This window comes from Salmo salar, chromosome ssa02, assembly GCF_905237065.1.
Source record: "Salmo salar chromosome ssa02, Ssal_v3.1, whole genome shotgun sequence".
NCBI lineage: Eukaryota > Metazoa > Chordata > Actinopteri > Salmoniformes > Salmonidae > Salmo > Salmo salar.
In genome coordinates this window covers 14,694,951-14,766,494 of record NC_059443.1, presented here as the reverse complement: position 1 = coordinate 14,766,494, position 71,544 = coordinate 14,694,951, and the positions used below count along the sequence as shown (strand labels likewise).

At 42.9% G+C, this 71,544-nt stretch overlaps 4 protein-coding genes and 1 non-coding gene across 6 annotated transcripts in view; 3 read left to right on the top strand and 2 right to left on the bottom strand.

Annotated features, from left to right (window-relative positions):
- The window catches only part of LOC106593364 (polypeptide N-acetylgalactosaminyltransferase 1), a 171,651-nt gene extending 171,554 nt beyond the window's left edge, over nt 1-97 (bottom strand). For both annotated transcript variants that reach the window (XM_045712912.1, XM_045712911.1), the window contains exon 1: nt 1-97. This exon is cut by the window's left edge and continues 549 nt beyond it. The gene's annotated coding sequence lies outside the window, so the exon portion shown is untranslated.
- A 35,917-nt stretch (nt 98-36,014) lies between these two features.
- LOC106574865 (INO80 complex subunit C) lies at nt 36,015-40,560 on the top strand. The gene is made up of 5 exons (XM_014150986.2): nt 36,015-36,337; nt 37,335-37,451; nt 37,565-37,676; nt 37,890-37,957; nt 38,183-40,560. The coding sequence occupies exons 1-5, from the start codon at nt 36,119-36,121 to the stop codon at nt 38,312-38,314; spliced, it is 648 nt and encodes a 215-aa protein (XP_014006461.1). The 5' UTR covers nt 36,015-36,118; the 3' UTR covers nt 38,315-40,560.
- On the bottom strand, nt 39,387-39,459 carry trnat-ugu (transfer RNA threonine (anticodon UGU)). The gene has a single exon. It is a non-coding gene; the product is annotated as a tRNA-Thr (tRNA).
- Nucleotides 40,561-43,755: 3,195 nt separating the features above from the next.
- Nucleotides 43,756-48,092, top strand: LOC106586334 (H-2 class II histocompatibility antigen, E-S beta chain). The gene is made up of 5 exons (XM_045712922.1): nt 43,756-44,103; nt 46,515-46,787; nt 46,914-47,195; nt 47,309-47,422; nt 47,516-48,092. The coding sequence occupies exons 1-5, from the start codon at nt 44,040-44,042 to the stop codon at nt 47,569-47,571; spliced, it is 789 nt and encodes a 262-aa protein (XP_045568878.1). The 5' UTR covers nt 43,756-44,039; the 3' UTR covers nt 47,572-48,092.
- Nucleotides 48,093-50,941: 2,849 nt separating this feature from the next.
- LOC106586326 (cytoplasmic dynein 1 light intermediate chain 1) lies at nt 50,942-70,561 on the top strand. Its single transcript, XM_014173504.2, has 13 exons — nt 50,942-51,083; nt 51,251-51,324; nt 58,470-58,586; nt 62,998-63,228; nt 63,437-63,606; nt 63,862-63,955; nt 64,192-64,327; nt 64,470-64,581; nt 65,039-65,098; nt 65,300-65,344; nt 65,545-65,635; nt 67,427-67,537; nt 69,676-70,561. The coding sequence occupies exons 1-13, from the start codon at nt 50,995-50,997 to the stop codon at nt 69,753-69,755; spliced, it is 1,410 nt and encodes a 469-aa protein (XP_014028979.1). The 5' UTR covers nt 50,942-50,994; the 3' UTR covers nt 69,756-70,561.
- The last annotated feature ends 983 nt before the right edge of the window (nt 70,562-71,544 follow it).

The window sequence follows — 71,544 nt, the reverse complement described above, 5'->3', positions numbered from 1 at the left end:
GTTCAGAAAGCCCCTGCTGCAGTCGGTTGGGCGGCTGTCGGTTGCAGAGCACCCAGAGGCAGCATCGTACCCAATGACTGTGATCCCGATATGAAAGCATCCTCCCTCTCCAGCCCAACCCGGAAGAAAATTACAACACTGCAGTAACGTCATTCGTAATATACTGGTGGCTTTTAAATGGTTTACACATTTAATAAGGATGACTTATTAAGAAAATCATATGCGACTTTTTAGCTGTAATAGGCTACTTGGGTCAGATGAACAAATTGGCCTATTTTGTTGCTATTCATCAAACTCAATGTAATAATGCCCTGCCCCTCTCAAGAATAGGCTAATTCAAATCCTGCAGCGCCATCTACACGACCCATTTATGGAGATTGTTCAATCTCCTATTTCCACTACAGTCCTGCATGGCAGGGGCCTAGTTGGAGTTGGTTCATTTACTGGCTATAGTCCCATTCTATCCAGTCTAAGAAAATTGCAAAATTCTCAATGTTGTGCTCTGTTTCATAGGTTTTCCTTGAAGGCATTGGGTGTAAATAAGAATAGCATGTGAATTACATTTTAATAACACCTGGTTGACATACAATGTACAGTGCATTCGGAAAGTATTCAGACCCGTTGACTTTTCCCACATTTTCTTACATTAATCCTTATTCTAAAATTGATTAACTCACTTTTTTCATCATCAATCTTCACACAATACCCCATAATGACAAAGCAAAAACATGTTTTTAGAAATTTTTGCAAATTTGGTTAATTAAAATTAAAAAACTTAAATATCACATTTACATATGTATTCAGACACTTCACTCAGTTCTTTGTTGAAGCACATTTGGCAGCAATTACAGCCTCGAATCTTCTTGGGTATGACACCAAAAGCTTGGCACACCTGTATTTGGGAAGTTTATCCCATTCTTCTCTGCAGATCCTTTAAACTCTGTCAGGTTGGACGGGGAGCGTCGCTTCACAGCTATTTTCAGGTCTCTCCAGAGATGTTCGGTCCGGTTCAACTCTGGGCTCTGACAGGGCCACTCAAGGACATTCAGAGACTTGTTCCGAAGCCACTCCTGCGTTGTCTTGTCTATGTGCTTAGGGTTGTTGTCCTGTTGGAAGGTGAACCTTCGCCCCAGTCTGAGGTCCTGAGCGCTCTCAAGGATCTCTTTGTACTTTGCTTCGTTTATCTTTTCCTCGATCCTGACTAGTCTCCCAGTCCCTGCCGTTGAAAAACATCCCCACATGATGATACTGCCACCACCATGATCAACCGTAGGGATGGTGCCAGGTTTCCTCCAGACGTGACGCTTGGCATTCAGGCCAAAGAGTTCAATGTTGCTTTCATCACATCAGATAATCTTGTTTCTCATGGTCTGAGAGTCCTTTAGGTGCCTTTTGGTAAACTCCAAACTCACTGTCATGTGCCTTTTACTGAGGAGTGGCTTCCGTCTGGCCACTCTACCATAAAGGCCTGATTGGTGGAGTGCTGTAGAGATGGTTGTCATTCTGAAAAGTTCTCCCATCTCCACAGAGGAACTCTGGAGCTCTGTCAGAGTGACCATCGGGTTCTTGGTCCCCTCCCTGACCAAGGCCCGGGCAGCCAACTCTAGGAAGTGTCTTGGTGGTTCCAAACGTCTTCCTTTTAAGAATGATGGAGACCACTGTGTTCTAGGGGAACTGTGTTCTATGGGAACTGTGTTCTAGGGGAACTTCAATGCTGCAGAAATGTTTTGGTACCCTTCTCCAAATCTGTGCCTCGACACAATCCTCTGAGCTCTACGGACAATTCCTTCGACCTCATAGCTTTGTTTTTGCTGTGACATGCACTGTCAACTGTGGGACCTTATAGAGACGGGTGTGTGCCTTAAAAAATCATGTTCAATCAATTGAATTTACCACAGGTGGACTCCAATCAAGTTGTAGAAACATCTGAAGGATGATCAATGGAAAGAGGATGTACCTGAGCTCCATTTCGAGTCTCATAACAAAGGGTCTGAATACTTATGTAAATAAGGTATTTCTGTTTAAAATAATTATACATTTTCAAAAAAATCAGAACCTGTTTTCACTTTATCATTGTGGGGTATTGTGTGTAGATTGATGGGGAAAAATATGAATTTAATCCATTTTAGAATAAGGCTGTAAAGTAACAAAATGTGGAAAAAAATCAAGGGGTTTGAATACTTTCCGATTGCACTGTAAATAATGTGATATTTTTCTATACAGCACGGAATACCTACCAATCGCTATACCCTATACTGCCTATTTAAATGGATGAGATTAATTGCCATAGAATATGAGTTTGGGGAGGGGAAAATAGGTAGGTGTATAGCTTGCATGGAATAAGAAACGAGTGGTCGGGAATTGGCTTGGCTTTTACAGCACAGAAATGTCACTGTTATGGACTTTGCATTTCCTCTATACAATATTCTATCAATAAGATGTCAGTGTGGATCGTTTACTACCTGCTTCATCAGTTCATCTGGGATGGTTTAAGTGTGTTCCCAGACGGCACTGTATCTTTCCTCATAATTTACTATGCCAATAAGAGAGGAGGCGCCAGGGAACGCTCAAGCATTACCTCCACCAGACAGTGAGATTGCGAGAGAGTCAGAGAGAGAGTCAGAGAGAGAGAATCAGAGAGAGAGTCAGAGAGAGAGTCAGAGAGAGAGAGAGAGAGTCAGAGAGAACGAGAGGGAGAGAGAGTCAGAGAGAGAGAGTCAGAGAGAAAGAGAGGGAAAGAGACAGAGAGAGAGAAAGAGAGACAGAGAGAGGGCGAAAGACAGACAGACAGACACACAGACACACAGAGAGCGAGAGACAGAGAGAGAGAGAGACAGAGAGAGCGAGAGAGGGAGAGAGAGAAAAAGCAATCAGAATCAATGACTTCATTTTCTCCAGTTAATAAGTCGTGGTGAATGGAACTTGCTGATAGTCAGGCCCAGAGTGTAATTTAATGAGGGAAACATGTATAATATCTGACACAACACTCACTGTTGGCCTGCCGTGTCTTCGAAAAGTATTCAGACCCCTTGACCTTTTCCGCATTTTGTTACGTTACAGCCTTATTCTAAAATGGATAAAATAAATACAAATCTTCAGATATCTACACACAATACCCCATAATGACAAAGCAAAAAAAACACTTCCTTAAATACCTTATTTACAAACTGTAAGTATTCAGATCCTTTGCTGTGAGACTCAAAATTGAGCTCAGGTGCATGCTGTTTCCATTGATCATGTTTGAGATGTTTCTACAACTTGATTGGAGTCCACCTGTGGTAAATTCAATTGATTGGACATGATTTTTTAAGGCACACACCTGTCTATATAAGGTCCCACAGTTGACAGTGCATGTCACAGCAAAAACAAAGCTATGAAGTCGAAGGAATTGTCCGTAGAGCTCAGAGGATTGTGTCAAGGCACAGATCTGGGGAAGAGTACCAAAACATTTTTGCAACATTGAAGTTCCCCTAGAACACAGTTCCCCTAGAACCCTAGAACACAGTGTTCTCCATCTCTTTTCTCTGTATACATCAATGATGTCGCTTTTGCTGCTGGTGGTTCTCTGATCCACTTCTACGGCAATGACACCATTCTGTATACCTCTAGCCCTTCTTTGGACACTATGTTAACAAACCTCCAAACGAGCTTCAATGCCATACACTCCTTCCGTGGCCTCCAACTGCTCTTAAATGCAAGTAAAACTAAATGCATGATCTTCAACTGATCACTGCCCGCACCCGCCCGCCCGTCCAGCATCACTACTCTGGACGGTTCTGACTTAGAATATGTGGACAACTACAAATACCTAGCTGTCTGGTTAGACTGTAAACTCTCCTTCCAGACTCATATTGCTTATTGGTCTCATAGTGCTTATTGGTCTCATAGTGTTATTGGTCTCATATTGCTTATTGGTCTCATAGTGCTTATTGGTCTCATAGTGATTATTGGTCTCATAGTGCTTATTGGTCTCATAGTGCTTATTGGTCTCATATTGTTTATTGGTCTCATAGTGTTATTGGTCTCATAGTGTTATTGGTCTCATAGTGTTATTGGTCTCATATTGCTTATTGGTCTCATAGTGTTATTGGTCTCATATTGCTTATTGGTCTCATATTGCTTATTGGTCTCATAGTGCTTATTGGTCTCATATTGCTTATTGGTCTCATAGTGCTTATTGGTCTCATAGTGATTATTGGTCTCATATTGCTTATTGGTCTCATATTGCTTATTGGTCTCATAGTGCTTATTGGTCTCATAGTGCTCATTGGTCTCATATTGCTTATTGGCCTCATAGTGCTTATTGGTCTCATATTGCTTATTGGTCTCATAGTGCTCATTGGTCTCATAGTGTTATTGGTCTCATAGTGCTTATTGGTCTCATAGTGCTCATTGGTCTCGTAGTGTTTATTGGTCTCATAGTGTTATTGGTCTCATAGTGCTTATTGGTCTCATAGTGCTTATTGGTCTCATATTGCTTATTGGTCTCATAGTGCTTATTGGTCTCATAGTGCTTATTGGTCTCATAGTGCTTATTGGTCTCATAGTGCTTATTGGTCTCATATTGTTTATTGGTCTCATAGTGTTATTGGTCTCATAGTGCTTATTGGTCTCATAGTGCTTATTGGTCTCATAGTGCTTATTGGTCTCATAGTGCTTATTGGTCTCATATTGCTTATTGGTCTCATAGTGCTCATTGGTCTCATAGTGCTTATTGGTCTCATAGTGTTATTGGTCTCATAGTGCTTATTGGTCTCATATTGCTTATTGGTCTCATAGTGCTTATTGGTCTCATAGTGCTTATTGGTCTCATAGTGCTTATTGGTCTCATAGTGCTTATTGGTCTCATAGTGCTTATTGGTCTCATATTGCTTATTGGTCTCATATTGCTTATTGGTCTCATAGTGCTTATTGGTCTCATAGTGCTTATTGGCCTCATAGTGCTTATTGGTCTCATATTGCTTATTGGTCTCATATTGCTTATTGGTCTCATAGTGCTTATTGGTCTCATATTGCTTATTGGTCTCATAGTGCTTATTGGTCTCATAGTGCTTATTGGTCTCATAGTGCTTATTGGTCTCATAGTGCTTATTGGTCTCATATTGCTTATTGGTCTCATAGTGCTTATTGGTCTCATAGTGCTTATTGGTCTCATAGTGCTTATTGGTCTCATAGTGCTTATTGGTCTCATAGTGCTTATTGGTCTCATATTGTTTATTGGTCTCATAGTGTTATTGGTCTCACAGTGATTATTGGTCTCATAGTGCTTATTGGTCTCATAGTGCTTATTGGTCTCATATTGTTTATTGGTCTCATATTGCTTATTGGTCTCATAGTGTTATTGGTCTCATAGTGATTATTGGTCTCATAGTGTTATTGGTCTCATATTGCTTATTGGTCTCATAGTGCTTATTGGTCTCATAGTGCTTATTGGCCTCATAGTGCTTATTGGTCTCATAGTGCTTATTGGTCTCATAGTGTTATTGGTCTCATAGTGTTATTGGTCTCATATTGCTTATTGGTCTCATATTGTTTATTGGTCTCATATTGCTTATTGGTCTCATAGTGTTATTGGTCTCATAGTGCTTATTGGTCTCATATTGCTTATTGGCCTCATAGTGCTTATTGGCCTCATAGTGCTTATTGGTCTCATATTGCTTATTGGTCTCATAGTGTTATTGGTCTCATAGTGTTATTGGTCTCATAGTGATTATTGGTCTCATATTGCTTATTGGTCTCGTAGTGATTATTGGTCCCATAGTGCTTATTGGTCTCATAGTGCTTATTGGTCTCATATTGCTTATTGGCCTCATAGTGATTATTGGTCTCATAGTGCTTATTGGTCTCATATTGCTTATTGGTCTCATATTGCTTATTGGTCTCATAGTGCTTATTGGTCTCATATTGCTTATTGGTCTCATATTGCTTATTGGTCTCATAGTGATTATTGGTCTCATAGTGCTTATTGGTCTCATATTGCTTATTGGTCTCATATTGCTTATTGGTCTCATAGTGCTTATTGGTCTCATATTGCTCATTGGTCTCATAGTGCTTATTGGTCTCATATTGCTTATTGATCTCATATTGTTTATTGGTCTCATATTGCTTATTGGTCTCATAGTGCTTATTGGTCTCATATTGCTTATTGGTCTCATATTGCTTATTGGTCTCATAGTGATTATTGGTCTCATATTGCTTATTGGCCTCATAGTGATTATTGGTCTCATATTGCTTATTGGTCTCATATTGCTTATTGGTCTCATATTGCTTATTGGTCTCATAGTGATTATTGGTCTCATATTGCTTATTGGCCTCATAGTGATTATTGGTCTCATATTGCTTATTGGCCTCATATTGCTTATTGGCCACACACTTATAATCCAGTCATTTAGCACTCGCATTACTCTGATCCAGAGCAACTTATAGGTGCATAAATGTTCAATAGAGTAGACCTCATATTCGGTTAGCCATTCTTCTCCTAGGCCAGCTGTCTCTCCCCCTCAGTGTCCACTGATAAGGAATGGCACCAGAGCTGAGTGTGAAATATGAGCTGATGGTCTTTGAGTCTGGTCTCTCTTCCCTGTGGGCAAACACACACACAAGCACACACATCAGATGTGATCAATCTTTATATCTCTCTCACACATACACCTTGTGAGACACTTCCGTTAAACACACGCAGACAGCACAGCAGGTTCGGTGTCAATTCCAGTCAATTCAGGAAGTACCCTGAAATTCCAATGATCTTCAATGCCTTTTAATGAGCATAATGTGGAATTGGAACTTGGTTTACATTCTGAATTGACTGGAATTGAAATGGATTTGTCCCCAACTCATTAGCTCAGACAAACACACTTTTGAGCCAGCCATATCACCGTACACATCATTCACTCATATCCGGCGCCAGTCGAAGAACTCCTGACACAGATCGATGGGGTGGTGCTGCAGGCTCTGGGTCTGATCTTTGGCTCATATCTAGAGAGTCAGTGGAGCAGAAGACTGTATCAACTCTGTGACATTAATCCGCTTTTAAATCACAACCTTCAAGAACAAAATCTATTTTTTTTATGAATTTATTTTATTTCACCTTTATTTAACCTGGTAGGAACAAGTTCAGTTGAGAACAAGTTCTCATTTACAACTGCGACCTGGTCAAGATAAACAAAGCAGTGTGACAAAAACAACAACACAGAGTTACACATAAACAAACGTACAGTCAATAACACAAATGAAAAGAAAAATAGAAAAATCTATGTACAGTGTGTGCAAATGTAGAAGAATAAGGAAATAATTACAATTTAGCATTAATACTGGAGTGATGTGCAGATGATGATGTGCAAGTAGAGATACTGGGGTGCAAAATAGGAAAAGGATAAGTAACAATATGGGAATGAGGTAGTCAGGTGTGCTATTTACAGATTGCCTGTGTACAGGTACAATGATCGGTAAGCTTCTCAGACAGCTGATGCTTAAAATTAGAGAGGGAGATATAAGACTCCAGCTTCAGAGATTTTTGCAATTCGTTCCAGTCATTGGCAGCAGAGAACTGGAAGGAAAGGCAGCCAAAGTAAGTGTTGGCTTTGGGGATGACCAGTGCAATATACCTGCTGGAGTGCGTGCTACGGGTGGGTGTTACTATGGTGACCAGTGAGCTGAGATATGGCGGGGCTTTACCTAGCAAAGACTTATAGATGACCTGGAGCCAGTGGGTTTGGCGACAGATATGTAGTGAGGGCCAGCCAACGAGAGCATAGAGGTTACAGTGGTGGGTAGTATATGGGGCTGTCGTGTCTTTAGGGTACCATTAAACTGAAGACATGTTTATCAATTAACTCCCTGTAATTATTATCACGCGATTAAACTGATTAATCGTTTAATTGTAATTAACTAGGAGATCGGGGCACCAAGGAAAAAATTCAGATTACAAAGTTATAATTTTCCTAATATAACTTTCCTATATTATAGCATTATATATAAAATTCTATTATAGTATAGGCCGATTATCTTCTGGTTTAAATGGTGTATTTTACCTCGCGTCCAGTCTCATTCCAAACGTCGTAAATTGTTGTATCTGCACGAACCCAGTCTTTACTAAGAGTCATCCATACATCAATTGTCTTAAAATCATTTATTTACTAAACTAAGTAATTCACAGAAAGTATACAAACAGTAATTATCGTCACAAAGAATTGGTAGAGTAATGTGCCCTAGTGGGCTGACAGGCCTGGCGGCCTGTTGAACAATGGGTCATAAACGGTCAGCTGAGGAGACACACAGAGTTCATTAATATTAACAATTGATATGCTAATTCTTTGTACATGAACGCTCACTCATTCGGGAACAACTGCAATCAATATATATTTACGCTCAGTGTGTCGTCGGGATCCTTGTTGAAGAGTCGTTCTGTTGGAGAGTTTTTTTTTTTCTCTCTCTCTCTCTCTCTCTCTCTCTCTCTCTCTCTCTCTCTCTCTCTCTCTCTCGGTTAGAATGGATCTTTCAAAGCGACATTCATTAATGTCGTTATAGAATGGGTGTTTCGTTGGTCTTCGCGTTCAATGATATAATTTCTAGCTGCAGACTATTAATTAATATCAAAGACTTGTTCTTATTCTGTCGGTATCAATAGTCTAAAAGTTAACCACGTGGTATGGTTCACATTCAGTAGATGGATTGGATGGTCAAACCTATTGGCCAACTCGCAATGGAGTGGAGGCCTGGTCTGAAAAAATGTAAATCAGGGTGGGGTGTTATAGTGAACATAGAACAGGCTTGTCACATGACGCCTGGTCCTGTCTGTGTCCCTGGGGGCGTGCCGATGACTGAGTTAAGCTTAGTACAGAAATACAATTCTATCACATTAACATCAGTACATAGCATCTCAATGTATTACAAATAGCTTTATCCTTATTAATACATTCTATACAACCATTTGGATGCAAGTCCCATCGCTGAGGCTATTATATAAACAGTTTTATGGTAATATGGCTATATTGTCTCTTCTGAGTATCACAAAATTGTACCAAGCGGACCAGTTCATAGCTGGATTCTTCACCAGTCTTCCATACCTTCTCCAGAACACAAATGTCGCTTGGCTCCCCAATTCTGTGAGTTGGAAGAATTTCCTGTGTCTCTCTATGGGCCATGTGGCAAGAGATTCTCCTGGAATTTTACCACTCCTTCACACAGGGACTGGGTGGCGGAAGGTAGGTTGGGGGATGGTGCAAGGGGGGAGGGGGTCAACTGTCCTCCCTGTACTCAAAGAGGCCAACATCATGACATACCCCCCCTGGTGGTTTGGATCTTGTTTATCCTGCAAGTTACAAATCAACATAAAATCATGACCACGTGATGTCCCGTTGGTAGATCATCGTTGCAGTCCCCTCTGGTGGTTGAACTGTTATAGGCTCTCTGGAAGTGGAGCAGTCCACCACAAGGATGGGCAGTTGATGTCCGGTTGGTGGTCGCCGTTGCGGTCTCCTCTAGTGGTGTACCTTGGTAGGTTCCCTGGAAGCTGCAAAGTACCCCAGGAAGGGCCAGGGGATGTCCTGGTTGGTGATCGCCGTTGCGGTCCCCCCCTCTGGTGGTTTACCTTGGTAGGCTCTCTGACAGCGGGCATGTCGCCACAAGGATAGGCCGTGGGTGTCCGGATTTGGGGTCGCCATTCCGGACCCGTCGTCCAGACTGGAAGATCTGGGCAGTAACTTAGGCAGATGTTAACAACGCACACACACTCATGAAATATATATAATTACATTCATTCCCCAATGAGCGGCGTTGGGGCACTAAGTGATGGTTGTATGGGGACTTTGTTTATGGCTCTATCACATCCTAAGTGTCAAAGGAACTGAACCGAAAAGGAATGAAAGCATAAACAAACAAAAAAGTATACAAAATATAGTTCTCACACCAAAAAAATAATCTAATTGGACTGTATTCTATATACGTCCAATGTTCTGGCAAAATGATTATCATGGCATTGTCTCTAATGCCATATCTAGGGTTTTCCTACTTGGTGTGTTGCTTAGGCGCTATCCTAAGTTGATAACTATATGATAAGTCTACAGCTGTAATGCACTAGTTTTGGGCAGTCTACAGGGATGACCTATGGACTTCTGGGAAGAAAACTGGTGAGTGCTGTAGAGTCAAAGGCCTAGAAGTAAATGTTCAACTTTACTAAGGCTGGTATATTGCTTGGGCCCTTAAGTGGTCCTAGCATAAATCCTAATTGGATGTTCCGTTGTGCATGTGCGCTTATGCTTACACAACGCGCATGTCAAGGGAAGAAAACCAAGTATCCGGGCAGATTACAACTTGTTCAGAATGAGTCTGACGTAGTCAGGTAATTTTCAGGTCAATGCCTGGAGGTCAGTCAGAATTGGTGTCAAGGGAGTCTGTAGTGGTTTTACTACCAGTCACTGTCTTCCACTATTGTAGTGGCGATAGGTATGAAGTCTATTTCATAGCTATGTTATCCACGGAGGAGCTAACCTCACGACGGAAGTACTCTTTAAGTATTGGACCAGTCATACGTGGTGTGATCATGGTTCATGACTTCTAATAATTTTCCTCCTGAATGGAGGGTCCTATTTATTAGTGACGTGTGTGTTAACCATTGGAAGAGTGCACTGGAGATTCCCCTCCACGTGTTGCACTTTGAGTGACTCCTATGTCGCTGTTGTCAATGGTAATTTGATTGGTTAAATCTCTAACCTTCTTACTGATTGTAGCTGGACTGACTGTTGCTAGTATTGGTACTGGTACTCAAGGGGACCAGTTATCCTACCGATTTATTCTGAAATATTATCTACCGGAACACATGATTGGAGCATTTTACTAGTTGTATTGTAGTTGAACCTACACATGGCAAAGAATGGTTTACTGATGCCATTTGTTTGAGGTGGACAAGTCCACTGGACTTCCTTTACGACCAGTGTGGTACACCTCAGTATTATCTTAGATGTCTTCTATGATAATCCCCGTCTAGGGGGCTGTCTGCTCCTCACTGTTCTCATAGGGGAGTTTACAACTAGATTTGATTTATGCTCTGGCGGCCTCGTACGGTGTTGTCCGTAGTCTTGACCCCCCCACCGGCCTCGATGAGGCTCATCATGGGTCTGGGCTACTATTCCCCCCCTTTGTGCCTCGGGACCCTCCCACCAGCGGGTGGTGTTGGTGTCCGATGCGCAAATGAAAAGGTCGGACCCTATGTACGAGTTGTCAGCGGCCGCGTTGTTATGAGAATGGCTGTAACCTTTCAACCAAATCTCCTGGTGTTTGTGCTTCAAAACGCTCAGTGGCTGTCGAGGCATGTCAGTCACCACCGCGTCCGCGTGTGGCAACCTCTTCATTACCTGCGAACAGAGACGAGGATATCGGTCTGTGATATCGCAAAGTGTTTCACCAGTGGGAGTCATCGGGTCAGTTGCTGGACTGATGCCATTAGTGTCATTGTAAGGGGTGACAGTCCCCAACAAAGCGGAAGGTGTATCATCGGAAGCAGAGTATACTCTGTGCATCAATGTTTTACTTGCTGAGACGGCCGCAGTGCCTGCGGAAGTGTCCGAAGGGCAAGAGAAGTTCATCTCAACTATCGTATTGCACGACTGCAAGGAGGAGGGAAGTTGCTTATTCATAGAGACAGCTGGCTCGAAATCATGAAAAGAATGGTCAATGAGGTTGATTGATGGAATGTGTCGAGATATCGTACTATCTCCGTGGATCGGATTCTGTACCAAGAGGTTTCTAAACATCTTTTTCCCAAGGGGTGCTTTCGACAGATACCCCTCATGAAGGTCTGCGTTGCAGCTAGCATTAGGGGGAGACAGTGTGGTCAGTGGAGAAGGCACTGTGGCCTGTGACCATACCTGGTTGGTTTTCCAATCCATCAATGGGAGTAACCGATCCATCAAGTCTGCTCCAAGTAGCAGGGGTACAGTTTCGAGGTTGGTAACATACACAGGGTGAACGAGCGATACGTCCTGGAAGTGTAGTTTCAGCATGACTCTCAATGTGAGAGGCGAGGTAGTCTGAGTGACCCCTCGAAGTTTAGTGTCGCATCGTTCCACTTTTAACCAACGTTTAGTTGGCTTCAAAGCCCTTTTGAGATCATCAAACAATGTTTGAGAGATGAGTGATATTGTCGCACCCGAATCAATTAGCGCATGACAAGTTAAGCAGTCCTCCAGGACTGTTTCCAGGTATGGCCGTTTAGATTCGTGGTTAGTGGACATGTTCCCCACAAAGTGGAGTGGTCGTTCGCAACGACGTGATGTGCCATTTCTGTTCAAGGTGGAAGCAAATGTACTTTTCCGATTTTGAGTGGGCTTGGCATTAACGAAGCGTTTTACCTTTTTCTTCGCAACTTTTGTATCAGAGTCTATAGACAAAGCCCGGGGCTTGTTTCTTGATCAAGCGGGCCCTGGATAGGGTCTTGAATGAGAGCGGGAGAAATTTGAACTTTAACGTCCTTGCTATGGGTGTTAATTCCTGCGGACCTGGTGTCCGGTAATTCCCCGTCTAGTCCTTGTGACTTATCTTTTACCCTTTTCTCAAATTGTTCTCGCTTAAGTTCTTCCCGTAGTGGGACTTCTGGAGAACATTGGTCTACGTTTTGATCGTCCTTCAACCCTTTGTTACCCTTGTGCTCTGACACTTTTTGTGGGTTGGGTGCAGGAACGTAGCGAACGGGTCGATTGTAGCGGTAGTCATGTTGATGGCTACGTACTTTACAGTTATTTCGACCGCGGAGGTTATTGGAACCATGGTTTCGTGGTAGAAACTGTTGTTGTGCGTCATCTCTCGACGCTCCAATACCTGATAATGCACCCTCTAACTGGAGTAAGTGCTCCTGGTCGAACTTCAAAACCAAGTGGTCAGGGATCTTAGCATTGTGAACTTTTGATGCCTCAAAAGCTGTGCTTGCAAGCTCTCTGAGTTGTAAGATAGGCAAGCCAACGTGGGCGGCAGGGCCCAAGTAGGTAATGAAGGTGGTATACATGTTCGACAGAAACATTTGTTTGAATGGTAACAGCTCTTCCATTCCTGTTTCTGTGAGTAGGCCAAAGTAAGCTGAACGAAGCCTATGATAGAAAGCTTGTGGGTGTTCATTCCGAGCTTGTTTGACGGTGTTAGCCAGTGAGCTATCGTGTTTGAGAGTCGCAGAACCACTGAATTCTAATTTCAAAGCTGTGGCAAGTTTAGCGTAGTCATTTAGCACGTGTTGCTGTTGTAGACGAATGAACCTCGTCACATGTCTATTCGACGTTCGCTTCAACAGGTAAACCCTGTCAGAACCCGTAGCGTTCGGGTAGCCATCCAACGCGTCCTCTATGTCAGCTAGGAACGTCTCAGTATCGTTTGGCTGACCTGGAACGGGGTCAAAGGTGGGGAAAGTCTTGACGAGTTTGTCAAGGTATTCCACGCCAAGCGGGCGGAGAGGGTTGGCTTCATCCTGTGGAGAAATTGGGGCCGAAAGGCCAAGAGAAGAAGCCAAGCCTTGTTGTTGTTGACCAAGAGGCGCCATATTACTCAGTGCCGAAGGGCCAAGAGGAGAAGACTGAGGGACACATGAGGGAGGCAAGGTCTGAAACCTATTGTCTTCACTCCTGTGAGTACAGGGCTCCGGTTGCTTGGATGGGTAGTCGCGCTGTAGAGCGTGACCATTCTGGATTTCCTCCAGATGGTACCTAAGGGTGGAATTCTGCTGCATTGCAGAGTCCACTTGAGCGCTTAGAGTACTGATTTTGGACACGTGAGGGTCACACCTGCTCCTTTCGGTCTCAAACCTATCTGTCATGGTTTGCAGATAGAGGTCTTGAGTACAGAGCGAGAGATTCAGTGATGAGATTTCCTCTGCTTGCTTAGAAATCAATATTTCCATCCTCATCACCTGAATTCTCTCATCATTCATTTGGTCAGCGACTTCAATAAGTTCTGCTGATTTATCATCCAACTTTGTCACTGTGTTCATTAACTGATCATCTTTGGTCTGCAGCGCTTTGAGGAGAACCGTGTTATTTTGAGTAACATTCAACAAAACAGCATGCCTGTTGTCAAGTTGAGCGCTCCTGTTTGTAGATAACTCTTCAGATTTATCTAGTTTGACGTGGACATCATCGTATTTAGTTTTGGCTAAATCGAGTTGTTCCTGTAGCATATGATTTTGTTCCTGTAGAAAACGATTTTGTTGAAGAGCTTGTGCTTGTTCATCGTCATACGTTTTTGCATTTACATTTAATTGTTCAGTTTTCGAACGCAGTTCCATAGCTAGCAGAATTTTTCCCTTTTCTGCATTTGTCATTGGTTTCCCGGTTCTCTCCACCTGTCCCTTTATGTCTACCGTTACCTGCTCGTGCTTCAGCTGTGCACTGCGGTATTGGACAGATGGCAATCTCGGATGGCAAGACATCAGAGCTAGACTGGAGAGAACCTTCACGAGGCCTGCGCCCGATGGTTGATTTTGGAAAACATTGTTGTCTGCTTTTCCACTAATGGCATAATTAGGGTTGTTATCGCTGCAGAGGTCAGAGATCAATCCATTTACGGGTGGAGGTTCACTAATTAGCGGGCGAGTGGGGACCACCCCCTCTGATAGCTTGCACATTATTAGAACATTTGAAAGGAAAAAATGTTTTTCCTAATTTTCCAAAATTTGGTTTTGGAATGTGGGGAGCTGCAAAGACGATTTTAATCTATTTATAGACGTTAATGAACCATCAGTACTGTACAGTACTGTGGAAGTTGGACGTGAATGAATTTGCAAAAGAAATTGAATTAATCAATGCCAATGATTAGTCCTACCTGGGTAGGCTATCTGGGTATTAAACTTGAATTACCTGAGAGGTTGCTTCATCCAGGTTAATATGCAAAGTTTAAGTTGTCTCATTTAATTGGAAGAACCTAGAAAGGTATGTTCGACAATTTAACTTATTAAATTGAATGAGACGATAATCCATACAATCTCCATTGATTGGATATCATAAGTGTAAACCGTAGGTCAAATGTTGGGACCCTTCACCACTAGGGTACGCTCATCCCTGGGGCTGAAGCCACATGGGATTCACTCCCGTCAGTAATGGGTTTTACTGAATGTGCTTTGCTAAAGCAGATTTGACTGATTAATCTATTTATGATATATCAAACCTGTATAGGCTATCTGGGAATTAACTTTGAATTACCTGAGAGGTTGCTTCATCAAGGTTAATATGCAAAGTTTAAGTTGTCTCATTTAGTTGGAAGAACCTAGAAAGGTATGTTCGACAATTTAACTTATTAAATTGAATGAGAATGATACCCAAGCAATTCAGATTGCGGGGTTATCATAACAGTAATGTAGTTTAAATGTTTAGGGTACATTCACCACTATACTTTCCCTTAAGGCCGAAGCCACATGGGATTCACTCCCGTCAGTAATGGGTTTTACTGAATGTGCTTTGCTAAAGCAGATTTTACTGATTAATCTATTTATGATAAATCAAACCCGTATAGGCTATCTGGGAATTAACTTTCAATTAACCTGAGAGCATTGCTTCATCTAAGTTAAGTTTGGAAAAAGTTAATCATGTCTCATTGTAGACGCCCAATCAATTTTGGATATTATTTAAAAGATCCACTTGAAAAGGTAAATCTGGCAATTTCACTTGTTAGTTAAATTGAATGAGACGTCATATCCAGTCAATTGTGATTGTCTGGATATGTTACCGTGCTCCACGTTTGAATTTCCCCTAGAGATGTACTGGCAATTCTTCACCACCAGGGTATAGAATGCTGGAATTAAACGGAAGTACAAAGGTCGGACTTCCGTCGCGCTAGCGGAGGAATTTTAAACGTGGTACGGGGAGGGTAAAATGTTCCCTCTCTGTTAGCTTGCAGTAATGCTAAGCTCTTCCTAACTTTGTTCAGGAGTATCACTTCCAAGCACCAAAATAGGGTCCTCTCACAACGGAAAGGGTGGGTTTTCTAGTGACGTCTCACCTTAACCCCATTCAGCATATTCTGCTAGCGTTTATGTTGACCGGAGCGACACGGTACTTACATACAGATACGTATACGGTCTGCCCACACTGTCTTAGTGCGATAGGCGAATTACTCGGCTCGGTCCCCGGACAGTTATCTTCTAATTTCTAACCTTACTCTAGAAGTTAATATTGACCGACAGAAATAGTATCGTTTGGCCTAACGGACTAAATCTGGAATTTATCCCTCACTGCTATCGACATAAGACCGGAGCCACTCTAAATAGCTTCTCCCAATGGAAAATACACAATCACTTTGTTTAGATAGCAGGCTGTTTGTACAATTCTGTTCGCACAATTGATATATGGAATTTCACAGCAAAGTCCAATTCTATCTTAGATTCCTCGCACGGGGGCTCCATAAATGTCGTGTCTTCAGGGTACCATTAAACTGAAGACATGTTTATCAATTAACTCCCTGTAATTATTATCACGCGATCAAACTGATTAATCGTTTAATTGTAATTAACTAGGAGATCGGGGCACCAAGGAAAATATTCAGATTACAAAGTTATAATTTTCCTAATATAACTTTCCTATATTATAACATTATATATTATATTCTATTATAGTATAGTAAAGGCCGATTATCTTCTGGTTTAAATGGTGTATTTTACCTCTCATTCCAAACGTCGTAAATTGTTGTATCTGCACGAACCCAGTCTTTACTAAGAGTCATCCATACATCAATTGTCTTAAAATCATTTATTTACTAAACTAAGTAATTCACAGAAAGTATACAAATAGTAATTATCGTCACAAAGAATTGGTAGAGTAATGTGCCCTAGTGGGCTGACAGGCCTGGCGGCCTGTTGAACAATGGGTCATAAACGGTCAGCTGAGGAGACACACAGAGTTCATTAACCTGTTAGGGCTAGGGGGCAGTATTGACACGACTGGATAAAAAACGTACCCGATTTAATCTGGTTACTACTCCTGCCCAGTAACTAGAATATGCATATAATTATTGGCTTTGGATAGAAAACACTCCAAACTTTCTAAAACTGTTTGAATGGTGCCTGTGAGTATAACAGAACTCAAATGGCAGGTCAAAACCTGAGAAGATTCTGTACAGGAAGTACCCTGTCTGACCATTTCTTGGCCTTCTTTGCCATCTCTATCTCTGCTGTTACGTGACACTTCCTACGGCTCACATGGGCTCTCAGAAGGTGGCAAAAAGCTGAATCGTGGCTTCGCAGGCTCTGGCTGAAAAAAAGTAGCGCGTTTGGGTAGTGGCTGGTTACAGTACTGTGAGACTCAGGCACGTGCCCGCGTCGACCGAATGCTTTGTTTTCTTTCCTCTGTTTACCTAAACAGAGATTCCCGGTCGGAATATTATCGCTTTTTTACGAGAAAAATGGCATAAAAATGGATTTTAAACAGCGGTTGACATGCTTCGAAGTACGGTAATGGAATATTTAGAAATGTTTTGTCACGAATTGCGCCATGCTCGTGACCCTGATTTACCATTTCGGATAGTGTCTGGAACGCACGAACAAAACGCTGCTATTTGGATATAACGATGGATTATTTTGGACCAAACCAACATTTGTTATTAAAGTAGCAGTCCTGGGAGTGCATTCTGACGAAGACAACAAAGGTAATCAAACTTTTGTAATAGTAAATCTGACTTTGGTCAGGGCTAAACTTGGTGGGTGTCTAAATGGCTAGCCGTGATGGCTGGGCTATCTACTGAGAATATTACAAAATGTGCTTTCACCGAAAAGCTATTTTAAAATCGGACACCTCGATTGCACAAAGGAGTTCTGTATCTATAATTCTTAAAATAATTGTTATGTTTTTTGTGAACGTTTATCGTGAGTAATTTAGTAAATTGTTAGTAAATTCCCCGGAAGTTTGAGTGCTGCATTTAGCTGTCTTCTGGGTTTTGGTGACATTATATGCTAGCTTGAAAAATGGGTGTCTGATTATTTCTGGCTTGGTACTCTGCTGACATAATCTAATGTTTTGCTTTCATTGTAAAGCCTTTTTGAAATCGGACAGTGTGGTTAGATTAACGAGAGTCTTGTCTTTTAAAATGCTGTAAAATAGTCATATGTTTGAGAAATTGAAGTAATAGCATTTCTAAGGTATTTGAAAATCGCGCCACGGGATTCAACTGGTTGTTGCGTAGGTGCGACGAATTCGTCCCGCCTAGCCCAGAGAGGTTAATATTAACAATTGATATGCTAATTCTTTGTACATGAACACTCACTCATTCGGGAACAACTGCAATCAATATATATTTACGCTCAGTGTGTCGTCGGGATCCTTGTTGAAGAGTCGTTCTGTTGGAGAGTTCTCTCTCTCTCTCTCTCTCTCTCTCTCTCTCTCTCTCTCTCTCTCTCTCTCTCTCTCTCTCTCTCTCTCGGTTAGAATGGATCTTTCAAAGCGACATTCATTAATGTCGTTATAGAATGGATGTTTCGTTGGTCTTCGCGTTCAATGATATAATTTCTAGCTGCAGACTATTAATTAATATCAAAGACTTGTTCTTATTCTGTCGGTATCAATAGTCTAAAAGTTAACCACGTGGTATGGTTCACTTTCAGTAGATGGATTGGATGGTCAAACCTATTGGCCAACTCGCAATGGAGTGGAGGCCTGGTCTGAAGAAATGTAAATCAGGGTGCGGTGTTATAGTGAACATAGAACAGGCTTGTCACATGACGCCTGGTCCTGTCTGTGTCCCTGGGGGCGTGCCGATGACTGAGTTAAGCTTGGTACAGAAATACAATTCTATCACATTAACATCAGTACATAGCATCTCAATGTATTACAAATAGCTTTATCCTTATTAATACATTCTATACAACCATTTGGATGCAAGTCCCATCGCTGAGGCTATTATATAAACAGTTTTATGGTAATATGGCTATATTATCTCTTCTGAGTATCACAAAATTGTACCAAGCGGACCAGTTCGTAGCTGGATTCTTCACCAGTCTTCCATACCTTCTCCAGAACACAAATGTCGCTTGGCTCCCCAATTCTGTGAGTTGGAAGAATTCCCTGTGTCTCTCTATGGGCCATGTGGCAAGAGATTCTCCTGGAATTTTACCACTCCTTCACACAGGGACTGGGTGGGGGGGAGGTAGGTTGGGGGATGGTGCAAGGGGGGAGGGGGTCAACTGTCCTCCCTGTACTCAAAGAGGCCAACGTCATGACAGGGCTTTGGTGATAAAACAGATGGCACTGTGATAGACTACATCCAGTTTGCTGAGTAGAATGTTGGGGGCTAATTTGTAAATGACATCGCAGAATAGTTAGTTTTACGAGGGTACGTTTGGCGGCATGAGTGAAGGATGCTTTGTTATCCTCTATGGGCGAATTCGTCCCACCTACGTAACAGCCACTTGAAGCCTGTGGCGCGATTTTCAAAACCTTAAAAATCCTATTACTTCAATTTCTCAAACATATGACTATTTTACAGCGATTTAAAGACAAGACTCTCGTTAATCTAACCACACTGTCCGATTTCAAAAAGGCTTTACAATGAAAGCAAAACATTAGATTATGTCAGCAGAGTACCAAGCAAGAAATAATCAGACACCCATTTTTCAAGCTAGCATATAATGTCACCAAAACCCAGAAGACAGCTAAATGCAGCACTCACCTTTGATGATCTTCATCAGATGACAACCCTAGGACATTATGTTATACAATACATGCATGTTTTGTTCAATCAAGTTCATATTTATATCAAAAACCAGCTTTTTACATTAGCATGTGACGTTCAGAACTAGCATACTTCCGGGGAATTCGCTAACATTTTACTAAATTACTCACGATAAACGTTCACAAAAAGCATAACAATTATTTTAAGAATTATAGATACAGACCTCCTCTATGCACTCGATATGTCCGATTTTAAAATAGCTTTTTGGTGAAAGCACATTTTGCAATATTCTAAGTACATAGCCCAGGCATCACGGGCTAGCTATTTAGACACCCGGCAAGTTTAGCACTCACCATAATCATATTTACTATTATAAAAGTTTGATTACCTTTTGTTGTCTTCGTCAGAATGCACTCCCAGGACTGCTACTTCAATAACAAATGTTGGTTTGGTCCAAAATAATCCATCGTTATATCCGAATAGCGGCGTTTTGTTCGTGCATTCCAGACACTATCCGAAATGGTAAATAAGGGTCGCGCGCATGGCGCAATTCGTGACAAAAAAATTCTAAATATTCCATTACCGTACTTCGAAGCATGTCAACTGCTGTTTAAAATCAATTTTTACGCCATTTTTCTCGTAGAAAAGCGATAATATTCCGACAGGGAATCTCCTTTTCGGCAAACAGAGGAAAAAATCACAAAGGCGGGGGCGGTCGGGTCACGCGCCTAAGCCCAGAGTCCTTTGATCGGCCACTTGAGAAAGGCGATAATGTGTTTCAGCCTGGGGCTGGGATGACGACATTCTGTTTTTTCCCGGGCTCTGAGCGCCTATGGACGACATAGGAAGTGTCACGTTAGAGCAGAGATCCTTAGTAAAAGATAGAGATGGAAAAGAAGTTCAAGAAATGGTCAGACAGGCCACTTCCTGTAAAGGAATCTCTCAGGTTTTGACCTGCCATTTGAGTTCTGTTATACTCACAGACACCATTCAAACAGTTTTAGAAACTTTAGGGTGTTTTCTATCCATATGTAATAAGTATATGCATATTCTAGTTACTGGGTAGGAGTGGTAACCAGATTAAATCGGGTATGTTTTTTATCCAGCCGTGTCAATACTGCCCCCTAGCCCTAACAGGTTATGTCACGTCCTGACCATAGAGAGCTCTTATTTTCTATGGTAGAGTAGGTCATGGCATAACTGGGGGATTTATCTAGTTTATTTAGTTCTATGTTTGGTTCTAGTTTCTGTTTTTCTGTGTTGGGGTTTTTGGATGATCCCCAATCAGAGGCAGCTGGTCATCGTTGTCTCTAATTGGGGATCATATTTAAGTAGTTGTTTTTCCCACCTGTGTTTGTGGGAGATTATTTTTGAGTTAGTGCATGTTGCACCGCTGTCGTCGCGGTTTGTGTTTTGTTTATAGTTTGTTTGTCTTGCAAAGTTTCACATTCAAATAAAAGATGTGGAACAATACTCACGCTGCGCCTTGGTCCGTTCCTACACACAAACGTGACATGTTATGAAATAGGAAGCCGATTCTAGATTTAATTTTGGATTGGAGATATATGCCATGGCCCTCCTCTCTCACACTCGAGTGACACTGAGATTGTGTTAATTGAGAAATAGCCAGATAAGGCTCCTAGTAACATGGTGTGAGGTATTCTATTTGGCACAATAGAGATTTGCGGCAGAATCCCAACCTGCATCTCATAATTGCCTGCAAGTCCTGTATTGATTGATGTAAATTGAAGATTGACATGCAGATATCTTTTAATGAAAACAAGGCCTCCTTACTCATTTAGACCACTAGAAAGCAAGAGCATCTAATCAATACTACGATTACAGAGCCCTGTGTAGCACCCAGGAACATGTATTGTAGATCTCCAGCTGGATTATAGAGCCCTGTGTAGCACCCAGGAACATGTATTATAGCTCTCCAGCTGGATTACAGAGACCTGTGTAGCACCCAGGAACATGTATTGTAGATCTCCAGCTGGAGAGCAGATGATGTTTGAATAGAAACAAGATGGCTCTGATGTAAAAGTCTCTTGAAGTCAGTTATCTGACCGTTGATGTGTCCGTTAAAGACAGGGAAGCTGGGGGGTCCAGTGCCCCACAGTTACAGCTCACAGTTTAACCTTGTTTGTAAAACATCGATGCCTGTTTACACCAGAGTCTCCAGCAATGCCTTATTTATGTGTAGCATGTAGCAGCATCCTGCTGGTGATGTAATATGGATGAGATGTCAGAGGCTTCCTCTGTCTCAACAGATTCCTTCCTTCACAGATACACAACAGGCAACACTGTTGTGCACACACATTCACACACACAAACCCTACTGCACATCTGGCCTATAAAAATGGCATGTATATGTTATAATATGTATATATTATGTATTATTATATTATCTTCATCCTGTGTTTTACGTCTGGATGCTGACAGGTCTTTCTCTGGGGGAGCTGCTGTGAGCTGATGGCTCCCCTGCAGGCAAGTCTCTGTAACAGATGTTTGTGACCACAGTCCTGACTCTGTTCTTTACCGTGTACAGTACCACGGTCCTTAGTAAACACCATCATTACACAGTAGTAACCACAGCCCTGACTCTGTTCTTTACTGTGTACAGTACCACGGTCCTTAGTAAACACCGTCATTATACAGTAGTAACCACAGCCCTGACTCTGTTCTTTACCGTGTACAGTACCACGGTCCTTAGTAAACACCGTCATTATACAGTAGTAACCACAGCCCTGACTCTGTTCTTTACCGTGTACAGTACCACGGTCCTTAGTAAACACCGTCATTATACAGTAGTAACCACAGCCCTGACTCTGTTCTTTACCGTGTACAGTACCACGGTCCTTAGTAAACACCATCATTATACAGTAGTAACCACAGCCCTGACTCTGTTCTTTACCGTGTACAGTACCACGGTCCTTAGTAAACACCATCATTATACAGTAGTAACCACAGCCCTGACTCTGTTCTTTACCGTGTACAGTACCACGGTCCTTAGTAAACACCGTCATTATACAGTAGTAACCACAGCCCTGACTCTGTTCTTTACCGTGTACAGTACCACGGTCCTTAGTAAACACCGTCATTATACAGTAGTAACCACAGCCCTGACTCTGTTCTTTACCGTGTACAGTACCACGGTCCTTAGTAAACACCGTCATTATACAGTAGTAACCACAGCCCTGACTCTGTTCTTTACCGTGTACAGTACCACGGTCCTTAGTAAACACCGTCATTATACAGTAGTAACCACAGCCCTGGCTCTGTTCTTTACCGTGTACAGTACCACGGTCCTTAGTAAACACCGTCATTATACAGTAGTAACCACAGCCCTGACTCTGTTCTTTACCGTGTACAGTACCACGGTCCTTAGTAAACACCGTCATTATACAGTAGTAACCACAGCCCTGACTCTGTTCTTTACCGTGTACAGTACCACGGTCCTTAGTAAACACCGTCATTACACAGTAGTAACCACAGCCCTGACTCTGTTCTTTACCGTGTACAGTACCACGGTCCTTAGTAAACACCGTCATTACACAGTAGTAACCACAGCCCTGGCTCTGTTCTTTACCGTGTACAGTACCACGGTCCTTAGTAAACACCGTCATTACACAGTAGTAACCACAGCCCTGGCTCTGTTCTTTACCGTGTACAGTACCACGGTCCTTAGTAAACACCGTCATTATACAGTAGTAACCACAGCCCTGGCTCTGTTCTTTACCGTGTACAGTACCACGGTCCTTAGTAAACACCGTCATTATACAGTAGTAACCACAGCCCTGACTCTGTTCTTTACCGTGTACAGTACCACGGTCCTTAGTAAACACCATCATTATACAGTAGTAACCACAGCCCTGGCTCTGTTCTTTACCGTGTACAGTACCACGGTCCTTAGTAAACACCGTCATTATACAGTAGTAACCACAGCCCTGACTCTGTTCTTTACCGTGTACAGTACCACGGTCCTTAGTAAACACCATCATTATACAGTAGTAACCACAGCCCTGGCTCTGTTCTTTACCGTGTACAGTACCACGGTCCTTAGTAAACACCGTCATTATACAGTAGTAACCACAGCCCTGGCTCTGTTCTTTACCGTGTACAGTACCACGGTCCTTAGTAAACACCGTCATTATACAGTAGTAACCACAGCCCTGACTCTGTTCTTTACCGTGTACAGTACCACGGTCCTTAGTAAACACCGTCATTATACAGTAGTAACCACAGCCCTGACTCTGTTCTTTACCGTGTACAGTACCACGGTCCTTAGTAAACACCGTCATTATACAGTAGTAACCACAGCCCTGGCTCTGTTCTTTACCGTGTACAGTACCACGGTCCTTAGTAAACACCATCATTATACAGTAGTAACCACAGCCCTGACTCTGTTCTTTACCGTGTACAGTACCACGGTCCTTAGTAAACACCATCATTATACAGTAGTAACCACAGCCCTGACTCTGTTCTTTACCATGTACAGTACCACGGTCCTTAGTAAACACCATCATTATACAGTAGTAACCACAGCCCTGGCTCTGTTCTTTACCGTGTTGGCACATTAACCCCAGGTACCTGTTAGGTACAGTAGAAAGGGGATTATTGACATTAGTATTGCCTGAGGAACTCCTCTGCTGCCTGAAGGCAGTGACAAAGAAGATTAGATAATAACCTTACCGAATGTTTTCAGATGTTCACGAACACTAAGACATATATCATGTCACAGAGGTGGTTAGAAACTCTACACCAGTGTAGAATGGGGACAGGCCTTAGTCTCCCTGAGTTACTAATAGGACCATTTGCTTTTGTGTGTGTGTGTGTGTGTGTGTGTGTGTGTGTGTGTGTGTGTGTGTGTGTGTGTGTGTGTGTGTGTGTGTGTGTGTGTGTGTGTGTGTGTGTGTGTGTGTGTGTGTGTGTGTGTGAGAGAGAGAGAGAGAGTGAGAGATCTCCTCTTATGCACTCTGGACATGTGTTAGTAGTACCCAACTCGCTAACGATCATCAGGTCGCTAACGGCCTGGTACTCAGGGCTCTACTGTCCCTCCAACCACTCTGACATCAATGCAAATGCAATGGAAAATCACACCAAAACACTATGTGCTTTTAAAACTCAATTTGAAGAAAGAAGTTCAACAACAGGTTGAAACTGAGTGGAAAACATGATCGTTGTGGATGTTGTTTCAAAGCCTAACACAACGAAATGGACAGCGCTTTCTAAGGTGATGATTCATTCAAACCCCTATTTGAATATTAGAGAATTATGCATAGGCCTATATAAAATAAATACCTGAATTTAAGAAAGGATTGTGCCATTATACAATACATAGCCTAGCCACATATTACAGACGGCAGAAAAAAGATGATTTAAGATATCTATGGTACATAATTTGTCTAGTCTATATTAAACAAATTCAGAGTGAGACTACATTATAGTGAATTTCTATTTGATTTTTAATAGCCTAGTAATAGGGCATTTTTTAAATATGTTTTATATAATCAATAGGCATGACCTTCAGCTACAGAATATCTCACCAATGCGTTTCCATCTCCTCCCCTCTCTCCTTCATTCCTTTCTCCAGCACGCAGAGAGGGGCTGTCAATGAAATATGTTTAGTTGGGAAAACATGTTACTATCATGTTCCCGAACAGATTTAACTTGGTTTCCCAAATGAAGCACTGGGTAGCTGCAGGAACAGGGTTGGAGAGCCCATGACATACAGAGTTTGTGTGCAATATCACCTGTTGCGTGGCAAAATAACCGGTGTAGCCTACCCAACATGAGATGAACCTGTAGCCTCCATTTGCTATTGGAGTGCATACAGATGATATGTATTTTTCCTCTTGCCCCTGTTCCTGCCCATTTGATAATGGGCCATTCTAAATCTAAACTAATTTTACATATTAGACTAAATTAAATTAAAAATAGTCTGATGGGTGAAATAATTATCACTTGATGGGAGCTGGAGAGAACAGCTAGTGCTGCCTGATGCTAAGAACAGAGCACCACCTTTTGATTTGTAAGACATTCTAAGGTTTGTATCATTCACAACTAAAGTTACCAAATAACTAGCATATAGGACCTGTTTCAAATGATACATAGTCAACATAGCCACTTCATAGGTGCACTTTAGCTCTGAATGGGAAAAAAAGTATTTATATTTTATTCAGCTAAGTTCAATTATAATGTCCTTACTTTAAAATCATATAATATAACATAATGGCATGGGACGTATAAGCATGTCTTGTCTGCTAAATGAACAAGCCTACAGCCTATGGCATGGCACATAGCCAGATAGGTCAACTCATATTCTGTCCTTCTGTTTCTTTAGACCTGCCTAAAATAAAGAATGGATTTATTGTGATGTTGTATATTCAATTGATTTATTATACTTTTTAAAATGTAGATGTTCCAAAAGCAGACATCAGCAGCTTGTATATGGGGAGATCATGTGTTTGCTAAATGTGTTTAAATTAATTAACAGTCAATTACTATGAGACCGGCAGTCTTTTGCATGGCAATAACCGGCTGACAAGTGGCAAAGGAATGGCATTTTCATTTTAATGTCGTTAAAGGAACAACAATGGAACAAACAGAATAACATGGTGGTTTTCTGAATATCCATCTATTTCTACAATAGGCTTCTCCACGGGCATTTCAAATTACACTTGTACTGTATATGCCCTGAAAAGTGGACTGGACCAAGGTTTTTGACTCATGGGATACAGGTGCCCACTGCTTAGCCCAAATGTAATTCCTACTCCCCTCTCAGGAGCTGATGGTTTTTGCATGAGGCAGGAGAGGAGGGAGAACACTACCAGAGAACACTGAGGGTTCTATGGAACATCACCAGCACAGCATACGCCTGACTAGACATGGACTAACACAGTTCATCTTTGTAATGGAAAACCACACAGCTTTAGTGTTAAACTCCAACCGAGGAGTGTATATGTGTGTGTGAAAAAGAGACTAGGGCTTTATTGGAGGAGTGCATTATAGCTCCCCCCCTCTCTCTATAATTAAAAATAACCAAACACGTCAACATTGTTTGCCTTCAGACACACTCCCTCTGCCAGGTGGAATAATGAATCTAATTTTCAGTAGGAAACATTTCCCACCAGAGCTGTTTACTCTTAGACAGCTGCCAGCACAGTGTGTTGATTGTCTCTCCACCTCTCACCTAATTTGCCAGACTCCACCTCTGCCACTCACATTGATAAAACACAATATTCAACACTGGTCTTTTCATGATTCATCTGTTGAAATAACACATATGGAATTATGTAGTAACCAGAAAAGTGTTAAACAAATCTAAATATATTTTAAATTGGAGATTCTTCAAAGTAGCCACCATTTGCCTTGCTGGCAGCTTTGCACACTCTTGGCATTCTTTCAACCAGCTTCACCTGGAATACTTTTCCATCAGTCTTGAAGGAGTTCCCACATATGCTGAGCACTTGTTGGCTGCTTTTCCTTCACTCTGCGGTACAACTCATCCCAAACTATCTCAATTGGGTTGAGGGTGGGTGGCTGTGGAGGCCAGGTCATCTGATGCAGCACTCCATCACTCTCCTTCTTGGTCAAATAGCCCTTACCCAGCCTGGAGGTGTGTAGGGTCATTGTCCTGTTGAAAAACAAATGATAGTCCCACTAAGCTCAAACCAGATGGGATGGCTTATCGCTGCAGAATGCTGTTGTGTGCCTAGAATTCTAAATAAATCACAGACAATGTAACCAGCAAAACACCCTCACACCATCACACCTCCTCCTTCATGCTTCACAGTGGGAACTACACATGTGGAGCTCATCCATTCACCTACACTGTGTCTCACAAAGACATGGTGGTTGGAACCAAAAATCTCAAATTAGGACTCCAGACCAAACAACATATTTCCACCGGTCTAATGTCCATTGCTCATGTTTCTTGGCCCAAGCAAGTCTCTTATTATGATTGGTGTCCTTTAATAGTGGTTTCTTTGCAGCAATTTGACCCTGAAGGCCTAATTCACACAGTCTCCTCTGAACAGTTGATGTTGAGATGTGTCTGTTACTTGAACTCTGTGAAGCATTTATTTGGCCTACAATTTCTGAGGCTGGTAACTCTAATGAACTTATCCTCTGCAGCAGAGGTAACTCTGGGTCTTACTTTCCTGTGCCGGTCTGTCACGATTCCCACCGACGGTGGCGCCCCCTCCTGCTCGGGTGGCGCTCGGCGGTCGTCGTCACCGGCCTATTAGCTGCCACCGATTCCCTTTTGCTTTTCCCTTTTTTTATTTTAGACACCTGTGGTCAATTAGCCATTAGAGGGGCTATTTAGTTTAGCTGGCCCGCTGCTTGTTGTGCGGGATTGATTGTTGTATGTCGACTGTCTTGTTCGTGTCGGCTTGGCATTGTCGCACATTGTATTTATTCCCCTGAGTTTGAGAACTTTGTTTTTTCTTCAAAGTGTTATTAAAAACACCACTCCCTGTGTTCGTTGCTTCCTGCGCCTCATTCCTGCAAACGCGACTACCAAAGCCGTTACAGAATCCCGCACCCTCATAAAGGCATGGAATCAGCGGGAGCAGCGGGCACTCCTCTGCCATCGATGGAGGAACGCGTGCTCCACCACACGACGGTCCTACACCGCATCGGATCGGCAATGGACCAGATGATGGAGAGGATGGACCGATAGGAGAGAAGTGGTATCCTCTCTCCACCTCCACCTCCCCCGATACAGCCATCTTCGCCTCCCACGACGTCTGGCTCTGGCGCGCTTCGTTTGGCGCTCCCGAGGGAGTACGATGGGGCGGCGGCTGGGTGCTAGGGGTTTTTGCTCCAGCTTGAGCTGTACCTGGCCACCGTCAGACCTGCTCCCACGGGAGAGGAGAGCGTGAGTGCCCTCGTTTCCTGCCTGACGGGCCGAGCTCTGGAGTGGGCTAATGCGGTCTGGAACGGTCCAGACTCGGCGAGGGACCACTACCCAGAGTTCACCCGCCGCTTTCGGGCCGTGTTCGACCACCCTCCGGAAGGAAGAGCGGCGGGTGAACGGCTGTTCCACCTCAGGCAGGAGACGAGGAGTGCTCAGGACTTCACGCTGGAGTTCAGGACCTTGGCTGCTGGGGTGGGGTGGAACAACAGGGCCCTCATAGACCACTACCGCTGCAGTCTCCGGGCGGACGTCCGCAGGGAGCTGGCCTGTCGGGACACAGCTCTGTCCCTGGATGAGCTGATAGACATGTCCATATGTCTGGACAATTTGCTGGCTGCCCGCGGGCGTTCGGAGAGGGTCCTGCCCGTTCCACCCCCGTGCACCCCCGCCCCTACCCCTATGGAGGTAGGGGGGGGCCGTGCCAAGGGGCACCGGAGGAGGTGGCTCCTCCTGCACCAGCTGTGGTCGGAGAGGACACACGGCCGACCGGTGCTGGAGGAGCCAGTCTGGGAGTTGAGAGGGCAGGCAGAACACTTCTCGGTCACCTCAGGTGAGTCAGCACCAGATTCACCCAGAACCCCCTGTTGGTCACGTGTTTTTACCTGTTTTGTTTACAAAATTTTTCCCTCTTCCCAGCATAGGGCGCTAGTCGATTCAGGCGCAGCTGGGAACTTTATGGACCGTGGACTTGCCATTAAGCTGGGCATTCCGCGGGTGCCGATAGAATCCCCTTTCCCCGTGCACTCCCTAGATAGCCGACCATTAGGGTCAGGGCTAGTCAGGGAGTCTACGGTGCCACTGGACATGGTAACGCAGGGGAATCATAAGGAACGCATTCCTTTTTTCCTTATTGATTCACCTGCGTTTCCGGTGGTGCTGGGGGTCCCCTGGCTGGCTGGTCACAATCCCCGTATTTCTTGGAAACAGGGGGTTCTCCAGGGGTGGTCAGAGGAGTGTTCAGGGAGGTGTCTAGGAGTTTCCATAGGTGCCACGTCGGTGGAAAGTCCAGACCAGGTGTCCACCGTGCGCATTCCCCCTGAATACGCCGATTTGGCGATCGCTTTTTGTAAAAAGAGGGAGACTAAATTACCGCCTCATCGACAGGGGGATTGTGTGATAGATCTCCAGGTTAACGCTGCGCTTCCCAGGAGTCACGTGTACCCCTTGTCACAGGAGGAGACGGCGGCTATGGAGGCATATGTCACGGAATCCCTGGGACAGGGGTACATTCGGCCCTCCATCTCACCCGCTTCCTCGAGTTTCTTTTTTGTGAAGAAAAAGGAGGGAGGTCTGCGTCCGTGCATGGATTACAGAGGTCTAAACGCTATCACGGTGGGGTTTAGTTACCCACTACCTCTCATCGCTACGGCGGTGGAATCATTTCACGGAGCACAGTTCTTCACAAAACTGGATCTCAGGAGCGCGTATAATCTGGTGCGTATCAAGAAGGGAGACGAGTGGAAAACCGCCTTTAGTACCACATCAGGCCATTATGAGGGGGGCTATTTAGTTTAGCTGGCCCGCTCCTTGTTGTACGGGATTAATTGTTGTATGTCGACTGTCTTGTTCGTGTCGGCTTGGCATTGTCGCACATTGTATTTATTCCCCTGTGTTTGGGAACTTTGTTTTTTCTTCAAAGTGTTATTAAAAACACCACTCCCTGTGTTCGTTGCTTCCTGCGCCTCATTCCTGCAAACGTGACTACCAAAGCCATTACACGGTCCTCACGAGAGCCAGTTTCATCATATCGCTTGATGGTTTTTGCAACTGCACTTGAAGAAACTTTTGAAAGACCGAAAGAAATTAAATAATTCAAATCTGACAAATGTCTTATTACACAATGTTATTTAATAGTAGCACTTTTGCCCATTGAGATATGTTGTTTTCCTCATTACTATATCTGCATGATAATTTCTCAATAAGATGTTTGAAATAAGTTATAGCAATCAAGTGTATTTGTGTTATTTGGGATGTTCTGCTCAAAATACCAGCCAACGTCTCCGGAGTACAAACCTTCCTCTCACAGTTGCCTACTTTCGTCTCCTGAATACAAACCAAGTAAAATGACCTATAAATCTACTTTCCTTCTTGAGAACCTTTAGTCTTTTGGGCAGTAGTGAGCGCTCTAAAGTTGATCCAGACCGGGGTGAAGTACCTGCAGCGACATGGGAGACCTATCAGAGAGGATTTTGGACTGGTAGGAGTGAGATATTTTTTTTAAAGTGGATTCCTGCTTTTTCCCCGACCCGTACATTGTTTCAGGCTGGGTTAAAGACAAATTGGGAGCGGTTACATTGTGAAAGTTTAGAGAAGTGGAATTGTTTCGATTTTTTTGTGCATCCTCCGCCCACAGGCAGCTGGCGCTGCGCGTATCTGGGTGTCGTGCTTTCCTCTCCGGAGCAGGGCGCTGCTCAAAGGAGTGATCAGTGGGGTAGCGTTGAGTGTAAAGGTGGATCAAATGAAAAATAATATTCCTGGTGTTTGGTGAAACGTAAACCCGGTGGTAATGGCGAGACTGAGAATACCCAGTCTGTCTTGTTGAGCGTTGACATAGAGGTTCTGCCTGATCAGGTTAGGTTATAGTTGTTATTCTGTGAGGTCCTACAGTGGCTTGCGAAAGTATTCACCCCCTTGGCATTTTTCCTATCTTGTTGCCTTACAACCTGGAATTAAAATGGATTTTTGGGGGGGTTTGTATCATTTGATTTACACAACATGCCTACCACTTTGAAGATGCAAAATATATTTTATTGTGAAAGAAATAAGAAATAAGACAAAAAAAACTGAAAACTTGAGTGTGCATAACTATTCATCCCCCCAAAAGTCAATACTTTGTAGAGCCACCTTTTGCAGCAATTACAGCTGGAAGTCTCTTGGGGTATGTATCTATGAGCTTGGCACATCTAGCTACTGGGAATTTTGCCCATTCTTCAAGGCAAAACTGCTCCAGCTCCTTCAAGTTGGATGGGTTCCGCTGGTGTACAGAAATCTTTAAGTCATTCCACAGATTCTCAATTGGATTGAGGTCTGGGCTTTGACCAGGCAATTCCAATACATTTAAATGTTTCCCCTTAAACCACTCGAGTGTTGCTTTAGCAGTATGCTTAGGGTCATTTTCCTGCTGGAAGGTGAACCTCCATCCCAGTCTCAAATCTCTGGAAGACTGAAACAGGTTTCCCTCAACAATTTCCCTGTATTTACCGCCATCCATCATTCCTTCAATTCTGACCAGTTTCCCAGTCCCTGCCAATGAAAAACATCCCCACAGCATGATGCTGCCACCACCATGCTTCACTGTGGGGATGGTGTTCTCGGGGGGATGAGAGGTGTTGGGTTTGCGCTCAATTTTAGTCTCATCTGACCAGAGTACCTTCTTCCATATGTTTGGGGAGTCTCCCACATGCCTTTTGGCGAACACCAAACGTTTGCTTATTTTTTTCTTTAAACTCCTTTTTTTTCTGGCCACTCTTCCGTAAAGCCCAGCTCTGTGGGGGTGTATGGCTTAAAGTGGTCCTATGAACAGATACTCGAATCTCCGCTGTGGAGCTTTGCTGCTCCTTCAGGGTTATCTTTGGTCTCTTTGTTGCCTCTCTGATTAATGCCCTCCTTGCCTGGTCTGTGAGTTTTGGTGGGCGGTCCTCTCTTGGCAGGTTTGTTGTGGTGCCATATTCTTTTAATTTTTTAATAATGGATTTAATGGTGTTCAGTGGAATGTTCAAAGTTTCAGATATTTTTTTATAACCCAACCCTGATCTGTACTTCTCCACACCTTTGTCCCTGACCTGTTTGCAGAGCTCCTTGGTCTTCATGGTACTGCTTGCTTGGTGGTTACCCTTGCTTAGTGGTGTTGCAGACTCTGGGGCCTTTCAGAACAGGTGTATATATACTGAGATCATGTGACAGATCATGTGACACTTAGATTGCACACAGGTGGACATTATTTAACTAATTATGTGACTTCTGAAGGTAATTGATTGCACCAGATCATATTTAGGGACTTCATAGTAAAGGGGGTGAATAAATATGCACGCACCACTTTTCCGTTTTTTAAGAAAAATTTAAACAAGTAAAAAATTGTATTTAACCTCACCCATTTGGACTATTTTGTGTATGTCCATTGCATGAAATCCAAATAAAAATCTATTTAAATTACAGGTTGTAATACATCAAAATAGGAAAAACGCCAAGGGGGATGAATACTTTTGGAAGGGACTGTATGTTCCCATGCAGCTGGGGATCCAAAGTGCCCTGTGAGAGAGAAAAGGGTTGAGATTGCCAGAGTTTGAGTTGGGGGGAAGAGCCCAAGGGTGAGTGATTTGACTGGGAGCCCCCCAGTGAGTAAGCCTGAAGAGAGAGATCCAGAGAGGATGAGTTTTAGTAAGGTTGGATTTCTTGCATTTATAGCCATTGTGATCAACTGCTCTACGCTGATGGTGTGGAAATCACAGAAGACAGATGTGGTAGTTGCAGCAGGGATAAATATTTGGGTGTGATAGATTTTAGTGCAGAAGATCTACATGGAGTCTTGAAAGAAGGGGTTCCATCCTCCCAGGCCTGATGTAGGATCGTTTAGTGTGAAAGTAGTGGGATGGGGTGGTGGGTAGTTCTTTGTTGGGGGGATAGTTGGTGCTTTTAAGGTAACTGGGAACTCGAAGGTCAAATCATGACGTCAGTGATCTTCAGGCCGGAAAGTCGGAGCTCTAGAAAGATGGCTGTTTCCGACTTGGAATTCTGATTTGGACCATTCAAAACAATTTTTCTCAGGCTGAGATTGTTTTTTCCCCAACTTCCCAGTTGTCTCTTCCCACTTTTAGAAAGCAGTGTGTAGAGACAGGCAAAGCAAATGGCACTGTCAGCTGTTTAGGCAGTGCACCAATTGCTTTGAATTTGACATTAGCATTTGAACTTGGCCTTGTAAGCCTTGTTGTAATCTGATAGCCAGAGGTTCATTTAATTGGGAGGTGGGGAGCCATCGTTTTTGGTGAACATTCGAAACCAAAAGCTGTTTTGTTGCTATTTAAAAATATCAGTTGTGATAGCTGTCACGCTCGTCTGAATGAATAGACCAAGGCGCAGCGTACTTAGAGTTCCACATGTTTAATAAATAAGAAACTCAGAAAAACAATACAGAAGAAAACAAAACGTGACGTTCTGGGCTGCTCACAGGCAGCTACACAAAAACAAGATCCCACAACTAAAGGTGAAAAAAGGGCCCCCTAAGTATGATTCCTAATCTGAGACAACAATAGACAGCTACCTCTGATTAGGAACCATACTCGGCTCAACACAAAGAAATATAAACCATAGAATGCCCACCCCACACCCTGACCTAACAACCTAGAGAAATAAACCGTCTCTCTCAGGTCAGGGCGTGACAATAGCTGTACGCCTAATTGTTATTTTCATTTATTCACCCAGTAGGCTAGTGCAATATTGGTTTCACGTAAGCCTATTGGTATGAAAATAAACAATTGAACAACTTGCTATTTAGAGCATTTCCCACAAATACATGTCTTGTTTTTGGCTTCAAAGACAATAACAAATGATTGTAGGCTGTAACAAATGTGCATTGTCATGCAGTGACAGAATGATTATAAAATAATGAATCATGATAGATTACCTAGCTGGGCTAACTTTTTAAACCTCTTGCTGTAGACCTACATCGTCATCCTCTGCATGCATCTCTACCTGTAGCCTACCTGCCCTGGTATAATGTATGTTCACCTATCCCTCTAACAGTCTTGCTTGACCATCGTCCTGAATATTCTAACAGATCAATCTTGCTGGCAAAACTTAATGAAATATTGCTAAGTTATTTAGCTATAGTGTAGATGTGGGGCTGTTTTTGTTGGATATAATGAACACCCAGATGCTGCGTAGGCCACACAATAATATAAGACGGAGACAAGCTGGCCCGGGGGGAAATGTTTGCGGGCCGCCTCCGTGTTGCCTATGATGTTGCAGTATTAGTATTCTCAGAGTAGTCTTGTTGATACAAAATGTTTCAATATGATCCAAGCCGCCTTGTTCGTTCGTTGACACATTTTAATATTCTCAGAAACACCTTGTTGATGCAAAGCTTCAATATTCGCAGAATGTTTCCCTTCCCTGGTGAATAATGCAGACAGGCCAATACAAACATTAGCTGGGCGCACACATGATAAGGAACATCTCTGAATGCAGAGCAACACATTTGGTGGGAGCTGTCATTGTACACTGTATGCTCCGTTCCACAAGCATGCCTTCATATAGCCTATAGCAGGGGGTCTGCAACCTTTTTCATATGTTACAATTTACAATTGATCCTACAACTTCTAAAGATCTATGTGCCAATTCTGATTTTCATATAAGCGTTGTAGGCTACTCAACTGTTCCCAGAAAATGTCTAAAGTGAATAGCCTAATTCTAGTTGGCTACTGGACAGAGACGCTGTCTATTCAGTCACACCCCACGGAGCTCCATATGTCGACCTGACCAAGGCGCTGTCCATTCAGCGGTGCTGAATCACAGGCGCCGCCTTAATGTGTAGATTTTTCTTCATTCCTTGGTCGATTTTGTTTGTCTTTATGCGTCCTTGTCGATTGTAGGCCTAAGTAATTCATGCATTTTATTTCAATGCATGTGTAGGATTTATCTGGCATAGTTTGCGTTCGCAGTCAGCTGTTTTATGCTCCGGTTACTTTCACATTGTTCTCGGTATTTGAAGTCGGCCTTAGCGTGTTTTATGCATCTATTTCATGTTGCACTGTTCCACAGGTAGGCTTAGTCAATGTAGGCTATGGATGATGAGACTGAGTCATAAACCTAATATTGTGGTGATAATGTCTGGGGGACATTTTTGTTTGTTTTAACTGTTCTCCAAATAGCATTTTAGAGTTAAACAATTGTGTAGAAGAAGGCTACAGTAAATGAGCTTCAACTGTACGTTCCATTCCTGTACCACAGGAATGGAACCTAAATCACAGAGGATAGATGTTCTGTTGGCAGCTGCAGATAAGTTCTTGGGGGTACTTGATTCACAGGAGGTTGGTGGCACCTTAATTGGGGAGGACGGGCTCGTGGTAATGACTGAAGCGGAATCCGTGGAATGGTATCAAATACTTTAAACACATGGTTTCCAGGTGTTTGATGCCATTCCATTTGCTATGTTCTGGACGTTCTCGCCTCAGCAGCATCCACTGACCTGATTGTACTACAGAAGAGTTACAAGCTGTTAGTGATAGTGTCCTGTCCTCCCAGGCTGTTGGCCTGGTGTAGGATCAGATGGGGTCCTGTGGTGGTGGTGGTGAGGTTTTAATGGGTGTTGGGTTAGTTGGTAGGGAAATTCTTCACAGCGCAATGAATTAATAATGCAGAATAGTAGGCTGACAAACAGCCAAACAGTAGGTGGCGGCAAAAAAACACTAGTAGGTTGTAGTCTGCCATAAAACCTTTAAGAAGAAGACCCTTAGAATTAGTTTTGACCCGGAAGTGATTACGATAAAAAAAATATTTTCAATGACAATAGAACATGTGTTTATGAACATTTTAACAGCTTTTTTTGCGTAAATCATTTACAGAGAAATGGCTTCTCCGAACCATAGCCCGGGTGTAGAAGGGGCCGTCAGGGTAGCGGCTTCGCCAGCAGGTAAAACTCAGACGTTGGTGTTGGTTTCTAGCCTGGCCGGGCTCCGCGGTAAGAAGAGACCTGCTAACACCGCCACCTCTCCTGCTGTACTGGCCAGTGGGAACAACAGCAAGAAGAAGAAATTTCAGCCCATCGCAAACCCGACACAAGCACAGGTAGTTTCCCCGAAGTTAGCTAGTTAGTTAGTTAGCTAGCTAACTAGAAAGCTACTACATACGCAGAGGAATAGACAGACCAATTAAAATGTTGATCTGATTTCGATGATACAGTACCAATCATTTTGTTGGTCCTGGTAAGGGGACCAACAAAAAATACAGTTAAATCAAATTGTATTTGTCACATGCGCCGAATACAACAGGTGTAGACCTTACAGTGAAATGATTACTTACAAGCCCTTAACCAACAATGCTTTAAGAAGTTAAGTAAAAAATTTAAAATAAAGTAACAAATAATTAAACAGCAGCAGTAAAATAACAATATCAAAATAATAAATACATATCAAGTAACAATATACAGGGGGTATCGGTACAGAGTCAATGTGTGGGGGCACCGGTTAGTTGAGGTAATATGTACATGTAGGTAGAGGTAAAGTGACTATGCATAGATAATAAACAGAGAGTAGCAGCAGCGTAAAAGAGAGGTCTGGGTAGCCCTTTGATTAGCTGTTCAGGAGTCTTATGGCTTGGGGGTAGAAGCTGTTAAGAAGCCTTTTGGACCTAGACTTGAGGTAGCAGAGAGAACAGTCAATGACTAAGGTGCCCGGTTAAAGCCTCACTTCACCACTTTTTAACCTCGTATTCATCATCTTCAGATCAGTCCCAGTGAAAACTATGATCTGCAGTCAAAAACTCTAATCTCTTTTGTTTTTCTAAACACCAAAGATCACTCAAAAAACTTGAAAAGTAGGGAGATTACATAATGGTTGTAATGCTGGCTGCACTTTGTCCAAACTGGTTGATCTAGCTAGTTATGTAACAGCTGAGCTGTCCCCTGGGCCAAGTTCAGTTGCCAAACAACGTTGCAGATAGAAATGCCATGAATAGAGCCTACGTGATCACTTATTTTCCATGTCAGAGAGGCATGTTGTATAAACATAGCATATTTCTATCTAAACGTTCCAAAACGTTGTATTCTGCTAAACTGACCCTGTAGGTGACTGCAGTGGAGGCGGTGTCTGAGGGAAAGGCAGTGGGTGTGTCTGACGCTGTAGGTCCAGCCACAACGGAACCAGCAGCCAAACCCCTGCCCTTCAAAGACCCGATATTTGTGGTGAGCAGACTGGGGGGGACACTTGTGAAATGATAACTGGTTGATTGAGCATTTTCTGTCTTTCCCTCACTTGTCTTCGCCTCACTCGTCTCTCCCCCCTTTTTACTCTACAGCATTCAGGGATAGGGGGAGCTGCAGCAGGAAAAAAGAACCGGACCTGGAAAAACCTGAAACAGATCCTGGCAGTGGAACGGACTCTACCCTGGAAGATCAATGACCCCAATTGTGAGTGGGTCTGACTTTGTGTGTGAAAGATGTTTTGGGTCAATGTTTCTGCTTTGAAAGATGTTTCCAGTGAAAATGAATACACATTTTGGGGATTTTAACAGAAGGCCGTGTAACAATAAGCTGCTTCTCTGCGCAGTGTTACACCTGACCTGATTCTTTCTGAGCTTTCTCTGATTGCCTGAGTTTGACCTTTGAGCCTGCTGTGTTCAGACTACAGCATCGATGCCCCTCCCTCCCTGAAGCCAGCCAAGAAATACTCAGACATCTCTGGACTCCCTGTGAGTATCTCTCTCTCTCTCTCTCTCTCACACACACACACACACACACACACACACACACACACACACACACACACACTACACACACACACACACACACAGTCTTCACACACACACAGTCTTCACACATGTTTATAGACACCCTATGAGCTGTTGTCATTTTGTATGTGTCAGGTGAACTACACACACACTCACTCTGCATTATGCTATGTGTCCATGTGTCAGGCGAACTACACTGACCCCCAGACCAAGCTGAGGTTCACGTCATCTGAGGAGTTCTCCTTCCTGCGCCTGCTCCCCACTGACGCCGTCACCGGTTACCTGGCGCTACGCAAGGCCACCTGCATTGTACCCTGACCGCAAGGCCTGCTGGGAGATGGGAGTTCAGCCTGTGGCTGTCCTGGCCTGGGAGGGACATTGACCATTAGGGGGAACAATGTCTAGGAGGTGTCTGAGACTCTCTGGGAGAGGGACCAACAGGGACTGTCACAGAGAGAGGGACCCAATGGACACCTTGGGCCCCCTTTCGACAACAAGGGAAGCGCCTCTAGTGTCGAGACTATCACTCCCAATCTGGCTGATGTCATGATGGGGATGTCTACACAGACCTTTTGAGCTGGCTACTGTCTACACAGACCTTTTGAGCTAGCTACTGTCTACACAGACCTTTTGAGCTGGCTACTGTCTACACAGACCTTTTGAGCTGGCTACTGTCTACACAGACCTTTTGAGCTGGCTACTGTCTACACAGACCTTTTGAGCTGGCTACTGTCTACACAGAGCTTTTGAGCTGGCTACTGTCTACACAGACCTTTTGAGCTGGCTACTGTCTACACAGAGCTTTAGAGCTGGCTACTGTCTACACAGACCTTTTGAGCTGGCTACTGTCTACACAGAGCTTTTGAGCTGGCTACTGTCTACACAGACCTGAGTTGGCTGTCTACAGGAAAAACAATCAAGTGAATAACTTGACCTTCCTATGATGATTGCTCCTTGATCTGTCTGAAATCATATTTCTGTTTGTCATGTTGCTGTATGATGATAGTGTTGCTACTTGTTTTATCTGCCCTCTGTAAGATAACACCGCAACACTCAACATATTGTTACCTGTTTTTAATTTATTTAAAAAACAAAATACTTATCATCCTTACTGGACAAACTAGTTGTGCCACATTCTGTAATCACTCTGTACTACCACCTGCTGTAAGGAGATTTGACAGCTTTAAAAGATGACTTTCTCTTTAGGATGCAGTTCTTTTTTGTCTTGGGAGCAAGATGGGGAGATGAGGTAGAGAAGAGACTTCCTAACGTATTTTCTGGGGCTGGGCTAGCTGGCTAACTGTAGAGAGCAACAGTCCAATGGCTGCTGCTGTGTGACAACAGGTGCTACCGGCCTCAGGGTCACAAATCAGCGTGGCCAAAATAAGTCAGGCCCCAGCGAGAATTGAACTCGCGACCCCTGGTTTACAAGACCAGTGCTCTAACCACTGAGCTATGGAGCCTTACTTGTATAGCAACTCAGAGACTAGGCTATTTAATACCACACCCCTACTGGCTACAATGCAGATGCCACACTTCAGTAATATGTCAGACTCCTTGTATAAACACAAGTAACGATAGCTGCCGGTATCATCCCACAAAGCCTTCAGAACAGCGATTGTAAATGATATCAAGTGAGTACCACATTGAGATATACTAAGACCCAAGACAGGGTTTAGGCTCATCAATGAGTTTGGCAGAAAGAAGATTACACCGAGCTACCCAGAGAGACAAGATTATGCTTGTACTGGATCTCTGCTTGTGTCTTTCTGTGTAGATCTGTTATCGTTCAGTCTAGTTTGAACTGTGAACTGTGTTTGACCATTCACAGAAAGCTTTGAGGATGAAATTATTGACTGGGCCAGGAAAAACAAACAAGATTTCAAAGGGTTTATCAAAAAGCCAATAGAAGAAGACTGGATTTATCCTGACTTCTGAGTTCTAAATAGAAAAATACAGTAGATGTGACAGTGCCTCCTGGTGGTATAAAGTGGTTAAAACAGGATTATAAACTGGTTCAAGTCCTGAATGCTGATTGACTGACAGCCATGTTATATCAGACCATATACCACTGGTATGATAAAACATGTATTTTCACTGCTCGAGTTACTTTGGTAACCAGTTTATAATAGCAATAAGGCACCTTGGTGGTTGTGGGATATGGCCAATATACCACGGCTAAGGGCTGTATCCAGGCACTCTGCGTTGTCGCGCATAAGAACAGCTCTTAGCCGTGGTATATTGGCCATATGCCACACCTCCTTGTGCCTTATTGCTTAAATATAGTGCTTAGTTCACCAGAGGAGTCCTCTACTCTCCTGGGGCCTCATTTACAAACGTTGCTAGGCACAAAAAGCGTACGTCACTTTCTAAGCAAACTTTGGGATTCATAAAAAACTAATTTGACAGGAGAATGTGCGGTCCTCCATGGACACTTTGGCCCATATGTACGCACATAAACTGGAGAAAGGAGAAACTGCGACTCCGATGGCAGAAGGATGAAACTCGAGAACCGCTTTGAAATTGATACCATTGTGTAAAATAAATCAAAATATTACCTCTCACGTATGATATGAAGAGTTCCCTGGAGTTCACACACACACAAAAAAAACACGATGTATGATAAATACAAACGGAGATATGTTTTTGCAAAAGAACCCCTCATGTTGTCCAGTTTAATTGGGAATCAGATTTAATTGGATCTGTAATTATTAAACAATACATGCATGTTATGAAATGTATTCTAATAAGGTGAAGAGTAGGACAAATTATCTTTAAACTGATGCCCGTTTACGATGCTTCAGTCAGGCAGATACGAGTGCACAGTTTCATACACTGCTCAAAAAAATAAAGGGAACACTTAAACAACACAATGTAACTCCAAGTCAATCACACTTCTGTGAAATCAAACTGTCCACTTAGGAAGCAACACTGATTGACAATAAATTTCACATGCTGTTGTGCAAATGGAATAGACAACAGGTGGAAATTATAGGCAATTAGCAAGACACCCCCAATAAAGGAGTGGTTCTGCAGGTGGGGACCACACACCACTTCTCAGTTCCTATGCATCCTGGCTGATGTTTTGGTCACTTTTGAATGCTGGCGGTGCTTTCACTCTAGTGGTAGCATGAGACGGAGTCTACAACCCACACAAGTGGCTCAGGTAGTGCAGCTCATCCAGGATGGCACATCAATGCGAGCTGTGGCAAGAAGGTTTGCTGTGTCTGTCAGCGTAGTGTCCAGAGCATGGAGGCACTACCAGGAGACAGGCCAGTACATCAGGAGACGTGGAGGAGGCCGTAGGAGGGCAACAACCCAGCAGCAGGACCGCTACCTCCGCCTTTGTGCAAGGAGGAGCACTGCCAGAGCCCTGCAAAATGACCTCCAGCAGGCCACAAATGTGCATGTGTCAGCTCAAACGGTCAGAAACAGACTCCATGAGGGTGGTATGAGGGCCCGACGTCCACAGGTGGGGGTTGTGCTTACAGCCCAACACCGTGCAGGATGTTTGGCATTTGCCAGAGAACACCAAGATTGGCAAATTCGCCACTGGCGCCCTGTGCTCTTCACAGATGAAAGCAGGTTCACACTGAGCACGTGACAGACGTGACAGAGTCTGGAGATGCCGTGGAGAACGTTCTGCTGCCTGCAACATCCTCCAGCATGACCGGTTTGGTGGTGGGTCAGTCATGGTGTGGGGTGGCATTTCTTTGGGGGGCCGCACAGCCCTCCATGTGCTCGCCAGAGGTAGCCTGACTGCCATTAGGTACCGAGATGAGATCCTCAGACGCCTTGTGAGACCATTTGCTGGTGCGATTGGCCCTGGGTTCCTCCTAATGCAAGACAATGCTAGACCTCATGTGGCTGGAGTGTGTCCGCAGTTCCTGCAAGAGGAAGGCATTGATGCTATGGACATGCCCGCCCGTTCCCCAGACCTGAAACCAATTGAGCACATCTGGGACATCATGTCTCGCTCTATCCACCAACGCCACGTTGCACCACAGCCTGTCCAGGAGTTGGCGGATGCTTTAGTCCAGGTCTGGGAGGAGATCCCTCAGGAGACCATCCGCCACCTCATCAGGAGCATGCCCAGGCGTTGTAGGGAGGTCATACAGGCACGTGGAGGCCACACACACTACTGAGCCTCATTTTGACTTGTTTTAAGGACATTACATCAAAGTTGGATCAGCCTGTAGTGTGGTTTTCCACTTTAATGTTGAGTGTGACTCCAAATCCAGACCTCCATGGGTTGATAAATTGGATATCCATTGATTATTTTTGTGTGATTTTGTTGTCAGCACATTCAACTATGTAAAGAAAAAAGTATTTAATAAGATTATTTATTTCATTCAGATCTAGGATGTGTTGTTTAAGTGTTCCCTTTATTTTTTTGAGCAGTATAGTTGAAAGATGTATTTCTTCAATGTTTTGATGGCACCGCTCTCCTCTTGTCCCCCAGAGTATGAGATACGTGAGGTGAGTGGGTCCAGTGCTGGTCCTGCTGTATTCTGTGGAGTGGGCCTGACTCTGGGACTGTTGGGAGTGGCTACCGGAACATTCCTGTACGTCAAAGGACAACAGTTCAACTGAATTGTGACATATATTAAATTTAAAAAATCCTCTTTTGCAGTTGTAGGTTAACAATGGGACAAAGAATTAGTGGCGTACCGCAGTTTCATCTTTTTTGTTGAGGGGGGAAACTGTTAATTGTACACATTTTGCTATGGGGCAAAGAGAAAAATATGCGGTTTTATAATTAATTTCATGCTATTTTACACATTTTGCCCTGAGGCTGAGAGAAAATGTTGAAGTTTAGCAGCTAATTTCCTGTCATTTTTAACATTTTTGCCATGGCTTATGACATGTTCATATGTTATCTGGGGAGGGGGGGCCTGACCTCCAGGGGGTCCCCACCTTTTCTTTTAGAGAGGGGGGGTACGCCAGTGCAAATAATATGAACTACTCTGTAACAGTTCAAATTATTTCCTGTCAATAAAATATTTCATATTTTTTGGGAACAATCAAAGGTATAAATATGCACCCAACCTGAGACGTTCAACAATAGACACATGAATGGATCACATTCATTAATTGTTCCCGTCTTACATTGTACACTGCAAGTGGGTAATTCCCCCTCCGTCATCAATACTTACATGATCACAAACTTGAATGTAATTTCACCATTTACTAACTATCAGTTGTGTGGTAAACAGGAGGAAGTATTTATACAATGTACTGAAACTGTGAGTGAGAATGGGAGAGCATGTCTGAGCTATTGTGGGACCAATACCATAGAAACCCAAACAAGACTAAAGTAGTAGGTTGGTTAATATTTACACACAGTGACAGGAATAAGAGTTTTATTGTATGCAATAATTGGTGTGGGACTTTGCCTGGTGTTAAATCAATAATCATAAACAGGGTTGGGTAGGTTACTTTCTAAATGTAATCCGTTACTAGTCAAGTGTCAATTTGTAATCCGTAGCGTAACTTTTGAATTACCCAAACTAACGGATTACGTTCAGTTACTTTTGCATTACTTTCCCTTTAAGAGGCGTTAGAAAAAGACAAAGGATCCATCCAACACATTTGGTGTGTCATAGTGGTCTCTGACTTGTGGTCAGACTCGCTCAGGCAGACAAACTTAAACTTGCTAAATATTTCAACGCTGAATTGAATGTCATTGAGAAAACAAAGTGTCAATGTATTTTTCACAAACATCCTTTCTGAATTCAAAAGTAATTCAAGAAGTAATCTAGTTTTTCAAAAGAATCTGTAATCTGATTGCAATATTTTAGCTGGTAATGCAATTACACATCAGTCATGAATTGCAGTGCTTTGTGATATGCTTAGCGAGAGAGAGAGAGCATAACGATATAACAAATTACTTCCTGAAAGACTTTAGAGCTGTTTCACTACTGGACTGACATTGGTCCATCCAATCTGATTCCTCATTCTGTTCCGTTATAGACACAGGCCAACATTAACCACATAGAGACATAGAAGGTATCTAACTCTGTTCTCGCTCTGAGAAGTAAACATGTCTGTGCTGAATCTCTCGTCCATCCACCTACTGCTTCTCTTCTCCTCTCTGTCTGGAGTAGGTGAGTAAAAATCTGCTCATGTCCTATAGATGTGATCAGGTTTGACAGGAACCACAGAATGACTTTGAATTGGTCAAGATACACGAAGTCAGTCCAAAGTCTCAGTTATCGTCTTGAGCTTTGCAAAATGACTGCCATTATAGACACTTGTAGTGGTGAGATAAACAACAGGATTAATGTTGACTATGGTCTCTGTACAGAGAGACAAGTGATTGAAGTCCAGTGTGTGAAAAAGTACCCAATTGTGATACATGAGTAAAAATATAGATACCTTTTTAATAGAAAGTTACTCAAGTAAAACAAAGTCACCCAGTAAAATACTACTTCAGTAAAAGTCTAAAAGTATTTGGTTCTAAATATACTTAAGTATCAAAATAAATGTAATTGTTAAAATATGCTTAAGAAGGTAAAGGTATAAATCATTTCAAGTTCCTTATATTATACAAAGCAGACAGCACAATTTTCTTGTTTTTAAAATGTACAGATATCCAGGGGCGCACTCCAACACTCAGACATCATTTACAAATTACGCATTTGTGTTTAGTGAGTCTGCCAGATCAGAGGCAGTAGATGACCACGTGTTCTTTTGATAAGTGCGTGAATTGGACAATTTTTCTGTCCTGCTAAGCATTCAAAATGTAACAAACACTTTTGGGTGTCAGGGAAAATGTATGGAGTGAAAAGTACCTTATTTTCTTTAGGAATGTAGTGAAGTGAAAGTAAAAGTTGTCAAAAAATAAATAGTAAAGTACAGATTCCCCCAAAAACGACTTAAGTAGTATTTTTTAATTATTTTTACTTAAGTACTTTACACACTGTTGAAGTAATAGGGGAAATTGCCACGGGGGATGGGGGGGACATGTCATTTCTTTAAAATAAAAAAAGATGAACACGTCATAAACGATGCCAAAATGTGTCGAATTGCAGGAAATTAGCTTTAACGGTTGACTTTGGGCACGAAAAATGGTCCAACAGAAATGGGGTGTGCCTTTGCTGGTTCATCGCTGTCATTGTGGTCATGTGTGCTGTGACCGACTTAGCTAGTCCGTTAGCTAAGCTAGCCACTTATAGCTTGCCAGTAACTCCAGTATGTGTTGATATAATTTCACAGGATTTGTTTTTGGACGGAAGCTGTAGAGATTGGTAAGAAATGGCACTTCTGTAGCCAAATATCTTATTCATCCATTTTTTGGCAGTTTTTAAGCATTACATGACCTGGTATGATGGTGCGTTGATCAGTTATACAGTTTAAAACTGTTGTTTTTGCAGGGGTTTTTGCCCAAATTTTACTTTTAAAGTAACTGTCCAGTGTTTCCATACATCTATGAAATATGATTTATAATTAATTACAATAAGTGTGAAATCGTTTTCCCTACAGATTTTTTTCCTGTTTTGGAATGGTGTGGGAGTACCCCAACAACAGAATGGTGTGAGCATATACCAATCTTAAAAAATATTCACACGAGTAGACTAATGATTGGCCAGCTCATCCTCCTCAGGAGGATGACATCATCGTCTAGGAGGATGACATCATTGTCTGAGGAAATAGCAAGCATTTTTGAACGGTCTGTTTGAGATACAAGTTTGAGGTGTTTTTTTCCCCTCCAATTCACAAATAGTCCACAAGTACGAGTTAACAGTATGAGTTAACAGAATATTCACTTTTAAAAGTGAGATTTTCACTGGACAGTTACTTTAAAATGGCAACAATTTCTCTCAGCCTCATGGCAAAATGTGTAGAGTAGCAGGAAACCTGCTTTAAAACTGAAGGGAAAAATGTGTAGAATTGCAAGAAATTAGCTTTCAAACTTCAAAATTGTCTCATTCATGACAAAATGTGTAGAATAGCAGTATAAAACTGCACATTTTTCTCTTAGCTGTTTTCCCCCCCCCAAAAATCTGTTTTCCCTAAAAATGATATAAATGTTTTTATTTTGGGGGGAGGGGCCTTCAACTTTCCACTTATACTGTGTTTTCAAAATACCCCTCCAAATATCCCTCAAAATAACCCTCGGGAGGCATAATAAGTCATGTCAAGCTGTGTAGAATAGCAGGAAATGCATTTTAAAATGTCCAAAAACATTGCAGGGGAGGACCCCCCGGACCCTGTCTGCTGTTTGTCCCCCTTCCAATATCTACACCACAATTTCACCCTTGATTTAAGTATATAGTGGCCAGTGTGTCATCCTCTGGGTTCTTGTAATCGTGCACTGATGAAATTGTGCACTAAACATGTTTGTATTTTGATAAAGAATTATTCCATCTCATAATATTTCTATAGACAAAGATGCGTAAAGAGTGAAATCCACAGAATGTATTTGTTTTCTCTGGTCTGTTGATCAGATGATATTATGAAAGAAGAGAAATGAGACCTCCAGATATCATCTTGTTTGTAACTGTTTATTTGACAGATGGCTATTTTGGACACTTTGAGATGAGGTGTCGGTTCAGCTCCGAGGATCCCCGAGATATTGAGTATCTGCTGCAGGTCTACGGCAACAAGAAGTTACTGGGACAATACAACAGCACAACAGAGAAATGTACGGTCTACACACAATGGATGAAGAACTTCACTGAAACGGCCTGCAAAGGCCCTGCTTTTCTGGCCGAAAGGAGAGAAGAAATGAATAAATACTGCAGCAGCAACGTTCCTGTGGTATATGGGTACTTACTAGATAAGGCAGGTAAGTGTATGAGTACATACTCAATGGTAGTGATAAGGAGGAGTACATACTAGATGAGATAGATGAACATCATGAAAAGAGCACGAGGCAAGCCCTGAAGAACCCAGTATGTTCTTCCCTCTCCAGTTGAGCCCTACATCAGGCTGAGATCAGTGGAGTCATTCAGTACCAGACACCCGGCCATGCTCGTGTGCAGTGCCTACGACTTCTACCCCAAACCCATCAGAGTGACGTGGCTGAGGGACGGACAGGAAGTGACCTCAAATGTGACTTCCACAGAGGAGCTGGTCAATGGGGACTGGACCTACCAGATCCACTCGCACCTGGAGTACACACCCACACCTGGAGAGAGAATCACCTGTATGGTGGAGCACTTCAGCCTCACTGAGCCCAAACTGTATGACTGGGGTAAGTGGGTGTGTGGACTTGGAGTGTCTGAATGAGATACGAGTGCTTGGGTGGGAGGCTTTATAAGTCTATTTATTATAAGATGTATGTCTTAATTGTTTGTGTAATTACAGACCCCTCCCTGCCTGGGCCTGAGAGGAATAAGATGGTGATCGGGGCCTGTGGACTGCTGCTGGGGGTGGTCTTTATAGCAGCTGGACTGATCTACTACAGGAAGAAATCTACTGGTGAGGAGACACCGGCTATTCTATGTCAAAACAACCAAATACTTTTCAAGTCCAAATTTGAAATGTAACTTTATCTTTTTCATTCTCTCTCAGAAGGACGAGTGTTGGAGCCGACCATGGCGCTGCCAGAAAGTTATGGCACCATATAGTGGTTCACACCAGTCTGCCTTCTGAAGGTTGTGATCTGAACCCACTTAATTAGTCTGGGTACCAGTCTTTTTAGCTAACATTCCACTCCTCGTAGCCTTTTCCGTGACATATGCCAAGGAGGTCAAGTAGTGGAATGTCAGCTAAAAAGACTGGTACCCAGACTACCACTTAATCATTCCAAGCATAATGTCTTCTGTCTCCCAGGCCTTTTGCATTGGAGGAGAGGAGAGGTTGCAGCCAGAAACTCCCAAGGCCCTTCTATAGGGATCACAATCACGACATTCAGATCAAGAGTTTACCACCGAGTGGCCAACGTGATCAAATCTATGTCCACATCCTGTGCGTCTGAGACGTTAGATCTATGATATGATTTTGTAAGGTATTTTCAGATGTGACAAACAAGATTGGTTTATGGAATTGTTCGTCCTTAGGTTTCGATTCTAATTCTTGTTTTTATTGGCAACTGATGTTATTGTTTACTTGGCTTTGTCTTTTATTAAAATAGTTTTATTTTGCAGTTTTCATTTGTTTGGGCATTTGTTGATAGATTCGCAAGGGGTAGGGTATATTTAACCAATAAGGTCCAAGGAGGTGTGGTATACAGCCAATATACCATGCCAAAGGGCTGTTCTTGTGTACGACACAACGCTGAGTGCCTGGATACAGCCCTTAGCAGTGACATATTGGCCATATACCACAAACCTCCAAGGCGCCTTATTGTTATTATAAACCAGTTACCAACATAAATATTACTGTAAACAAGAAATTGTGCATCATACCTGTAGATCAGGTCACGTTCCACTGCTTAGACGCTGCCAGATCTTACAACACCTAGATAGGTATTTTACCTTTCAGCTAACCACATATGTTATAGCAATTGTCAGTCGATGACACAAGTCGATGGACACAGTCGACAGTCGATGACGTGGCATGCAACCATTGGTTGATGCATGCAACGTCTAAGCAGTGGAAAGCAATCATACTGGCTGATATTCCACGGCTTTCAGCCAATCTGCATCAAGAAGCCAAACTACCCAGTTTATAAATGTCTATATTAGTGAAAGTCGATATAAGGCTATAAGTCAAATTACTTTCTCTCATGCTTTCCCTTCCTTCATGGACACTTAAGCAAAAAAATAAAAATAAATAAATAAGGAAAGCCATTTGAAGTAAACATCCTCCATATTGTTTTCACTCATCCTTTGCTTTCAGATCAGTGCAAATCAAGGAAAGGAGGCTAAGACACAGGAAAGGAGGCTATGCTAGGATACAGGAAAGAAGGCTAGGCTAGGACATAGGGAAGGAGGCTAGGCTAGGTCACAGGAAAGGAAGCTAGGACACAGAGGTCTAGCACCAGCAGACACTCCGTGCCAGAGGATTGGTTTGCGTTCCAGGTCATCTTTTTTTGCAGTCACAGCTTGCTCCCATAAGATTGCTGTATCTTACTCATGTTGTTCCTGATCCTTTCTACAGTCCAGACGTTGTGAGTATGCTCATCTACAAAGCGTGACTGCAAAAAAGATGACATACAAGTTGGAAGACAACTTGAAAGTAAAATGTATATTTCAAAAAATATATCAATGCAACTTTTTCCATTCCGAGCAGACACAGATTGTATGACTGCATCATTTAATCATTTATCATTTTGCACATACCCGTGTTTAAAATGTCTCTTTCACTCTGTGCATGGTGCTGGCAGGGGTGAAAATCTGATATCAACTTTGGAGGGGACAATTACATTACATTTTCTCAAGAACAATTCCTGAGGGGGACACCAAAAGTAGTGCTGTAACACATAGCCTACGTTTAATATGGTAAATGTATATTGAGGAACCAAAGAAATAAGGTGTTTGCCGTACTCCTAACTACCGGTACCCAAAACTACACAACTAATCACAACAGCAATACCATTGCCTTTAACAAATCTTAGTTCAGTCACCAGTTTAAGTTGAGAGTGGGGGTATCCATGGCATTATCCAATTATGTTCCTATTTTACAAGTAAAAAAAATTGAGAACCTTTCATAATGTTGCCAAACAAAGACTCAACAAACTTACCTGAGACTCCCTGTCTCTGCCAGTCTGTCCCTGCATATCTGTCCCCAACTCTGCTGTCTGTGTGCCATCTGTTGCCTGCTCTGCCTAATGACATCATTGTGAAACATTTCCATTAGAATTTCATTTCTTTCTTATGAACATTTTATCAACTAGTCTTTGAGATATTAGGCTACTAGGGTTCTTTGCGTTTTGGTGTACTGAAAAATACTCTGATGTCCGTCTTTTTTCTGCCATTTTTCTGCCATTTTTCTGCCATTTTTCTACCTGGTTGGCTACACACACACAGAATGTAGGTTATTTACAGTAGGAGATGGGCTTCTATCATCTTATCTTCTATCATTCTATATGGGCTTCGATCTAAAAGGTAGCTAGCAAATGTGAAACGGATTGCAGTGACAAGAGTTGACAGCTGTATGAGTTCCCCATTTACACAACATATGCTGCAACCTTTTGTAATTTTAATTGTTTGTTTCATATTGGCTGGCTTCTAACAATAGCTGAATTTGCAAAGCTAGCGACGCGCCTTGAACCTTCGAGTGGTGTTTGCTGTGAATCTTTGCTACCGGGTTAAATAAAGGTGAAATAAAATATATAAATAAAAGTTCCCTTGCGACAATTTAGCTTTTGCAATGAGACCATTAAATATATTTAAAACAATGGTAGAAGAGAGTGTAGTTCTGTTCAGTTTATCGCTAACCTTATCACAGGGACTTTGAAGCACTAACTTACATGCATGCTGATCTTGGAATAAATTGACGATAGCAAAGATTCCAACGACGCCACATAAATGGAATAGGTACTAGCTAGCTTAATAGTTAATATTTGCGCACTAGCTCTGCATATTCAGCTAGTGTGTGTGCGCGATTGACTGGATTAACCTCACGTCAGTTACGTGCATTGAGTGCCTTTCAGACAGTAGATGCGACCTCTACGTTACCTCGCAAGCTAAGGAACTGGCAGTGGATCAAACCATTGTGAGGCAAAGGGTGGGGGGGGTCGCAATCTTTTGAAACTTAAAACCGAGCTATTAAGTGTCTATAATCAGCACAATTGCTTTCATTGTGTATTATTAATATTATTTAAATTACATAGTTATGTTTCAGTGATATATTGGGGGGGACAAATCATATTTTTCCCAGGATGGGGGGGTCGTGTCTCCCCCGTCCCCCCCGGGATTTCCGCCCCTGGGTGCTGCACAGGTTTGCTGCAAGTTGATTATTTTTAGATCAGTGATTCTGCGTGGCTTCCTTGTTTCAAATGTGAACTTGCGTGACCGCAGCGCTTATAAATGAGGGGATCTGGAACGCGCCCTTTATTACGCCAATTCAAACATCCGGGCACTTAATACATTCAAGGCTGATAGAAAATGGCTTCGACAGTGAGAATTACGTCAACTGCAAATATACTAAATTCTATAGAAAATCAAACCAGCGACGAGGATGGCCAGAATTTATGGTGAGTATTGATCCTGAACTGACAATAATATGGCTTAAGAAAGACCTGGCTCGCCTGTCAGAGCCACTTTGAATGGTTTTAGGGTTTGAAAGATCTGGTTCTAGGGAGTAGCGCATCTGAATGGCAGGGTGCTTGGTATTTGTCTGATGTCATTGTCTCTCTTGCAGGTCCTCTATTTTGAGTGAGGTATCGACGCGTTCACGGTCAAAATTGCCGTCTGGGAAAAATGTTCTTATTATGGGTAAGCCTATTTATTTTTCTGCTTTCATTGTGTAATATTGGCACGGGCTGGACCACCTGCTCTCTCCGCTCCTCCAGAGTGTGCGGGATGCTAGACAAGGAGTGCCTCACCACGCGTTCTGTATTCCATTACAATGTCAATAACAGACAGTATTGGACCATTTGTTGCGAGGTTTGAGAACCAATTGATTATTAACCGAATTATAGCAGTCTATTGTTGAATGCATTTATAACAGCGCGGCCTATAATTGTCCAACAAAATATGGACAGTGTTTCATAGACGACTGAAAATAGCAATTTCTGCAGAAGGTCAGATCTGATCAGATCACATTGAAAGAGTGATTATATTCAACACCTGCTAGTTTAATCTGTAAAATAAATCCCTCAACAAGCAAATGAGATTACATATATTTCTTATCTGGCCGACTAGTGGTATACAGTGCCTTCAGAAAGTATTCACACCCCTTGACTTTTTCCACATTTTGTTGTTACAGCCTGAATTTAAAATGGATTAAATTGAAATGTGTTGGTCACTGGCCTACACACAATACCCCATAATGTAACATTGGAATTATGTTTTTTGAAATTTATCAAAAATGAAAAGCTGAAGTGTCTTGAGTCAATAAGTTTTGGTGTAAATATTTGCTTAACAAGTAAGATAATAAGTTGCATGGAGTCACTCTGTGTGCAAAGTGTTTAACATGATTTTTGAATCTCTGTAACCCACACCTACAATTATCCCTTAGTCGAGCAGTGAATTTCAAACACCGATTCAAACACAAAGACCATGGAGGTTTTCCTATTCCGAAAGCAGACATTGAATATCCCCTTGAAACATGGTGAAGTTCTTCATTACTGGATGATGTATCAATACACCCAGTCACTACAAAGATACAGGCGTCCTTCCTAACTCAGTGATGGTAAATTCGGCTCTTTTTACTCAATCAGATCTTTGACTCGTTCAGTCAAAATAATGAATCTTTTGACTCATTTTGTTCATTTGAGTCAGTAAGAGCCAATTTATGCTTGACCCAAAATATGGTCGGAGGCGCCCAATGGATGGTGTGACTCAAATACGGAAATTCCGGAGGCATGCAGAGGCCAAATTGAGCTCCGTACCGCATCGCTGTGCTCCTCTCAAATTTTGTAATAATGGGGAGGGCTCGGTATGGCTCTGCATTGACGTGATAGGTTGACGGTAGGTGAGGGCGATAAGTCCTGTGTATACACAAAGTCACATCCTTAACAACAGCTCTACGACAAATTGCAAACGATGAACTGAAGACTGTCGTTCACAGTAGGGGGCTTATTGGAGCTGTCATTTGTGACTGAGACTTGTAAATGTGTGCTTTTAAACAATGTACATTTTGTTAATTGCTAGGCATACAAATGACATTTATTTCTGGATACATTTGAAACGAGGTCCATCTAGCTGTGGCTGCTACCGGACTAGATTGTGAACGACTCTTGGCGGAATGCATTGCTTGACTGCCGTGAGAGTTCAGTCGTTCGCGAACTGCAGCCGACCAAACGATTCGTTCTCAAGTTGGAGTTTGCTGAGCAGAGGCTGTGTATGGTTTGGTTCTACTAAGCTGTGTCCATCTTAACATTAAATCAATTAAATGCAGTCATTCTTGCACCATACGACCAATTATCAGTTCTAGACATGTCTGTCTTCTCTATGCTCATGATTTATTTCCCTGTGCAAATATGACGGACAGTTGGGGCACGTCTCTGGAGCTGCTGAGCCGGAGGAGCGTGTATGAAAGGCGCTGCTTGGTCATTCTGACGTCTGCATTGGCCATGCAGCATTTACGATGACACGGCCTCTGCAGAAGTCAGGGCGTTCATACTTCTTGAGCTTCGCCGAGCAGCACAGAGCTGTTGTGAAGGAAGTTGTCAAGGAAGTGAGTTTGTGTTTATACAGGACCACCCACCCTCGCCTATCGTCAAACAATCATGTCAATGTGGAGCTACAGTTGAAGTCGGAAGTTTACTTACACCTTAGCCAAAGACATTTAAACGCAGTTTTTCACAACTCCTGACATTTAATCCACATAAGAATTCCCTGTCTTAGGTCAGTTAGGATCACCACTTTATTTTAAGAATGTGAAATGTCAGAATAATAGTAGCGAGAATGATTTATTTCAGCTTTTACCATATTCCCAGTGGGTCAGAAGTTTACATACACTCAATTAGTATTTGGCATTGCCTTTAAATTGTTTAACTTGGGTCAAACGTTTCGGGTAGCCTTCCACGAGCTTCCCACAATAAGTTGGGTGAATTTTGGCCCATTCCTCCTGACAGAGCTGGTGTAACTGAGTCAGGGTTGTAGGCTTCCTTGCTTGCACACGCCTTTTCAGTTCTGCCTACAAATTTCTATGGGATTGAGGTCAGGGCTTTGTCATGGCCACTCCAATTCGTGACTTTGTTGTCCTTAAGCCATTTTGCCACAACTTTGGAAGTATGCTTGGTGTCATTGTCCATTTGGAAGACCCATTTGCGACCAAGTTTTAGCTTCCTGACTGATGTCTTGAGATGTTGCTTCAATATATCCACATAATTTTCCTTCCTCATGTCATCTATTTTGTGAAGTGCACCAGTCCCTCTTGCAGCAAAGCACCCCAACAACATGATGCTGCCACCTCTGTGCTTCAAGGTTGGGATGGTGTTCTTCGGCTTGCAAGCCTCCCCCTTTTTCCTCCAAACATAACGATGGTCATTATGGCCAAACAGTTCTATTTTTGTTTCATCAGACCAGAGGACATTTCTCCAAAAAGTACCATCTTTGTCCCCATGTGCAGTTGCAAACTGTAGTCTGGCTTTTTTTATGGCGGTTTTGGAGCAGTGGCTTCTTCCTTGCTGAGCGGCCTTTCATGTTATGCCGATATAGGACTTGTTTTACTGTGGATATAGATACTTTTGTACCTGTTTCCTCCAGCATCTTCACAAGGGCCTTTGCTGTTCTGGGATTGATTTGCACTTTTCGCACCAAAGTACGTTCATCTCTAGGAGACAGAACGTGTCTCCTTCCTGAGCGGCATGATGGCTGAGTGGTCCCATGGTGTTTATACTTGCTTAGTATTGTTTGTACAGATGAATGTGGTACATTCAGGCATTTGGAAATTGCTCCCAAGGATGAACCAGACTTGTGGAGGTCTACATTTTTTTTATCTGAGGTCTTGGCTGATTTCTTTTGATTTTCCCATGATGTCAAGCAAAGAAGCACTGAGTTTGAAGGTAGGCATTGAAATGCATCCACAGGTACACCTCCAATTGACTAAAATTATGTCAATTAGACAATCAGATTCTTCTAAAGCTATGACATCATTTTCTGGAATTTTCCAAGCTGTTTATAGGCAAAGTCAACTTGGTGTATATAAACTTCTGACCCACTGGAATTGTGATACAGTGAATAAGTGAAATAATCTGTCTGTAAACAATTGTTGGAAAAATTACTTGTGTCATGCACAAAGTAGATGTCCTAACGGACTTGCCAAAACTGTAGTTTGTTAACAAGAAATTTGTGGAGTGGTTGAAAAACGAGTTTTAATGACTCCAACCTAAGTGTTTGTAAACTTCCGACTTCAACTGTATACAGAGCCCTCCACATTGTTACAAAATTTGAGAGGCGCACAGCGATGCGGTATGGAGCTCAATTTGGCCTCTGCGTGCTTCCGGAGGCTCCTCAATTGCGTCAAACCATCCATACGGCGCCTCCAACCACATTTTGGATCAAGCATGAATTGGCTCTTAATCCTGCTGTAGGACTGACTAATTGCGGCTAGCACTAGCAGGTCAAACGAACAACTAGGAGCCAATTTATGCCTTTTTTAAATGAACGAGTCACTCAAACAAGTCATGACTCTCGAGTCAGTAAAAAGAGTCGTTCAAAAATAACAAATTGTTTGCAAACTGCACATCATTAGAAGGAAACCGGTCAGGGATTTCACCATGAGTCCAATGTTAACTTTAAAACAGTTAGTTTAATGGCATCAGCAATCAACAACATTGAAGTTACTGCATAATACTAACCTAATTGACAGTGAAAGAAGGGAGCCTGTACAGAATAACAATATTCCAAAACATGCATCCTGTTTGCAATAATGCACTAAAGTAAAACTGCAAAAAATGTGGCAAAGAAATGAGCTTTATGTCCTGAATACAAAGTGTTATGTTTGGGGCAACTCAAACGCAACACATCACTGAGTACCACGCTTCATATTTTCAAGCATACTGGTGGCTGCATTATGTTATGGGTATGCTTGTCATTATGGGTATGCTTGTCATTGTCATTACACAAGGACTAGGGAGTTTTTTTTTAATGATGGAGATAAATGTAATAGAGCTAAGCAGTGGCAAAATCCTAGAAGAAGCCTGGTTCAGTCAGCAGAAACTGGGAGATGGTCACATTTCAGCAGGACAATAACCTAAAACACAAGACCAAATATACACTGGAGTTGCTTACCAAGACGACATTGAAAATTCCTGAGTGGCCTAGTTAATGTTTTGACTTAAAATCTATGGCAAGACTTGAAAATGGCTATCTAGCAATGATCAACAATCAACTTGACAGAACTTGAAGAATTAAAAAAATAGTTATGTGCAAACCAGGTGTGCAAAATTCTTAAGCTGAAATCGCTCACTGCTGTAAACGCTGCCAAAGGTGATTCTAACATGTATTGACTCAGGGGGTTGAAAACGTATCTAATCAAGAGTGTGTGTGTGTGTGTGTATTATTTATTTTATTTATTTATTGTTGCAGACCAGGGGGTTTGGTCAAGATGTTTACACAGATCAGACACGGACAGAGTAGGATTAGCTCAGTTTCAAGGGTGTTTATTTAACTTCTCTAGGGTAGGGGGCAGTATTTTGACGTCCGGATGAAAGGTGTGCCCAAATTAAACTGCCTGCTACTCAGGCTCAGAATTTAGGATATGCATATTATTAGTAGATTTGGATAGGAAACACTCTGAAGTTTCTAAAACTGTTTGAATGATGTCTGTAAGTATAACAGAACTCATATGGCAGGCAAAAACCTGAGAAAAATCCAACCAGGAAGTGTGGAAATCTGAGGCTTGTAGTTTTTCCAAGTGATTGCCTATACAGTATACAGTGACTTAAGGTTCATTTTGCACTTCCTAAGGCTTCCACTAGACGTCAACAGTCTTTAGAACGTTGTTTCAGGCTTCTACTGTGAATATGGAGCGAACAAGAGCTCCTGGAAGTAGATGAGTGAAGAAATCTTCAGTAATATTCCAACCGGACAATTCCAATGTCTTCAGAAAAGAAAAGGAACACAGTCCACACTCACGTGAGCTCAGAGGCGCGCACTCACGTGAGTGTGAGCTGTGTTCCTTTTCTTTTCTGAAGACATTGGAATTGTCCGGTTGGAATATTACTGAAGATTTATGTTAAAAACATCCTAAAGATTGATGCTATACATCTGTTTGACATGTTTCTACGAACGTAAATAGAACTTATTTTGACTTTTCGTCATGACATTTTCGCCCACTTCCTGCATTTGGAGTAGTGGACTGAACGCGCGAACAAAAAGGAGATATTTGGACATAAATGGACTTTATCGAACAAAACAAAACAAACGTATTGTGGACCTGGGATTCCTGGGAGTGCATTCTGATGAAGATCATCAAAGGTAAGTGAATATTTATAATATTATTTCTGAGTTTTATTGACTCCACAAAATGGCGGGTTTGGTTTCGTGTCTGAACGCTGTACTCAGATGATTGCAAAGTGTGCTTTCGCTGTAAATTTTTTTTTTTAAATCTGACACAGCGGTTGCATTAAGGAGAAGTGTATCTATAATTCTTTGAATTACAGTTGAATATTTTATAAAAATTTATGATGAGTATTTCTGTAAATTGATGTGCTCATTCACCGGAAGTTTTGGGAGGCAAAACATTTCTGAACATTACATGCCAATGTAAAATGTTTTTTTTGGATATAAATATGAACTTTATCGAGCAAAACATACATGTATTGTGTAACGTGAAGTCCTATGAGTGCCATCTGATGAAGATCATCAAAGGTTAGTGGTTCATTTTAGCTGTATTTCTGGTTTTTGTGATGCCTCTCCTTGCTTGGAAAATGGCTGTGGTTTTTCTTATCAAGGTGATGTCCTAACATAATCTAATGCTATGCTTTCGCCGTAAAGCCTTTTTGAAATCGGACAATGTGGTTGGATTAACGAGAAGTGTATCTTTAAAATGGGATATAATAGTTGTATGTTTGAGAAATTTGAATTATGAGATTTTTGTTGTTTTGAATTTGGCGCCCTGCTATTTCACTGGCTGTTGAATAGTGTGTCCCACAGGTGGGACGATCACGTCCCACATACCCCAGAGAGGTTAAATAATCAATAAAAAAGGATAGGTCTCCCCCAAGAGACCCTCTCCGGGATACTGTCTTCTGGGCTCCGGGTCTTGCTGTATCCTGTCGGGATCAAAACTGCACGCACTCACTCCTGTTACCTCTGTAACCGCCCCCAACTATACGGGAGTCTTTTCTTCCCCTAGTGTCTCCCCTGTGTGCTGCCCTTCTGGCAGCTTTATGGGCCTTGCACAGCTGGTGAGCAATCAGCCCTCGATTACTCACAAACTCCCAATCAGCCCCAATTAGTCCTGGCCGGAGAACCCGTTGAGACCTGGCACGTCCAGCAGATGGAGCCATCGCCTCGTGATATATACAGACCGTCTGTCACCAGGCCTCGACTAGTCTCCCCCTATGGCTGACGTGTATGTATGTGTGTATATATATATATATATATATATTTTTTTACAAATGTTAGAATTTTTCTTCTACTTTGACATTACAGATTATTTTGTGTAGATCATTTACAAAAAAATGTCAATTACATCCATTTTAATCCCACTTTGTAACACAAAATATGGAAAAAGGTGAAGGGGTATGAATATTTTCTGAAGGTATTGTATTGGCCCCGCATATAGGCCTAACTGATTTTGTGAGCTATAGCTGCATTGATGCAAAATGATATACTTTTATAGGCCTAGAGCACTGACCACAGCAGGCAACTGACCTAAAGGGCTAATGTAGGCTATAACAGATTTGAATGATTTTGCTTAGCATGCAGTTTACCTGCACGTATGTGTTTCATGTATGCTACAGGTGAGACGGGGGCAGGTAAGACCACTCTCATAGCCAAACTGCAGGGAGTTGAAGAATACATGAAAGGCAGAGGACTGGAGTACCTGTACTTTAATGTTCACGATGATGACATCGATGGTAAGTGTCTTTTTGGAAATAATGAGAATACAAAGATGATGAAGTTTGATTTGTTTTAGTTCATTTTAAAATATATATTTATTTATTTTTCACTTTTATTTAACCAGGTAGGCTAGTTGAGAACAAGTTCTCATTTACAACTGTGACCTGGCCAAGATAAAGCAAAACAGTGCGACACAAACAACAACCGAGTTACACATGGAATAAACAAGCCTAGTCAATAACACAATAGAGAAAGTCTATATACAGTGTGTGCAAATGAGGTAAGGCAATAAATAGGCCATAGTGGCGAAATAATGACAATTTAGCAATTAAACACTGGAGTGATAAATAATGCAGAAGATGAATGTGCAAGTAGAGATACTGGGGTGCAAAGGAGCAAAAAATAAAATGACAGTATGGGGATGAGGTAGTTGGATGGGCTATTTACAGATGGGCTATGTACAGGTGCAGTGATCTGTGAGCTGCTCTGACATCTGGTGCTTAAAGTTAGTGAGGGAGATATGGGTCTCCAGCTTCAGTGATTTTTTGGAATTCGTTATATGCGTCATTGGCAGCAGAGAACTGGAAGGAAAGGCTGCCAAATGAGGAATTGGCTTTGGGGGTGACCAGTGAAATATACCTGCTGGAGTGCGTGCTACGGGTGGGTGCTGTATATGGTGACCAGTGAGCTGAGATAAGGCGGGGCTTTACCTAGCAACGACTTATAGATGACCTGGAGCCAGTGGGTTTGACGACAGATATGTAGTGAGGGCCAGCCAACAAGAGCATACAGGTCACAGTGGTGGGTAGTAATATGGGGCTTTGGTAACAAAACGGCTGGCACTGTGATAGACTGCATCCAATTTGCAGAGTAGAGTGTTGGGGGATATTTTGTAAATGACATCACCGAAGTCCAGGATCGGCAGGATAGTCAGTTTTACGAGGGTATGTTTGGCAGCATGAGTAAAGGATGCTTTGTTGTGAAATTGGAAGCTGATTCTATATCTAATTTTGGATTTGAGATTCTTAATCTGAGTCTGGAAGGAGAGTTTACAGTTTAACCAGACAACCTAGGTATTTGTAATTGTCCACATATTCTAAGTCAGAACCGTCCAGAGTAGTGATGCTGGACGGGCGGGCAGGTGCGGGCAGCGATCTGTTGAAGAGCATGCATTTAGTTTTACTTGCATTTAAGAGCAGTTGGAGGCCACGGAAGGAGAGTTGTATGGCATTGAAGCTCGTCTGGAGGTTAGTTAACACAGTGTCCAAAGAAGGGCCAGAATTATACAGAATGGTGTTGTCTGCGTAGAGGTGGACCAGAGAATCACCAGCAGCAAGAGTGACATCATTGATGTATACAGAGAAGAGTCGGCCCGAGAATTGAACCCTGTGGCACCCCCATAGAGACTGTCAGAGGTCCGGACAACAGCCCATCCGATTTGACACACTGAACTCTGTCTGAGAAGTAGTTGGTGAACCAGGCGAGGCAGTCATTTGAGAAACTAAGGCTGTTGTCTGCTGATAATGTGGTGATTGACAGAGTTGAACGCCTTGGCCAGTTCGATGAATACAGCTGCACAGTATTGTCTCTTATCGATGGCGGTTATGATATCGTTTAGGACCTTGAGCGTGGCTGAGGTGCACGCTTGGAAACCAGATTGTATAGCAGAGAAGTTGCGGTGAGATTCGAAACGGTCGGTAATCTGTTGGCTTTCGAAGACCTTAGAAAGGCATGGTAGGATAGATATAGGTCTGTAGCAGTTTGGGTCTAGAGTGTCTCCCCCTTTGAAGAGGGGGATGACCGCGGCAGCTTTCCAATCTTTGGGAATCTCAGACGACACGAGAGGTTGAACAGTATAGTAATAGGGGTTGCAACAATTTCGGCTGATCATTTTAGAAAGAGAGGGTCCAGATTGTCTAGCCCAGCTAATTTGTAGGGGTTCAGATTTTTCAGCTCTTTCAGAACATCTGCTATCTGGACTTGGGTGAAGGAGAAATGGGGGAGGCTTGGGCAAGTTGCTGTGGGGGGTGCAGGGCTGTTGACCAGGGAAGGGGTGGCCAGGTGGAAAGCATGGCCAGCCATAGAGAAATGCTTATTAAAATTCTCAATTATTGTGGATTTATGGGTGGTGACAATGTTTCCTAGCCTCAGTGCAGTGGGCAGCTGGGAGGAGGTGCGCTTATTCTCCATGGACTTTACAGTGTCCCAGAACATTTTTGAGTTTGTGCTGCAGGATTCAAATATCTGTTAGGAAAGCAAAGGCTAGCTTTTTCAAACTGCCTGTGTATATTGGTTCCTAACTTCCATGAACAGTTGCATATCGCGGGGGCTATTTGATGCTAATGCCGTACGCCACAGGATGTTTTTGTGCTGGTCAAGGGCAGTCAGGTCTGGAGTGAACCACAGGCTATATCTGTTCCTGCTTCTACATTTTTTTAATGGGGCATGCTTATTTAAGATGGTGAGGAAAGCACTTTCAAAGAATAACCAGGCATCTTCTACTGACGGAATGAGGTCAATATCCTTCCAGGATACCTGGGCCAGGTCGATTAGAAAGGCCTGCTCGCTGAAGTGTTTTAGGGAGCGTTTTGACAGTGATGAGGGGTGGTCGTTTGACCGCAGACCCATTACAGACGCAAGTAATGAGGCAGTGATCGCTGAGATCCTGGTTGAAGACAGCAGAGGTGTATTTGGAGGGCAGGTTGGTTAGGATGATATCTATGAGGGTGCCTGTGTTTACAGATTTGGGGTTGTACCTGGTAGGTTCATTGATAATTTATGTGAGATTTTTGGTGGCCTTCCTAAGATTCAGACACAGCTAGGACATCCGGGTTGGCAGAGTGTGCTAAAAGCAGTGAATAAAACAAACTTAGTGAGGAGGTTTCTAATGTTAACATGCATGAAACCAAGGCTTTTACGGTTACAGAAGTCAACAAATGAGAGGGCCTGGGGAATGGGAGTGGAGCTAGGCACTGCAGGTCCTGGATTAAACTCTACATCACCAGAGGAGCAGAGTAGGATAAGGGTACGGCTAAGGGCTATAAGAACTGGTCGTCTAGTACGTTCGGGACAGAGAGTAAAAGGAGATTTCTGGGCGTGGTAGAAAAGATTCAATGCATAATGTACAGACAAAGGTATGGTAGGATGTGAATACAGTGGAGGTAAACCTAGGCATTGAGTGGTATTGTCTCTAGAGACATCAATTAGACCAGGTGAGGTCACCACATGTGTGGGAGGTGGGACAAGGGGCTTAGCTGAGGCATATTGTGCAGGGCTGGAGGCTCTACAGTGAAATAAGACAATAATCACTAACCAAAACAGCAATGGACAAGGCATATTGACATTAGGGAGAGGCATGCGTAGCCGAGTGATCATAGGGTCCAATGAGTAGCTGGACGGGCTGGGGAGACGACGATTCAGACAGCTAGTGGACCGGTGTTAGCAGGCAAGCAGAAGGGCATTAGAGGGACGTCGCGATGGAAGAAGTCTGTAAGCCCCTTGTGCGGTTACGTCGGCAGACGGGTTGTGATGGATCAGCAGGGGTCCGTGTAGTAAAAGGGTCCAGGCCAATTTGCAAAATAGGTTAGAAAATAGAAATTGACTGATGGACCACTTCAGCTAAAAGTCCGGTATGCTCTAGACAGTTAGCGAGCAGCGACTAGCAGGCTAGCAGATGGGCATTCAGGGGACGTTGCGACGAAGGAGCCTGTTGAAAAATCCCCCTCGGGCGGATTACGTCGATAGTGCAGTCGGGATGGATCGCCGGGGCTCCATATCGGCAATAAAAGGGGAACAGGCCAATTGGCAAAAAGGGTATTGTAGCCCAAGGAGTGGCTGGAGGACCTCTTCAGCTAGCCAGGAGATGGGCCTAGCATAGGCTAGCTCCAGGCTAATTGGTGTTTGCTTCGGGACAGGGACATTAGCCAGGAGAAGCCAATCGGATAGCAGCTAGCTGTGATGATCCAGGTGAAGAGGTTCAGAGCTTGCGGTAGGAATCCAGTGATATGCAGAAAAATGAGTCTAAGTTCTGGGATGAAACGCACTGTACAGACTGGCAGGAGTTGTCCTGGCTAAAGGTTAGCTGATGCCCGCTAGCTGACTAGTAGCTAGTTAGCTGGCTAGCTTCTGTTGGGGGTTCTGGTTCTAAAGTATAGAAAATAGCAGATCCATACCACATTGGGTGAGGCGGGTTGCATGAGAGTATGTTGAAGTTGGGGTTAAGATAAATATTAAAAAATATGCGAAGAAAAATATATATACACGGGACACGACAAAGACAAAAGACACCTGACTGCTACGCCATCTTGGATAATATAATATTGCTCAGGCATCAGTGTATGATGGGTCAGTAGCGATCAATAGGATAGCCTGGAACAATTTCTCCTTTTTGGTGTGATTTGACCCCAAACTGTGTGTGTGTCTGTGCAGATCATGCTATGTGTAACGCATGGATTCTGGACGGTGACCTGTACCACAAAGGCCTCCAGCAGTTTGCTGTGTGTGGGGAGAACCTGGCCGACACTATGGCCCTGCTGGTAGTGGACATGTCCAGGCCGTGGACGGTGCTGGACTCTCTGCAGAAGTGGGCCAGTGTGCTACGAGAACACATCGACAAGCTCAGAGTCAACCCAGAGACACTGAGGGACATGGAACAGAGATGTATGCCTATGAATCTGAGAGAGAGACGTTCTTACTTTATAACATTAAAGACTGAAATAACTACTTCAACAGTATTTCTTTAAAACTTTGATTAGCCATGAGATGTAAACTATAAAGTTAATCGAGATGAATTGTTCTGAGTTTGAATTATAAAGGGTAAAATAGCACTCTAAAACGGAATCTCTTCCACCCTCTCCCCTACCGCTAGTGGTCCGACAGTTCCAGGAGTACACAGAGCCAGGGGGCGACCACAGCGCCTCTCCCAAGAGGAGGAACCCCGTGGCTGGGGAGGCTGAGGAGGAGTGTGTGGTGCTCCCCTTGGGAGAGAACACACTCACACACAACCTGGGCGTGCCTGTTATGGTGGTGTGTACAAAGGTATGGTGGGCAAACCTCTGGCATTAGGGAAATAAATTCAGTTGCCTTGTTAACTCAACTTATCAAAGGATACTTTGTGGCGTTGGTATGGTTACTTTATTCATACATGTGTATAAAGGATGGAAAATCTGTCATTTTGTTTTACACTTTCTCATTTCCTCCGCTTTCAATTTCTTTTTCATTCTTGTCTTGTGTGGCTTACCTTCTCTCTCTCTCAGTATTCTCTTTCCCTCTCTTCACTTCCCTCCTTTGCAGTGTGACACGTTTCTCAGTCTAGAGAAAGAGCATGACTACCGGGAAGAACACTTTGACTTCATCCAGTCTCACATCCGACACTTCTGCTTGCAGTGTATCCTTCTGCCTCACAGACTGATCTAAGAGTTGGCATTCCGCTGGCGTTATTCTTTCAAACTAATATATTTTCATATTTTCTTAGATGTACTAACAATGTGCAGGCACCAGTTTCAGGATTTTCTTTCTTGTGTGAAGTGAGCATGGTTTTTCTTAGCTCGCTAGTAAAGGGGTCTTTAAGATATCGTTGGCCATTCTAGCAATAATACTATCCTTGATGTAGTGGCCTCTCAGATGGTGCAGCGCTGCTATGCACGTCAATGAAGGAAAACAAAAACATAGACCTATTGTATAAATACCTGGTCCATAGATTATACGGGTTTCCCTTTGACCTGCCGGCCCAGGTGGTGGACAAAGACTCAGTATTCATGTAAGTGTGACTCAGTGTTCTCACTTATGAAACATTTAGACTTTTTCTCATGTGCTGTTGACAATGACATTAGTTATTTATTTTTATTTATATATATATATATTTATATTATATTATGCTTTTGTGGTTCATTGTCTTCCAGCCCATCAGGATGGGATAATGAAAAAAAGGTTTCCATTTTATATGAAAACTTTCAGTCGTTGAAAAGGGAAGACAAGTTTGAGGAGGTTATCGTCCAGCCTCCTGTTAGAAAGGTAATGTCACTCCCAGATCTTCTCCTTGTTTTTGGCACAGACATTAAGTATTAGAAACAAGTGTAATTGAACAGACCTTTTAACTGAACTACACTCTAGGGGTAGTATCTTGGAGTTGATTGAAATTGTGACTGAATCCAAAATCCTTAGCCCTGATCAGGGTCAGAGGTTACTACTGGCATGCAGGGTTGGTGCTGTGCCTGGGTGGACTGGGGGATTCTGGGTGTTTGCTCTCTCTCCAGTCCTCGCCTCTGGACTTTAATGGGCCCTGGGATGAGTACCATAATCTCAAATAACATCAGATTACCAGGATGAGCCTGCCTGCACTCAGATTACAGTGCCAAGGCCAGGCAAATATGTACTTAATCGGATGTACACTAAACTAACACATTAGGATGACTTGCATGTCATTTTGTGGAGAAAGTGTTTGTTTATAATGTTTAGTTTTTTTGTGCAGTTTGTACATGAAAAGGAACTAGGTGTGGAGGATGACCAAGTGTTTCTCCTAAAGCTTCAGGTAAGTGAGAATGTGCACTATATATTTGTACAGCTGGTATGACCCAAACACATTACTTTGATAATATTGCATAATGTTAATCTGACATTAGCTGTGATAAGTTTATTTCTGCCAGTTGCCATATGAATTAGGTTAGTTGTATTAAGGGCTTCAGACTCTATCTGGACTCTCACTGACATGCTCTGTGTTGTCTATTAACAGACCCTGTTGTCTAAGCAGCCCCCAGCGGCAGCAGGCAGACCAGTGGTAAGTGTCTGGGGAAACATGCTACTGTAAAGGACCTAAAGAGTTCATGTAAATCTTCTGATATATGCAATTAATGATCCTCTACTCCTTCTTCCTTTCCTGTCTCTTCTCCTTCTCTCCCCTCCTTTCTCATCCTCTCTCTTCTTCTCTCTACTGTTCCTGTATCATCCCTCCTTCATTCCTCCTCCTTTTCATCTCAGGACACCACAAACAGAGCACCCACTGGCTCTCCTCGGGTGTCAAACCGCTCGGCAACAGCAAACGTGGCCAATGTGATGCCCATGCAACCAGGTACTGAGACCATAGATCCCCGATAACTCATTCTACTAAAATGACAAAGATTAGCTTTGGCACCAGTATAAAGTTTGCACCTACTGTGCATTTGGAAAGTATTCAGACCCTTGACTTTTTACACATTTTGTTACGTTGCAGCCTAATTCTAAAATGGGTTTTAAAAAATAATTAAATCCTAATTCATCTACACACAATACCCCACAATGACAAAGCAAAAAAATGTTTGTAGAAGTTTTTGCCAATGTAGATAAATAAAATGGAACTATCACATTTACATAAGTATTCAGACCCTTTACTCAGTACTTTGTTGAAGCACCTTTGGCAGCGATTACAGCCTTGAGTCTTCTTGGGTATGACGCTACAAGCTTGGCACACCTGTATTTGGGGAGTTTCTCCCATTCTTCTCTGCAGATCCTTTCAAGTTCCTTCAGGTTGGATGGGGAGTGTTGCTGCACAGCTATTTTTAGGTATCTTCAGAGATGTTCGATAGAGTTCATGTCCGGGCTCTGGCTGGGCCACTCAAGGACATAAGGAGTGTCCTTGAGTGGAATCAGAGACTTGTCCCAAAGCCACTCCTGCATTTGTCTTGGCTGTGTGCTTAGGGTTGTTGTCCTGTTGGAAGGTGAACCTTCGCCCCAGTCTGAGGTCCTGAGCACTCTGGAGCAGGTTTTCATCAAGGATTTCTCTGTACTTTTCTCCGTTCATCTTTCCCTTTATCCTGACTAGTCTCTCTGTCCCTGCTGTTGAAAAACAACCCCACAGCATGATACTGCCACCGCCATGCTTCACTGTAGGTATGGTACCAGGATTCCTCCAGATGTGACACTTGGCATTCAGGCCAAAGAATTCAATCTTAGTTTCATCAGATCAGAGAATCTTGTTCCTCATGGTCTGAGAGTCCTTTAGGTGCCTTTTGGCAAACTCCAAGTGGGCTGTCATGTGCCTTTTTACTGAGGAGTGGCTTCCGTCTGGCCACTCTACCATCTCCACAGAGGAACTCTGGAGCTCTGTCAGTCACAATCGGGTTCTTGGTCACCTCCCTGACTAAGGCCCTTCTCCCCTGATTGCTCAGTTTGGTCTGGCGGCCAGCTCTAGCAAGAGTCTTGGTGGTTCCAAACTTCTTCCGTTTAAGAATGATAGATGCCACTGTGTTCTTCTGGGACCTTCAATGCTGCAGAAATCTTTTGGTACCCTTCCCCAGATCTGTGCCTCGACACAATCTTGTCTCGGAGCTCTACGGACAATTCCTTCGACCTCATGGCTTGGTTTTTTTCTCTGACATGCACTGTCAACTGTGGGACCTTATATAGACAGGTGTGTGCCTTTCCAAATCATGTCCAATCATCAATTAAATTTACCACAGGTGGACTCCAATCAAGTTGTAGAAACTTCTCAAGGATGATCAATGGAAACAAGAAGCACCTGAGCTCAATTTCGAGTCTCATAGCAAAGGGTATGAATACCTATGTAAATAAGGTATTTCTGTATTTTATGTTGATTACATTTGCGAAAAATTCTAAAAACCAGTTTTCACTTTGTTATTATGGGATGTTGTGTGTAGATTGATGAGGATTTTTTTTATTCAAGCCTATTTAAAATAAGGCTTTAACGTAACAAAATGTGGAACAGGGGTCTGAATACTTTCTGAATGCGCTGTATATTTTGTACATAGGGAATAATACCGTTAGCCTAACTGTTATTTTTTTAAACAATTCCTGCCAACCTTGCCTGTGCAAGTTCGCTGAGTAACTGTGATGTTTTGTCTCTTTGTTTTCGCTGTGCCATTAGGCGGGCAGACCAGCGAGGGCGTGCTGGCTAACTTCTTCAACAGTCTGTTGAGCAAGAAGACCGGGGAAGGGGGTGGGGCCAACAACACGCCCAGAACAGTCCGGAAGTCAGGTACTGCTCCACACATGGAAGATCTGTAACTCTTTTGTCATACACCTTCTAGTAAAGTTCCAAGGAGCACAGTGACAGGTATTCTTACCCAAATTTCCACAGAAAGACAGGACTTGAAATATAAAACATCCATTCTGTCATCTCACTGGTTGTTTAGGTGCACTGTGCACGTGTGTGTTCTGTCCCCCTGATCTCTCCTTTATTAGACTCTCTCACTCCTTCCATTGTCTTTACCAGCGGTTCTAAACCTCAGTAACTAAGCTCATGAGGCATTTACAAGTTATATTCTTCAAGAGTTGTTGGTGTAATAGAGAATTTCCATGGGAACCAGAAGGTGAGCAGTCATTGATCAAATCAATCAGAAATCAATCCGATTTAATACAAGTTGCAACAGGGAGACAACCTCCAGCATGGAACATTTCCAACTGGCCTTCTCTAAGCAGGCCCTATGTTCTAATCTCACAACACCAGTGTTCTGTGAACACCCGCCGAGAGTCTTGTAGGAAGTCACCGCATCATCTGCTAGTGCTACAGAATCACAGAATACAATAACAATCAGTGTCCTTGTACCTCCAGTCTGGCATCAATCACTATCAACAGATATGAGCACAATCCATAACATTCAGTATCAAGTCTAGTGACCAGCAACCCATACACAATGAGTGTCCCAAATAAAACGTGTAAATCATGTGTATTACATAAAGGGAGAACATATAAATATAAATAAGTATTGTGGTAATATGAACTTTATTCATCTGAAATATTCCCATTACAAATGGCTACATATCAACACAAGTTCAGAGATGGATGGATGTACCAAACTTACACGGAACAAAATATATAAATGCAACAATTTAAAAGATTTTACTGAGTTACAGTTCATATAAGGAAATCAGGCAATTGAAATAAATAAATTAGGCCCTAACCTATGGATTTCACATGACTGGGAATATAGATGTACGTCTGTTGGTCACAGATGCCTTTAAGTAGCGACGTGGATCAGAACCAGTCAGTATCTGGTGTGACCACCATTTGCCTCATGCAGCGTGACATCTCCTTCGCATAGAGTTGATCAGGTTGTTGATTGTGGCCTGTGGAATGTTGTCCCACTCCTCTTCAATGGCTGTGTGAAGTTGTTGGATATTGGCGGGACCTGGAACACGGTGTTGTACATGTTGATTCAGAGCATCCCAAACATGCTCAATGGGTGACATGTCTGGTGAGTACGCAGGCCAATGTGTCTGTACGTCCAACCAGCCTCACATGTGCAGGTCCTGGGCTGGCGTGGTTACACGTGGGCTGGCGTGGTTACACGTGGGCTGGCGTGGTTACACGTGGGCTGGCGTGGTTACACGTGGGCTGGTGGACATTCCAACTCTTTACATGTTGCGTTTTATATTTTTGTTCAGTATAGATTGGCCCCTTTTTTTAAAGTAGTTAATAGTTCTGTCCAAAATGACCCCTTTTTTTGTTTATGCTGGTTTTCAGTCCACCTTCTTTTAATAATCATGACGTAATCTAGAATTGTCTAATGATGTGGATGGTAGATCAACTGATCATAACTGAGGTCTCAATATGGATTGTATTTTAGAGCCCCTTGCCTGTTGTGTGTTAGTGGATGCTGGCCCCGCTAAGGTCGGTGTATCATGTAACTCTCCTGCATGCGTTCATATTCACAGAGCATGCTCACTCTGCCATATTACCATTGAACAAACCCTTATTTTATGTTGTACTTGGTCAATTAGACCGAACGGCCTGTTTCCCTGCCCTCGTGTTGCCTTATTTGAATGCCTGCGCACACTGAGAGCCTGCCTGGCCCAAATGAGTGGCTGGGTGCTCCATCGGCTCCCCAGATGTCAGACAGGTCTGCCACTAACGGACAGCACAGAGCTCACGTCCTCCATATCCTCTCTGGTTGTAGACATGTATCTGGGTCTTCAAGGCCTTAGTAGTTGGTTACAACTCATTTCATTGTTTTCAGAATTTGATGTATAGTTTGTTTCAAATATGTGTTTTATTTGTCATATTCAAATGCTGCCACAAAGAGAGTACAACTGCAGACTGATCTTTGTCCCAATACTAGTAATTGGGTGAAAGTGTATTTTTAACACTTACACATATTTTGTAAACTCTTCCAGCGTCAAAGGTGGGACTAGACGGTGAGCCAGAGGCATCCTCCCCAACCTCCTCACCCCCAGCCGACATGGAGGAGTCCTGAACCCCCCAACCCCTAACCCTCCCTGCCACCCCACACGCACACACACTTGCTGGGTCCTCTCCCTCTTTAGACCCTCGACTGTCAGATGGATCAGAAGCTGGACTGGAAACAGAACAGAGCGGTCTTGGAGCGGTTGCCGTGAGACCGAGCCTTGCATGCCAACCCGTTGAAACACCACCAAAGCAAAATGACATGGACTTACTGAAAACCATCAATGTATTACATAGAAGATAAGCTCACGGGAAATTGAGTAAGTCTGACTCGTTGCTTTATTTTAGAGCAACATTAAAATGAGAGGAACCGGATGTCTTGCGTGTGGTCTTGAAGCCACTGTGACAAATGCACATCCTTGATGTCACTCTGAACACTGTGGCTGTCTGCGAGGATGTTTTCAAAGTGGAGGAGATTGATGTTTTCCATTTGTGGAGATGGGTCTTTGGTAGACACCAGTTCCATTGTTACATGATGTCATAATGCACTGGCACGCTGATGGATGAAGACTGCTGTACAATCAGGCAGAATGACTGAAATAGTGTTTTAGTGCTTATAATGGTCATAATCAAGGGTTCTGTTAGAACTCAAGAATCCAGAGTCAAGGATGATGCTCTAAAACCAGGGAAATGAATTGGTATTTTCTTTTTACTTGTGTTCATTTGCTTGGTTTGGATTAGGGTAATAGGCAGACCACTGGAGGGTTTATTGGCATAGGGGAATCATCTATCACAATCTTAAAGTAGTCAAGTTGTCATTAACTATTCAACTGTTAAATCTGCCATCATTCAATAAAGCTGTATTACTAATCAGAACTCTGCTTTGTTCTGTTTCTTTATGCCTATGGTACCTCTTGCATGGTGCAATAGCCAATGGTATTGTATGACTTCCACCACTATTATTGAGTCGTATCCTGGTACTGGCCGGGAAGTCTGAAAGACGAAAAGGAGACGAGGAGGTCGCGGAACGGGGTGCTAAGAAAATCATCGTCGTTCAGTTTCAAATAGGGAGAAGATCTTGATGAAATCCAGTGGAGGTGGTTGAGCAACACTGGGCTGTGATTGGAGGTTAGGATTGAGTGAGGAAGTAGGAGAGGTTGTGTCTGCTAAAGTTCTTTGTGATGGAAGTTTGGTGGTGTGTTTCAATGTTAAACAGTATGAGCAGGTATGTAAACATGTGGTTGACAGTAGCATGCTGGATCAAACTGGACGGCAGTGGGTGAAGGGAGTTATTACAGGAGTTCCAGAAAGTGTTAACATGCAAGAAATAAAGGACCACTTGAAGGTAGGCGCTCTTATCGAGGCAAAGCACCTCCAGATGACATGAGATGGAACATGAGATGGAACAAGGTGGATAGCTTGTCAGTGCTACTATTGGTATTGCCAGGGACAGTTAGGGTTGGGTATATGAGTTACTATGTGTGAACATATGTTCTGACACCATTGCGTTGCTGTAACTGTCAAAGGTTTGGGCATGTGGCTGTGGTGTGTAAAGGCAAAAGGAGATGATGTGCAAGGTGTGGGGGAGGACATACATACTGTATGTGGAGACGGGGTCCAGTTAAAGTGCTATAACTGTGGGGGGGGGCGCCCATAGTGTGGCGTATGGGGGTTGTTCAGTGGTGTAAAGACAGGTGGAAGTGTGAGCGTAACATCTCGTATGCAGAAGCAGTGAAGGTAGTTCACGCAGAAACAATCGAGGCACTGAGGAGAGCAGGTATTCCAGGGCAGATTGGGATGCAGGTTGGGCCTGATGTAGAGAGCAGGTATTCCAGGGCAGATTGGGATGCAGGTTGGGC

What these genes read in the sequence shown, in the direction of transcription:
- LOC106586326 (XM_014173504.2), top strand. Translation starts at nt 50,995, where the DNA reads ATGGCTTCGACAGTGAGAATTACGTCAACTGCAAATATACTAAATTCT. An exon ending in GAGGATGGCCAGAATTTATG is followed by an intron (nt 51,084 to 51,250) that starts GTGAGTATTGAT and finishes TCTCTCTTGCAG; the next exon opens with GTCCTCTATTTTGAGTGAGG. An exon ending in CGGCAGCAGGCAGACCAGTG is followed by an intron (nt 65,345 to 65,544) that starts GTAAGTGTCTGG and finishes TTTTCATCTCAG; the next exon opens with GACACCACAAACAGAGCACC.
- LOC106574865 (XM_014150986.2), top strand. Translation starts at nt 36,119, where the DNA reads ATGGCTTCTCCGAACCATAGCCCGGGTGTAGAAGGGGCCGTCAGGGTA. An exon ending in CAAACCCGACACAAGCACAG is followed by an intron (nt 36,338 to 37,334) that starts GTAGTTTCCCCG and finishes CTGACCCTGTAG; the next exon opens with GTGACTGCAGTGGAGGCGGT. An exon ending in CAGACATCTCTGGACTCCCT is followed by an intron (nt 37,958 to 38,182) that starts GTGAGTATCTCT and finishes TCCATGTGTCAG; the next exon opens with GCGAACTACACTGACCCCCA.
- LOC106586334 (XM_045712922.1), top strand. Translation starts at nt 44,040, where the DNA reads ATGTCTGTGCTGAATCTCTCGTCCATCCACCTACTGCTTCTCTTCTCC. An exon ending in GTACTTACTAGATAAGGCAG is followed by an intron (nt 46,788 to 46,913) that starts GTAAGTGTATGA and finishes TTCCCTCTCCAG; the next exon opens with TTGAGCCCTACATCAGGCTG. An exon ending in CTACAGGAAGAAATCTACTG is followed by an intron (nt 47,423 to 47,515) that starts GTGAGGAGACAC and finishes ATTCTCTCTCAG; the next exon opens with AAGGACGAGTGTTGGAGCCG.